The sequence below is a fragment of the Haliaeetus leucocephalus genome, unplaced genomic scaffold, assembly GCF_000737465.1.
Source record: "Haliaeetus leucocephalus isolate CR32 unplaced genomic scaffold, Haliaeetus_leucocephalus-4.0 Scaffold656, whole genome shotgun sequence".
Lineage (NCBI taxonomy): Eukaryota > Metazoa > Chordata > Aves > Accipitriformes > Accipitridae > Haliaeetus > Haliaeetus leucocephalus.
In genome coordinates, this window is record NW_010973092.1 from 14,223,846 (window position 1) to 14,295,934 (window position 72,089).

Genomic DNA, 72,089 nt, shown 5'->3' on the forward strand with positions numbered 1-72,089 from the left:
TAGTTTTGCCAGTTTCTTAGGAGTCTTCAGTGGCTCTTTTGGAAAGATACACACTAGCTAGGCATACCCTGGATGGCCCTTGGGAGAGTCTCGATGTCAGAGAATCACAGGTACAGACTATACAGGGATGAGAGAAGATAGTTTACTAAATGTTATAATGTTTGAATCAAAACAAAACATTTGTTCTTTAGCTCAAACACTTGGGATATAGAAGAAATATCAAGTCTAAAGAATAAAAACACTCAACAAAATGAAACTGCAAGAGCAGCTTAAGGAACTGTCATCTAGTTATAAAAGTGTTTTTCCTCCCTTTATTTCTACAGATTATTTTGCAAAAGCACCACAGAAAAAAAAAAAGATCTGTATTAAAACAAACTACAACAAATATCAAGTACACCTCTAATTTTGACTTGTCAGAATAATTTGTTTACTTTTAAATTTACTGTAGAAACATCCTAAGTTAGACTTGTTACAAAGGTAAGTAATAGGGAGTGTGACTGTCTATTTGTTCTGCTCCCCTCTAGGGCCCATGGAGCATTTGGACAGACAGGTCCAAACCACCAAAACAGGTGGTTGCCCTGAGAGAATGCTATGCGGGGAAACATATTAGCTCAAATTACAAATCTATCCAAAATCTGTACAGTAGAAAACAAAACTGTGTCAAAGAAACCACCTTGCAAACTCCTAATAAGCATAGAGAGATTTATTTCAAACTACTCTGTATGATCTGCCATAGTTGATCAGAACCTTCTCTATTTGAAGAGTCATCTTGTTCTAGTACATTAGTCTGTGTTTTAACAAAATAACATTTTTAGGCATTAGAGGCCTTTTCTGTCCTTTGGAGCATTTACTTCAAAGAAAAGGTAGGGCAGTTCCTCCTTCCGGCTGTCGTTGACCTCATACCCTATCACTCATGTGCAAAGAAACAAACCCAAGTCCCAAATATATCTGGGAGTAGGACTGAACAGAACTCTCAAAAAACTTGCGACATTCTTTTAATTAAAATCATAGCTTTCTTCCCAAATTCTCTAAAAAACCTTCTCACCTGCCCACAAATGAATTTAGATCATGGAAAAATGATTCTCATTAAGTATGCTGCAGCTTGTGTAAGCAGCTGTGTGTTCCACTATCATATCCTGTCCATTGCCTTATTGGATTATTACTCTAGTGCTGCTCGTGCCTTCTCGCTCATGTTTGCTGGTCCAGTGTTCCTAAACCAATGCAGTGACACAAGTTCTGGGCAGCATGTAAAAGCATAATGTGGAAAAAGTAATATGATTAGAATGGTACAGCATCAATGGTAAAGAGTATTCCGTGTTATTATCTAGTAATAGTTATTCGTAAACTGATGCTGGTTTCTACACATAATTTTAAGAATCATAAGGTTTTGTTAATTACTCTACACCACTCTTGTTTAGCTTCTGGCTGCTCCTTTTAGTAATGGTATCAGTTGGGACCAAAAATAGCCAAGGTGTAAATGGTAGCATACATCTTTCACTGTAATTGCATATTTTAGAGCTATTGTGAAGGGAACAAAAATACAGGATGCCTGCCCAGTAAAATTTAAGTGGTTCACTCTGCTCAAAATCTCGTAAATTTGAGAATCATTTGATCCATTTTTTCTGTGTGATTTTGTTCTTTACAGGGAATTTAAGTATAAACCACCGATCTTTCTGAGTAGTCTTAAAATCCATCCCAAACCTGAAATAAGATATGCTATGGTAAAATTTCCTAGGGGATGAGCTAGATACAAGCTCATTGTGTAAGCATATAATTTAGTCTCCAGAGTTTATTTTTCCTTCCTATACAAAGAGGAACAACCAATAATGCTGAGCAGTTAATGCAGACACATGGGCCTTGATTCTGTAAACAGGTTGAAGTTCACATCCCACGCACAGCTGAGATAATTATGCAAATTCTTCTGAAGATTTTGCCAAATAAGTGCTAAGTATTATGTCATTGCTCCTTGTACCTTTCCTCCCACTCTCCCTGGCACCTAGACACAGAAGGAGTTAGCCCTCGATACACTTGAATTCATACATGGTGCAAAGGAAGAGTACAATGTGAGAAGATACTCCTTTTCAAAGATGCCCTTATTTTACCTGGTCTTTCAGGAAAAAACCCAATGCATAGAACTGAAAAGTGGTATTTGGGGAACTTTTAAAATAGAAAAACTTTAAATTAACTCTGCAATCAACTTTTCTAGGTAAAGAAAGAAAAAAGTATCGGCAGCCCAGTTCCTGTTCTTTATTTGTCTTACTAAAAATCTTAGAAAATTGAGAAGTTAGTAATTTAGAAAACTAAACTTTGTAGACTAAGATCATCATGACCAATCCTATGAGAAGTACACTAGAACCCTACATACGTTTGAGTACTAGTGCAATTAAGTAATTCTAGCCTGATTAATTTGTTACAGTTCCAATAAATGGATTGACATTCTGATGCTGCCTAGAAAATGTGTTCAATGAACATTTTGAAACAGAAAGTACCAGTTTTTCAATTTTAGTAACAAAAGTCTTACTAACTTTTAAAGCTCTGTTTAATTCATAGGTAGCAAGCAAAAAACTAATCGAAATGCTAAACAAAATCATTCATGTTATATATATTGGGTTTGTGTAGCAAGGTTTTGGTAGCAGGGGTCTACAGGGGTGGCTTCTGTGAGAAGCTGCTAGAAGCTTCCCCCATGTCCGACAGAGCCAATACCAGCCAGCTCCAAGACGGACCCGCTGCTGGCGTAGGCCAAGCCCATCAGCAACGGTGGTAGTGCCTCTGGGATGACATATTTAAGAAGGGGGTGGGGGTCAGGGGGGGAATGCAGTGGACACCAGCAGCAGTCAGAAGAGAGGAGTGAGAACATGTAAGAGAAACAACCTTGCAGACCCCCAGGTCACTGAAGAAGGAGGGGGAGGAGATGCTCCAGGCACCAGAGCAGAGATTCCCCTGCAGCCCATGGAGGAAGACCATGGTGAGGCAGGCTGTCTCCCTGCAGCCCACGAAGGCCCACGGTGGAGCAGGTATCCACCTGCAGCCCAGGGAGGACCCCACGCCTGAGTAGGTGGGTGCCTGAAGGAGGCTGTGACCCTGTGGGAAGCCCACGCTGGAGCAGGCTCCTGGCAGGACTTGTGACCCCATGGGGGACCCACACTGGAGCAGTCTGTGCCTGAAGGACTGCAGCCCGTGGAAGGGACCCATGCTGGAGCAGTTCGTGAGGAACTGCAGCCCGTGGAAGGGACCTATGCCAGGGAAGTTTGTGAAGGACTGTCTCCCATGGGAGGGACCCCACGCTGGAGCAGGGGAAGAGTGTGAGGAGTCCTGCCCCTGAAGAGGAAGGAGCGGCAGAAACAACGTGTGATGAACTGATGATAACTCCCATTCTCTGTCCCCCTGTGCCACTGTGGGGGAAGAGGTAGAGAATTGGGGAGTGAAGCTGTGCCCAGGAAGAAGGGAGGGGTGTGGGAAGGTGTTTTAAAGATTTGGGTTTATTTCTCATTATCCTACTCTGATTTGATTGGTAATAAATTAAATTAATTTTTCCCAAGTCAAGTCTGTTTTGCCCATAATGGTAATTGGTGAGTGATCTCTCCCTGTCCTTATCTTGACCCACGAGCCTTTCATTATATCTTCTCTTCCCTGTCCAGCTGAGGAGCAGGAGTGATAGAGTGGCTTTGGTGAGCACCTGGCATGCAGCCAGGGTCAACCCACCACAATATAGTAGAACAGAATGCATTTTATTCTAAACAGCAACAGCCAGTTTCTAAAGATGCTCAGCAATTATTATCAGTTATTTGGAATAATATGCTTTTCAAAGAATTAAAATACAAAAGGAGTCCTTTTTCTTATTAAGAAAAAAATGAAAATAATTACATAGGAAATGAAAGTAAAAAGAAAGCAGGCAAAAGAACTATATCTCTGAAAATATGGTAAAATATTTTTAAACTATTAATAAATAAATTTAAAAACCCACTAGCTACATTTTTAAGAGTTAACACACTTGAAAAAGTTTACATTCCTGTTTTCCTATAATTTGAAATACATTACTGTTAAAAAATCAGAACCATTGGAGAGTTGTGTCACAGATATCAAGAAATACATCCCCACCTGAAGGTAAGTTAGCATCTTTACTTAGCTCTCTAGATCTATATTTTTATTTAGTTTTATCTTGTTCAGAAAGAGACACCAATCTTCTCTCTAAAGCTTTCCTTAAACATAATTTTTTTTTTTACATGAATCTCATTTTGCCTGTTCCTTAGTTTGCTTATACAACCAAAACTTAAGGAGAGAAGTCAGAACACTAAAAAAAAACCCATGGAACTTGGAGAGTTACCACTTAGTCATCTACGTGAACTTCAGAATTCATATTTTCACATTTTCTCCAGAGCTTTTATAGAGAAAACACGGACAGTTCTTGTCATGAGTTGGAAAACGGGGGAAAAAATGGCCTTTAAACTGATAAAGGACCCATCCACTTTCTGCTACATGCCCATTTCTGTCATTAGCCTACAATCCCACATGCCCATCTATATGACCTTAGAGATACCACAGAAATCCCTGCTGAAATTTACCACACAAGCACAGAACTGCAGAAGAATGTTGTAACCTGTGGTAGCAAAAATGGCCCCCAAAACTACAGAACGATCTGTTTGTTGTCACTTGTTGCATTTTGTTAGGGATTTTGCTGACTACACCCAAGCTCACAGAGATATATAGACAGCAAAAGAGATACATAGAATAGCACAAAAAAAGAAACACAGGGGACAGCTACAAGGTTCTTTAGAAGTTAATGAGTATTTTTTCCTCCTCTCAGATTATTGGACACGTACATACAGAATTAAAAAATTATCAGTTCAGTCATACGTTCTCTCTTTGCCACATTTCCTTATATAAAGCTAAATATTAAGGTGGATTAAAAGGCAACGATATTCACTAGTGTGTGTCTCGCTCATACCTTTAAAGTGTTTTCTCTGCCACTTTTCATTAAAAATACTATTTGCATATACCATCTGCTTAAGTAATCTTCAGTTTTATCGTACTACATAATTTGCAGTACAAGGAAGCGTTCAGTTTTAGGAGATTCATAAACATTACCCAAATATTCTGTGTGGAATATCATGCTACCTGGGTATGTTCTGAGAGTAGGTGAAGCATTCCTCTGCATTTTCAAACTGTCTAGCAAACTGCCTAACCCCATTAAGGAGGGAAGCACTATGAACATTACCTCAAGACAGCAGCAGCTCTACTTGTCTCAAGTGATTTTTGGTTTGGGGTTTTTTTGGCAGATTGGGGGATGACATATAAAGACACACTGCATTATTCCTTCTCTTTTGAAACTAAGAAGCCCCTTTACCTCACATTAACAAAGCCTATAGGAACCTATAGCCTACGTTCAGGCTCTTTCAGCTTATTTATTACTTTTATAAAATTAATGATCCTAAATTTTGGCTGCTAGCAGGCAAGTATGATTTCACATGTCAGAACAACACACCCATGGGCAGTGAAAATCCCAGGGTTTAGCCTCTATGACCCCATAATGGTTTCCTAATCATTGACTAATACTGTTACATAAAATTAAGATTATTCTGTTTCAAGAAACAATAGCTAAAACCAGAATCCTCCTCTAAGCAATAAACGTTCAGCTAATAACACAAATTGTACCTTGAATTAACTTGTACAGGCAATCTTCTAAGAAATTCCTTTTGCTACCATAGAAACCAAGGATGCGTACTTTACAGCTGATCTGGAAATTTTTATTCACATCCCCTGAGTTTGCTCATTTTAAGACCAAAATGCATATTTGGAAGCAATGATGAAAAGAAAATGTAGTTCTGAAAGCTTTTTTTGAAGGATAATAAAAAAAACATGAAATGAATGTAAACCCATTGGACAATAGGAGGATGACTCAGTTCCTATACCTTCTAAGACAATATGACAAAAGAATCAGGGAGATGGAGCAATTGCAGCAATTCTGGACACCTGCACAGAACTTTCCTCCTATATTCCTATATAGACTCCAAAAAGTGGATAAAAGGGTTCACATTGCCAAGCAATTCTTCCTACCAAGAACTTTTCTGATGGTACTCCTCCTGGGGGAAGTGGTAAATGCAATGGCCACTTGTTCAAGCCTCTGCTTGCTTCTCTTTTTCCATTCTTTTGTTTGATTCTTTTCCTCCTGGGCCTATTTTATAGACTCTGGATGAAGTGACAATTCACCTTGAGACACAGCTCTCCTTCCCTATAGATATTAAAATTGCAAGCAAGTGATATCAGATGGCTTTCAAGCAGCTATTTAAGGTTGCTTAATGTGTAATTAAAAACTAACTTGCTAGCTTCATAAATTGGAAAAAAAAAAAAGTTTGTGGTTTTTTTTGCCAAACCATCATAAATTCACTTTTTTACTGCTGCAGAAATCTTCACTTGACTGATACTGTAAGTCTAGAAGACTGAATACCATGTGAATGCTCACATAGTTTCCCAATGCACAAAAATTAGGCTAAAATAACACAAGGCATGTTACTCTTAGCTGAAAAGGAACTTGGTTTCTTGATGAGTTGAACAGCATAAAATTCAGATGAGATATAAAGCCACAACAACTAAACGCGAACAATATAAAAATAATTTGCCTTTATATCAGATTACATGAGTAAAAAATAATAGTTTCCAATAAGAGTGTTTTAAAATGTTGATATGAATTTTAAATTCTACTGAAATTGCCCTTAAAATATCCACTGCTGTCTATGTGGCATCAAAAAATGAATATTGATTTGTTCTTATAGGTCAGAGTTAGCAACACACTGAAATATAAACATATCCCCATACTTCTCACATCACTGAAGAGAAATTTGCTTAATATTTGTACTGTGCAGATTTCATATTGCTAATAGATGCATTGTTGGCTACACTTAATTTCTCTGAAAACTACAGTATGGTTTTCCTTCTTCAGCATCAGTTCAGGTGAGTGTATGGAGACATACACTGAGTATGCTCTTAGTCTGACTTTCCAAAGGGATTAAGCACATGCACAACTCCATCCCTGAACTGGAGTTATTGTATAACACTTATCAGGCCTGAATTTCAGATTATAGAAAAGTTAACAGTTCCAGTGCAAAAGACAGCATTTTTGAGATTACAACATCTAAATAGACAGAGGAATGCTATCATCACAGAGAAAAGGAAAAGAAAGGATACAGGCAATGTGAAGCCTAAACCAACACCTGTGCAAAGTTTATATCAAAAGATGTAAACTGAACCAGAATCCTTTGAGACCCAATCTATGCCTTAATCACAAATCTATCCTTTCTATGCCATAAAATGAAAAATCTCTCCACCTGCTTGTCAGTCAGTGACAGCATTATAAGAGGATTAAAGATGAAAGGTTTTACAGAGGTTTTTAAACTGCAGATCTTACAGATTCTTTGCTTTCTCTGTCATGAAGATTTTATATTTGTTCTCACTTTGTATTTCAGTTTTCCTAATCTAAAATGAAAGTCACTGAGACTGAAATGTATGTTTTGCTTTTTATGCACCAAAAACACAGCAAAGAAAGCTGTCAGTGAAGATCAAACTGTGAAAAACAACAAACTGCTTAGAGAGAGCAAAGAAAAGGTGTGAAGAGGATTCTTGCATAAGAAATAGAAATAATTAAAAAGAGCAAAAAGAGTATGCAACCAGGCAAACCAGCATATTATGCAAACATGGAAGTTTTCAGTTTAATTAAAAATATGTGAAAAATCTTGTTATACCTCACAGAGGAGCAGTTAATATTTTCTGCAAATGCTCCTGAATAAATGAGTGGTTTTTAACAGATTCTGCAGCCTTTGTAATTTTCCCTGGGACTACTCATGGGGTAAAGAATGACACAGTGCGAGTCCTAAAATTATTCACAATGATATCAATTAGGCAGTGTAAGTTCATTTCCCTTTTCTTGGTATCTTAAAGTCATATAGAGCTCTAATAAAGTTTGTGGGAGTGGGGAAGAGGGGTAAACAAAACTTAATTGTGGATAAAAGTGTATTAGGACACCCCACGTCTGAATGTGCAAATCTGGAGAGGAAGAATCTTAAAGGCAACGTGATACAGAGCCTCGTACCTCGACTAATGCACTTAAAAAATATGAGGTGCTCTCACATAAGTTAGACCATAACACTGGTCTGTCACAACGCATGGAAACCCAAGAGTTTCCACTTCCACCACAAGTTATACTCTTACCAGACCTGCTGATAGTGTAATTCAACCCCACATGTACCCTAGGCCAGAATGGAATCATATTAAGTCTCACTAATAGTAGAAAACAGATCAGGCTATATCATATGTTCACCAGCCAAAATCCTGATCTGTTTTCTACTCAAAACCACCTTGAAGCTTGGAAGATGCAGTGGAACATTAGCAGTTGTGTACTGTGGCCATGCAGTACAAAAGGTGAGCTCTCGAGCCAACATTTTCTGTTTGTCTACAGTGATTTTAATTGTTTGGTTTCCGAGTTGTAGGTCTTGTTGGTTGCTTTTCCTCTTTACAGTATGGCTGTTAAAAAACCCTAGGGGTCCTGAGAGATGGCAAGATGATCTGTTCTAATTCTTCTGGATCCCATGGTTCTATTTTCTTAACATACCATAGCTGTTGCCTGAGATTGGATAGAATGTTTCCTCCTATTTCTTCCACTGGGATTTGGAAAAGATGTTGCACTATGGTATTCACCTGTTTGGGGTGGCAACTTCCTACAACTGGGAGGAAACCTCACATTACCCACCACTGTCTCAAATACTGTTTCCTTCTGCAGAAATATGAAGCATCATTTTGACAGTGACGGTTCCAAAGACCCCAAGATAGTTCTGTGGTTTTGTTTTACATCTTTCTCTCTCTTTATACTTCCACAGTTCCCTGAAGCTTTGACATCAGTTTCTAACATTGCAGACGTATTTGTTTCCAGTTTTCTCTTGAACAAAATGTCAGCAGGTCATAACCATTGCTCCATTGTATTGTAATTTAACAGTGCTACATATAGAGTGGTCTGACTCTACATGTCTTTCTGCTCCAAGGTCTCTGGGTGAAGTAGTATCCTGAATCGTCATCCTGCACACAGACCACTCTCTAACAGTCTAAGATGCCTTAAGTTTATTATGGGCTAATTTGAATAAAACTAAAAGACCACATATATCTGAAAGTTCTTACCATAGACAGCAATCTCATCTATTATTAGGAAGAGAGAAATTTGCAAAACTTTTTCTAACTCCCCAGTTTGGAGGATTAGTGGATTGCTCTTTATCTGCTTCTCCTTTTTAAGCCTCCAACTCTGGTAGCCATTAGGAGTCTAAATTTTGAGTCATTTAAATACAGAAGTCCCCAAGGAAAAATATTGCTATAAATATAATTAACAGATTTTTCAGATTATAGTGGGTTATATTGGTATTACATAAGATTAATGATGCAACTAAATGGCATCAGTTGCCACTATAAATTTAAATTAATAAAATAATTTGATAAATTGTTGTTAATTATTGTGTTAATTTTCAACATCCAGTACTAACAAGAAATTGTTGAGTGTTCTAGCAGCAAACTCACACTAAAATATCCATATTGCTTATTCTGGCATCAGGAAACATTCTGCTATTTCACTTCTCTAACTTTCTTGATTAACCTAAAATTCTGTGTGTATTTCACATTAATTGCTTGCTTTGAACTGTTAAATAAGTTAATTTAGTAAATCCATGACAGCTTATTTTTTTCTAGCTTCTCCAATCTTGATGTAGGCAATCTTATCTAAAAATTGCAACAACAACAACAAAGAACATCTCTTTCCTTAAATACACATCATTAAATAAATTTTGTGGTGACGTTATGAATGGAACAGCCATACACAAACATTGTGATGACAATTCATTTAATTGATTTTTCCTTTTTTCTCTCTTAAAACTATTTGTGTGTTATCAATTTATTACAAGTTGTAAATTTCAACCTATAAAGAACTCTCAGAATGTATATTGGACTATTCAAGTATTCGGTTCTTGCACTATGATCATCAAACTCAGATTAGATTGATTCTGTTCCTGATTATGTGATCTGACCTTTGTAAACTATTTCTACTTGTTAAAATCATGTTTTGATTATACAGATCTTAGTACTATATCAAAATTTGCATTTAATCAGCATTTCCACAAAACAAATCACATTTGCAAAAGAGATTATGAAAAGGCAGTACATAAGAGGCAAATACGGTGGATACAGTATTCTAGTTAAAAGTCAAAATATTTAGAAATAATTTTTCCCCACTACATATTAACTGTACTCATGAAGCTCCAAGTTTCCCTTTTCTGAAGAGGGAAATGTACACCATATAGCCCTATTATTTCACTACTCTGAAGCTAGTGCCTCTTTCATTATGCCAGAGAAAGGAAGACAGTCAATTGATATTTTACATCCCTCTCTACCCTAAAAAGAAGTTGTTAATACTTTTCTTAGAAACTTCTGAAATACTAGAAGTTATCTAGACTGGAGAACAGAATATCTCAATACAGAAATACAATACCTTTTAAATTCAGGATTAGGACTTCATTATCCACCCCTAAACGGTAATTCAGCTATTGACTTTCCTAGTCCTTCTATTGTAACAGCTGTTTGGAAACTTAAGAACAAGAGGTATGGCTGTACGGACACTAAGTAGTCTTGAAACAACCCTCCCTCCCCCTCAATTTTAACTTTTATTTTTTAAAGAGTAACAAAAAAACATTTACTAAAAGCCATCAGGGAACCTTTTACAACTTTTGTAACAAAGCTGTTTGTCCAAATCCCAAAGATGAATCTTTTTCTTATGATTATTCAGGTTGAAAGTATGCAAATTGTATTCACAGCCAAATGCAATGGATAGACAAGTATTGTCTATGATCTGTAAATTATTTACAATAAATTCTTTTACATAATGTGTAATCTTAGACCTCGGTATTTGTGAGTATTAAATATTTTGCATGCATATTTTTATCTGTTTCAAAGCACTAATGAAAATAAATAAATCAAAAAGTGCATTTCAACTGTCTTCAGAACAAAAATTTGTAACATTTCATTTTGAAAATGTTGATGTTTTTCTGTTTCCTATATATCGTTAGTGTCCTTAAGCCAAGAACAATAGGATACCATTTTTTTTTCCCTCTTGAAGAAATTGTTATCCCGAATTTATTCATGAATTAATTTAGGAAAAGCATCAGATCTCATTCATAGGCTCACTGTAGTCCATTTTGCTCTTAAAATCTGCTAATCTTGAATGAATTGGAAAAAAAAAAACCCCACCCAACAAGTATCAGGGATTGATTTAGAGTGGAGAAGTGCAAGACATGGAATTACTGAGAATTCATAATTCACAGCCTCACAGTAGCAGCATTGACTTACACCAAGATCATAAGGTTACTCAAGGATTTCACTCATCAGTGAAGAAAAGCTTATCCTGGGAAATTCTCCTCTCTGGCTCTCTCTATCTCTACCTATCTCTGAAAATTTCATTTTGCCACTGCAGTGGGCTAAATAGGCACTGACTTAGGCTATGTTAATTTCCTGTGCTGCAAACAGTGGCAATTCTTACACAGTTTAGTGCCCTTAGTATAATGGAGATGAGAATCTCAGCAGGTAAGTGGAAATGCAGCGCAAGACAAAAATGTCTTACAGCCATCATAAGATGAGCCATCAACTCTCATAAGATTGAGTTCCCTCTAGAAACAACAGGCTATGATGGGTTATGACTTTTACCAAAACTTATGGTTTAGAAACTTGCTTTCATTTCTGTTGATGTCAGAGCACAATTTTCCAAAAATTTCCAGAAGCAAAATGGTCAGATTGCTCAGTCCCCATAGACCCAATCCCATGAAAGTGCATTGAGAGTCTACCATAGGTCTTTCAAAGGCTTACTGCTGAAAACTTAATCAACAATTATACTCCTGTCAGAAGCCTTAGCCTCAGTGAACCAGTATTATGTTTAAATAAAAAACAAATTGTAGGGAGTAGCTAGTTCAGTCTCCTCTCCAAAATATTATCATATCATGTAAGTAAATACAACTGAACACAAATCTACTATGCTTTTCTTCTCCATTTGCAAGCCAAAAATTATACTCAAAACAGTTTTAACCATATTCTCTCCTTAAATCCTACTACAGACGAAGCATTTTGCTGACACAAGACATGCCTCTATAGTATTTCTGCTGGCCCAAAGTTGCCTCACACAGTGTGAATATTTCAAATTTGAAGGCCACTTTTCACTAGAAAATAGAATAAAGTAGGTCTAGCTGAATTGCAGAGTCTGACTCTTAGACTTCTGAAAGATAATGGAGATACATGGTAAGTGCTGCTGCAGGCAAGTTGGCTTTGTTCGAATTTGCAGTGAGACTGAATCAGCACTATTGTTAGAAAAAGTAGGACTCAAAAACATAAGACATTTAATTAACTTTCATTCCAAAGGACTGATCCTCCATGTCAGGGTTCATGTAAGTTGGTCCTATAGAAATTGACACTGCCACCATCTGCTCTGTGGATGAACAGCAAACTTCACAGTCCCCACCTTTTGGGAGCAAAAAGTTCAGATACATATAGAAAAGTGGTTTTCAGAAAGCTTTACTCTCTGGCTGTAGTCCACGAAAATGGCCCTTTGTAATTAACTGTACAAATCCATTAGAGAGGGACTGAAAATCACAAGTTACTGGGTTGTCAGTGACCTAGAAAGGGCAGGTGAGTATTGACAGGTCTGCTGGTGCCTTGCCTGGAACTCACACTATAAAATGGACTGTAGTTAGAAGGACAGGTCACTGCAGTGTTTTTTGGAGACAAAATTAAAATTCTTTTTGCAGATGAAAGCCTAAGAAGACTATGTTCAAGCTAGCTAATTTTGTCTTCATTTTTCATAGCTTCTGAGCCCCACAGCTTCTACTGCCTTCAGGTTTGAAATTCAGGTCACTAAAAGTGACCAAAAGAAGTTTTGGGCCAAGTGCCCAGTAACAGTTAGGTATTAAAAATTACTACTGTTGCAGGATAGAAGAAAGGGACCTGCTGGAGAAATTATCACTAATAAGCACTGCCAAAAAAAATCTAAAAGATTTCTGAAAAGTTACCTAAAATACTTTTATAATTGAATGGATATGAATGAAAAACTATTGAATGAAAAGAATAGGGTTTGATTGGGGGTGGGGGGGGTGGCAAAAAGAAGCAAATGAGAATATTTAAAGAAAAAAGTTTTAAAATCCCAGAAGATTGGGTTTGAATCACGTTGCCTTAATTGATTAAGTACAATGCCCTTACACATAAGCACAAACACACTAAAGATTATACACTGTTGACAAGAAAGGGCTTGTAGACCTAAATGGAAGCTGAGCAAAATATACTGCATTAATAAAGACATAGTTTTCTTGTTTGCTTCTCCACAGTCAGAACTACTGCAAAAAACATAGCAAGTCAGTTTTCTAACTTGTTTTTCAAGTTCTTTTTTTATCCATTTTTCCAGAACTAGCACAAGCAAATGAAACAGAGATTTAAAACCAAGTCCTGTGGAGTATATATTTTCTAACATTTAATTTTGAGGAGGGAGGCATATTTAGATGTCTCCCTCATTGCACTGCTACTGTTTGAGTATTTTCAATTCAAGCATTACTTCTACTTTGACAGCCAAAAATATTGTGGTATCATTATTGGTTAATATGTATAATATGATTGAAATAACCAGGCAGCTGCTAAAGTCCTGTGTACAGCCCCCATCAGTTAATATTTAAAATAGGGAAACAATTACTAGACATGATTTAGGGTTTAGGAATAAACTATTACACAATGGGTCTTTGTAAATAGGTAGAATGCTTATGTCAGAAAAGGTAATGGATTGTGGTCTGATCAACAAACCTTGAAGAACTGCTTGGAATCACCAAGACAGAGTAAGAAGTAGGTAAAAGATAATTCCTACAGGGGGAGATCACAACCACCAACTCATTGACCACCTACTCAAATGATATCACCTACTCAAAAGAAGAAAATGGAGGAAGAGGACAGAGTCTGCGCGCTAATTTACATGAAGGGCGAAGGAGAAAGAACCAGTCATTAAGGGAAATAACAATGAATATATATTAGTTAAATACATAAATGTCGGAATTTTTGAGACAAAGGTGTGCTGTCTTGAGACAGGCACCCATTCATGCTCATCAATGAAATTAATTTCAAAATACCTTGAATCTGTGTGTTATTGGCTTGCACACTGGGTAAATGAACTCTGTTTGAGGGACAACAGTATGACCCCCAAATGATACTAAGTTCAACTCCTTGACCAAAACTGATAATTTTACTAGAGCTACCTTCTCAAAAAGTGTAGTTTGCTGCTACTGGACCTCTTCCTACCAGTTTCCTTGCCCAGTTACTTCTGCTCTGTTTTTGAAGTCTCCTAAGAAAACAAAAAATAAGAAAAAGATACCAGCTTCCTTACTCCAAGCCTTCATCTTTAATTACTTTTCCTGACACATGAAAAGATTTTATCCTCTTGAAGGTGACAAACTATACAAGCCAGTCTAATTCTCAAAAGGTATTTTCAAAGAGATTCATTAAAACCAGAAACAGAGAGAAAGTGGCAGCTGTGTTGGAGGGAACACAAATTCTGAAACCCCTCTAAGAGAAAGCATTCACTAAAGCAGTAACTGAATTCTAGAAAGAGGTATCCATTCTCAAACTTTTTTTTTTTTTTTTGGACATTATCCATTAGACTTTCATTCCCTTCCATGTTTGCCAGTTTCTTGTTTCTCTGTGTGCCCCAGACCTATTTTTCAACCCCTTTGTCAGGGATTTAGTTCCTTTGATGTGCCTGGTTTGTTTTCAGTCCAGACGACTCCACAGAAAGGCATTTTCCCAAGCTGTTACACTTCATTATCATAAAAGATAGCTTTTTGCTAGCCCACTCGTACATCTTCCCACATAGTGCCAAGATGACTGTACCTGGTAGAATATATGGATAGACGGATGTAGCTGCCAACTTCAGAGCAGTTATGTTTGCACTAAAATTCACTTACTGGCAAACAGACATATCAGGAAGAAAGCCTAAGCATCTTTACTCCCATTGCCTCATAAATATCATTATCCATCTGGGAGAAAAAGGGTCTTTGGGAATCCTAATTGTCTACATTGAACCATCTACACCTTCATACAATATATAACCTGTTCAGTAGCATGCATCTGAGAACTCTATGTGTTTGAATAAAGATGTATTTTCATAACTCTTTCTGTAAAGTTATCCTTTGATATTAGATTACTTCTGCTGACAGTTACCAAACCTCTGTTAAAGTTTATTGGAAACATGCCTTCTCTAAGACACAGAGAAAGCTTTTCATTGTTTTGATAAAGAATAAAGCAAAGCAGGAAAATTCCCCAGTGTCTTTCCACTCATTTGGGCTGATCAGAACAATGACAACAAAATCAACATTAGAGTCATAACATAATAAAAAAAGTAAGGGAAGAAGGGATTCCTTTAAGTTATATAGTCTATTCTCCTGCCCCAAAGCAAGCTCAGCTATGCCTAGCTATGTACTTCCAAGAAATTTTCATCTAATTTGTTCTTAAAGACTGGCAGCAATGGAGAATCCAGAGACACTGCATTTCCATGTTTTAGTTTTTTGGTCTTAAAAAAGAATTCTTTTATCAAATCTGAAACTCCACTACCATATTTTAAGCTCATAACTCCTTGTGACTTTGGAGAATTTGTCATCTTAATCTTTAGATTGAAAAAAATTCCCTACTCTTTCATTTAGTCACTCCCAATTGCAGCGGTGAGGTTTTTAGGTTTTGGTTTTCTTGAGGTCTAACATCTCTCCTGGATCTTTGCACCTGCTCTGTATCTTCCCTGATGGACAGTAGCTAAACGTGGATAGGGTCCTCCAACTGAGAGACTGAGAGCTAGCTATAATACAGGCTGCCTGGAGACCAACTCTTTCCCCATCCCTAATCACAGGTCAAATTCCAAATCAGTCCTCAGAGCTTCAAGAGAATAGAGAAAAAGAATAGTAGAAGTAGTAGAAAGGAAAGAAGAAGAAAAAAAGTTACTTTCCTAGCTACCAAGAGCAAATGAGTACTTCTGCTTGCCTCCTTTCTTATCAAGGAAAAAGGTTTGATCACTGGCAGCAGTTTGGCTGGATGTCTCTCTTTCCTCCTGGCAGAGCATTTTCTATAACTGTATCTAGTGCCTAACGATGGCAACAAAAATTTGCTAGCAGCCACCCCAGCCTAATGTGAGGTTTGAAGTCCTCTAGCAAATTTTAATTTGATGTTTTCTGTTTTCCTGCTGAACAAGCATAGTTAGCCAATATTTAACTCATAAATTCTTAATCATTTTCTTAAGAGCTGTTATGAAATATAGTCAGTTACTTTTTCCTCTTTTCATTCTCAAGCTACCTGTGATTTCCTTTATCAATTGAAACGTTCGATCCTATCCGTTAGCAAATAATTCTGAGTCCATTAATCTCATTTAGAGTAGTTATAATGGGTGTTTCATGTTCAAAATATGTGTGAGGTGTTAATAAAGTAATGCAATGTCATTTTTAAAATTTCTGATTAGGTGCTTCGTATAAATAACCAATACTTCTTAAGATTAGAGCATTCTCTTTGCTGCAAATTACATTTCAATTGCAAATGCATTTCTGTGGAGTTTTGGCTTAGCATTTAAATCTAATCAGTATACATTAAGTAAGTTTCTTATCCTGATCATTAGGAAAAAATGTAACAGAAAAAAGAAACAGTAGGCAAGCATTAAAAATATGAGAAAGTATTTCTGGTTTTGTTTCTCTTTCAAGGTACGTTCCCAGTTCTTATTCAGGAACACAAAATGGTTAAAATCCAACAGTTCGTTTCCAAATGTTTAGTTAGCTTACTGGGAGTGCTACAATGGCTCACTCCCAGGTAAGACAATGCCCTGAATCTCCTTGCAGGAACTGCATTTATGTTTTGGGGCAAAGTTGTGGGCATTCTCTGTTAACATAAAGTAACAGTGAAACAGGGAGTATTGTGGAAATTCCCAGTTGCTAATACCTGCTCAGTCACTGCCTTCAGTACTGACTCATCTCTGCCACTGATGACTTCTGTTCCTGAGGTAGATAAAAGTAATATATCATGGGCACTGGCATAAAGCCAAGTAGATCCTATCATTAGTAGCATGTTCAGCTAAGGAAAAATTATATAAAAATAAGGAAAAAAGAGGAGCTTCCTGTTCCTGGAAAGGTGATAACTATTGTACTAGTGTAGCTTTTCCAGTTAAGAATGTATTTCTTTAAATCGAGATAGTAACATCAGTGTAAACCCTAATCCCAGATAGAACTGTTTATTATAACATCATATGATTTATTCTCCTTCCTCCTCTTGTTATTCATAGCTGCTGGTTTTTATGTTTTTACTGTAGTGGTGCAACAGCCTCCCACTAAAATGATTGACTTTTATGTGTTTTCTTGCCTATAGATGCTCATGGATCTGATTTCTATCTTAGCTTGCAGAAACAGCATGGCATTACCTCTAAACCATTAAATTACTTATTTCCCCTACCTATGTAATGTATCTTACTAAGAGACTCCAATCCCTCTATCACAGTACTCTCTTTAGGTTGCGGTTTCAGGTTTTTTGTTATTTTCTCAGTCAGAAACTTCCACTTGAAACCCAGCTGTATCACAGCCCCATAGCATTTGAACTGCGCATCATTGTGTTCTATTTATCCTCTTCGCTTGCTCTGCTTTTTCCTTATACTCTGTAGTTTATGAATCAGCTCAAGTTTTGAAAATGAGGAAGAAATTAGTTTCTATGTACTTCAGAATAATCTTCAGTGCTGTGCTGTGAAAATACTAGACTTTTTCTGCCACTGTTACTGATACCCATTATGAAAAGAATATAGCAAACCTATTTGTTCACCACCAAATATTTACTCTGACAGAAAGTTGGTAAGTTTCTAAATCTCTTTGTACATAGGAGGGTCCCAGTGGAGCAGCATTAGCATAAACCTTACAAACCCATAAAATTAACAGTCAAGAAATATTTTATAACAACATTAAACTTTATTGGCATGTCTAGGTATTACTATCTTCTTTTATGAAGAAAACGCATGTTCTCTGGAACTGTTTTACAATTAAATAGATGCATGCTGGTATTAAAGAACTTTTAGGTAAGCTGCCCTAAATAATGTCTGCAGGATCCAAAACACAATAAACCTTTAGTTACAAGATCTGGAATGCAAAAACCTTAAATGTATTTTTCTGTGACTTATTCTGACATTTCTCTTGGATCACATCAAAGCATAATACTTAAGTGTTTTCATGTACTGTCCCCTATTTAATATAAATTAGGATAGAAAACGTATCATGGATTAGTGCTTCTTATATGTAAGGAGATTTTGTCCAAATCTACTTAAGATTCTACATTCAGTTCACATCAAGACTCCTTCGATATTCTTTGTGTGTGTGTTTACTTCTGAGCTGCCTTGAATGATCTAGCCCATGTGACCCAATAAGCCACTACCGCATTGCTCAGAATCCCATATTTTTCCTGTGTCATTTGGGAAAATAGTATTAGGAAAGTAGTTATTCCATTTTATTTTTGTTATTGTAGTCTATAAAACTTTATAATTCCTCAGTACCATCACTTCTAGCTCACCATTTCTACTTGTGTTTCTTTCTGTCTGCTTTGCTGAACATTGGGAAGAGTATTTGCTGAACATTGGGAAAAAGAACAGTTATTTCAAAGTACATATAAATACATAAATATTGCTGCTTTAACAGCTAGTAGAGGTTGAACTCTACTTGTAGAAATGTTCTTCTACTTTTCCTTTTTTTTCTCAACTTCATTACTGAGCTGCAACTTTGAGCTGCAGCTTTTACCCATATGACAAATGATGGTTTCCTTCATAGCTGTAGTTCAGTCTGCTCCATAACCACACCAGCAATTTGGGCTGTAATAGCAAGTAGAAGTAAATTCTTCATATTTCTAATTAGGAACAGACAAACAACTCTTCTGTCACACAAAGAAATACTGTGTTTGGAAAATAGATCAGTAAAATTCAAATGCCAGAATTCTCTTGCATTTTATGAATCACAACCCGTAAACATAGCATTTTGTTGAATCCGTGTGGTGCCATTCTTCCATAAAATAAGGAAGAAAATATGCAAGAAAAAGCTGTGCGAGCAAAGAGAGATCTACCCTATGTTGGGCAGGAGCCAATGTTTATTTTTAATGAAAACTGAAAGACACTTTTTACAAACAACTATCATTCTATTGCTAAGTCCTTGAAGGTGTCTTTGACCGTTTTAGGAGTAGGCTATATAAAAAGCAGAAAATGAGCCAGAAAGGCGATAAGTTTCACAAGGCAACAGCAACCCTACTGATTTCAGGTGATCACCTGATTCGCACCTCAGTAGACTATTTAGTAATGTAAGGGTGTTTCTGAACTGCTGTGAAATGGCATCCTCTCTGAGGCATTTATGCTGCTTATTCAACATGATTTATTTAATAAACCCTTTGATCTTAATAACTAGCCAAGTATTTGGAGTCTTGAACTTTTTTTCTAAATGAAAGGAATCTATTTCCAGTGTTTAAAAATGCAGTATCAAGTCCAACAACATTTCTTGCTTGTTTTTCTTTAGATGGTGCATAACAGAAAACAGGTCTGTTACCATCCCAGTGCCATACCTGAGGGACTGTTAAAGACTGTGTAATTGCTAGACCTACCAGAATAACATATGATGTGGTATTTTAGTATCTCCCTTATTTGTCCTGTTTGTAAAAAAAATATTTGAGAATTTACAGGAGGCCCATGACTTTTTCTGTATGACCTGATCTTACCCTTTATAACTCTTACCAATCATAAATCACTGTTTCTATCTTTAAACTCATCCTCTTATATGTTCCCAATGGAAAAAAAGGCCATAGAGATCTATGCTTACCAGTCTGCTAAGCTATACCTGAGAAGTCTGGATTCTGTTTTCAGGTGTCTGTCTTAAGTGCCGTGGGATTCCTTGGAAGTCTAAGCAGATGTCACTCCCAAAAGCTGCAGCATGGCTTGCGCGCTGTCAGGCTCTGAATGTCATCGTAACTCCCCTAATCACTGCTAGCAAAAGTCAATGTAATAGCACTTATTTCCATTCAGGATCCCCAGAAAGACCTGCACAATGTAGCTACCTGCATAACTGTTGTGGTTTAACCCTAGCTGGCAACCAAGCACCACGGAGCCCCTCGTTCACTCCCCCTCAGTGGGACTGGGGAGAGAATCAGAAGGGTAAAAGTGAGAAAACTCGTGGGCTGAGATAAAGACAGTTTAATAGGTAAAGCAAAAGCTGCTCATGCAAGCAAAGCAAAGCAAGGAATTCATTCACCACTTCCCATGGACAGGCAGGTGTTCGACCATCTCCAGGAAAGCAGGGCTCCATCACACATAACTTGGGAAGACAAATGCCATCACTCCAAACATCCCCCCCTTCTTTCTCCTTCCCCCAGCTTTATATGCTGAGCATGACGTCATATAGTCTGGAATATCCCTTGGGTCAGTTGTCGTCAGCTGTCCCAGCTGTGTCCCCCCAACTTCTTGTGCCCCACCAGCTTACTCGCTGGTGGGGTGGGGTGAGAAGCAGAAAAGGCCTTGACTCTGTGTAAGCACTGCTCAGCATGAAAACATCTCAGCATTATCAACACTGTTTTCAGCACAAATCCAAAACACAGCCCCATACCAGCTACAGTGAAGAAAATTAACTCTACCCCAGCCAAAGCCAATACAATAATCCACCCTGTTTCTGATCCATAACAGGCAGTGGTGCCAGAACACAATTTCAGCTGGTAAGAAAGCAATTCACTAAGAGAAGCAACACAGAGTTATCCTACACTTCCTTAGCTGTTTTCTGAGAGTCCGTAACAAAGCCATTGTGATTATGAAGAGATAATATCTGTTTTATGGGGTTACAAAATATCTCATGATGTAACAACATGAAAATTAGTTGCAGCTCTCAGATATCAGTGATACCCTGAGTTAGACTATCCGGGTGCTCATTGCAGAAACAGCCACTTGAAAGTCCTTTTAGAAAGGGTATGATATGCAAATTCACATTCAGATGCATCAGTCACAGATAATTAATTTGATGTTGTTTTTCTCTGACTAAACTGTTTGGGGCAACTGAACTAGAGGCTGTGGTTGCCTGGGAGAAATCTGGTTGGCAACAAGGCTACCAATTGCAAACACAATTATAAAACACATTAAAACATCAAGTCATTGCATCTTTATCCTCCTATACTTTGTGCTGTCTGTAAAAAGAGTACCTTCTTAATCTGTATTTGGACTGATGAGGAAGAAGATTCTGGAAACAACGGTCTTTGATACTGATCTTGTAATAGTTTTACACCTCTGTTAATTACATTAGAATAACCTAAGAGGTAATGTGCATTACAATCTATGAGAACATCTGTACACTACCATCTATAATCCATCTGGAAGTCAGAGCAACCTAGATAAGCACAATAAATTTCAAATTACAGAGAAACTATCACAAAGTTTGCTGACCTTCATAGTCATAAATCCTGCTTGGTCAGGACCATGCCTATTTTGTAATATATCTGTCACATGAAAACTCTACTGTGAAGTTTTAGGCCATTTATATCCCAGCCCATTACTTCAGTAAATAATTTTTACTCTAGACAAATATAAGATCATCTTATTTTTAAAATAAAATACAACTCAAAATGCAGTTCCTCTTTGCAAAAGAGTAAGGATCTGTCTGTATAAGTGTATATACCCCACTTATAATTATTATAACTCCCTAACAGAACTGCTATCACTACCAGATAACGTGTACCTTTTCTTCCTCAGCTACCTTATAGAGTGGTGTAGTTTTGTTTTATTTTTGACATTGCAAGCTTTAGGGCTTAAGGCTTTTTTTTTTTTTTTTCAAATCTTCTGTGAACAAATAAAAGCTTCATTCACTTTTCTAGCACCTTACAATAACACAACTTAAAAGATGATGTTTATGTTATATTTTCTGGTTTAGCTTATACATCCATTATTTTTAGTTCTGTGATAGTACAGATGGAATGGAGTTGGTCTAAATCTATGCCTTGTGTAGTGCCCATAGCCATCACAAATTGGAAAGTAACCTTCTGTAAGTCTTACTTGTAAGACTCATCTGTGTTATAAGTAGGTTAAATTTGAACGTTTCAAAATCAAATAAAAGAAATATTAAAACCCATTCCCATTTAAGAAAAGAAGTAAAACAGAATCATACTAGCACACAAGAAAACTACTTAAAAACTTATTTTAACTTTCTTTCTTTAAAAGTCTTTCACGAAATCTGAGGGCCTGTGCTACAGTCAGCACATTTTTATTTGATTGCAGAGCCAAGTTCTCATTTTCTCAGTAATGGGACTGAACTTTGTCACTATAAAAATCTTCCTTTGGTGCTTACAGTTGTTTGACTGCTTAAAGGAATATTTCTTGTAGTAAACTTGTGCCCAAGATAATTACTAAAGAGGAAATGTTTTATAAAAATGTTGAAGCCCTCCTGCCCACCATATTTCACATTGAATTAAAAAAAATCTATTTGTTTAAAACTGATAGATGCTTTAGAATATTTTGATGCATACATTTTTTTTCTCATCTACCCATATGTAGCCCAATTATTGATAAAGCATGTACAGACAACTGCATACTTCCAGCTGTGAGACTTCTTAAAATTAAAGTTATTTCATAATGTGCACAGGAGAATGCAGATAACTGTTGCTCACAGATTATGCTATTCATAACAGGACAGTACAGTTCTTGCTGGTGTGTTTTTCTCATCTATACATAGTTTATATTTTCAAATGTACTTGCTGCTATCAATGTTGTGTTTCAGTTTTTGACCATTTAGGTGAGTCATTAGTCATTCTACCCCGCACTCCTACTTACATGCAAGGCAGAGTTCACCTTATTCTCTGTCAAGAACTTCCAGATAAAAACATATATCTACCATCAAATGATAGAATGTATGTACATAAAAAAATACAGTCAATCTCTTATTTGGCAATCCAACTTCACACAGGCATGACATTGGCATCCACATACTATTTATTAACTTATAAAGTCAACTTCATTCAGTTTTGGGCTGCTCTTTATGTCGAGCAACTTTACCACACGTAACAAGCTACCATAAATGACACAGACCAGGAAATAAAAACAAAAAATTGAGAGGATTTCCTATAGTCTTCCTCAAATCTAACAACTATGAGATATTTGCAACAGTTCAAATGCAAACTGGCAAGTGAATCATAGTTCTCTCTAAAAAAAACCCCGAAAACCAAAAAAACCCACCCCAAACCAAACACCAAAACATTGTGAAGAAACCATTGCAAACTGTGGGCCTGGGAAAATAGTTAGTTTTATAAACCTAGCCTTTCACAGTGGTGAAATAAATATGCTAGTTCATCAGTTATGCTCTGCTATTCTCATCCTAAGTATACTCTTAGCATACTTCTGCGTTTGTATCAAAAGCAAGATTGGTTACTTAATCACTGCATCCAGTAATGCCAATACCACCTTGGTCAGTCCTCACACACACACGGACACTTTGATTCCAGCAGATAACTCCCCAAGCATTAAGAATGAACAGTGAGTTTTTCATGCCCACCCAGATTTCTGTGGGTTCTCTGACATTTTTACCAGGAAAAAGCAAAACCAAAAAAAACCCCATGGGCAACAATTGTTACCACTCAAGACAAGAAAAAAAGGCAATGAAACACAACCTAAGGGTTACCTGAAATGAAAACTAATTCTGTGGATATACTGGAAACTGTAAACAGTAGTCTGTCTTGTAAAAAGGAATTTTGGGCAGCTTTCTCAGCTTATTCAAATATTCAGTATTGGCAGGCAGATATGAATACACCTGGTACAGGTACACCTGAAGCAGTACACATTGGAAGCCAGCAAATGCCCATTTTGCAGTCATTGCATCACAAAACAGCTAGGAAATATTTGCAAACAGGCACTAAAAGCAAATCAAGATTGTAGCTTTTGGACATCTTCAAAAGAGAAAATCCAGCTGGTTTTCAGAAAACAAATAATAATAAAAAAAACTCTTACCCCAAACCCGCTCCCCTGCATAAGCTACTAAAGTTTTAAATGCATTGCTGGCTCTTCAGAGGGCCTCCAGTGATAATAAGCTACAGCTGTAGAGTTAAGCCACTAGCACTCCATCTGCATCTGAAAATTTGAATTTGTTTGGGAGCAAACACGGACAGAGTTGAAAGGTTTAGTTTTGAGTTTGCCCAGTTGAGGGGAATTGTCACAGACTATCAGAGTGCTTCCTTGAAAAACAAACTGTAGGCTCCTACAGAAAAGAGAAGGTATTCAGAAGGCCTTAAGTCAATTTTCTTGCAGTTGTGTGAGAAACTGTACAAAAAGGTCATAAACTGTGAACAAAGTGAGGCTGTTAATATCCTGAATTAAATAGCCAGTTGAAAAGGTCAAGGTTAGAGTGAAAGGAGAGCCACAAATATGTAATGAAGGTTTGCCTCATAGGAAGGAAGTTATGGCTTAGAAATAGTAGCTATCCTTCCTCTGTTGCCCATTCTTATGACTCTTCAGAATTACCCAAGACATCAAACTATGTATTTTTCAAAGACACTGTGGAGAAATGAAGTCAATACTGATTCATGGCTGCTTCAGTGCATCTCAGGAGTACAAACTGAGCTGCCTGTGATTTAACTTTGCAATCCAAGCTACAGTATTTCTAAAGTAAAAAATGCAGAGCATAGACATTTGCTAAAAGAATATGCTAGAATACTATAGCAAGGAAAGAATTCTGGACAATTATGAAAGGCTTTTATTCTTGATTTCAAAGACAAGAATATACCATTAATTACTTAGCAATATCTTATTGTGCATCGTGCACTGAGTAATAGATCAGCAAGTATTTAAATGTACCTATTTAAAAGAATTTTCATGGTGCTAAATTTTCTTTTTGTAAAAGATTAAGATGTTTTCAGACACATATTAATTGAAATACTATTACTTAAGACAGTGAATTTCAAAGTAGAATGAATCTCAGATTAGCAGGTGCTGATACGTGGTCTCAGATTGCTGCTTAAACACTCATTAGAATGTGACTGCTTTCAGGAGCTGAATTTTTGCGATGAATAACAGTTATTTATAGACACTGAGCTATATTTGCCAGTTTAGGAGGCAGGAACCAGCAGGGGGTAAACACAGCAACAGTAATAGCAGTGGTAACAGAATAAATACTGGAAGAAGTGCCAGTCATTCTGTTAGAGCAATCTAAGGACTGTGTTACAATCCTCCAAAAAAGATACCCTACTCAGTGTGAATGCCTGGCTCCCTTCTCAAAGGCAACACAGGTATCCAAACCTTAATCAAATACATCTCCTGACAGAGAAATTCCATTAAGTTAAAAATCTGGCCTTGTGCTTTTTAATTTGAATAGTTTAACAAAACTACCGGGATCTGTAGTCCTCACTTTAGGTATGACCTTGCCTTTGTGTACATTGTTTTAGTGCCTATGTCTGAAGCATTATGTTCAGCCTTCCGGATACAAAAAAATTTCTACCTGTAGTTGACTCTGCAAGGCAGTGTTTCAGCAAAGCATCGTTCACTCATAACCTTTTATTCATTTCTACACTATAACTCTTTTCCTCAACAGCTTGCTCTAAACTTAGGACATATTCAGTATATCAATTGCTGAGCTCAAAACCTATTGAAAAGCACACCAACATAGATCGCACTAGGGTTCTTTGTAACTATTAGATGAAAATAAGACAGTTTGGTTTTTTTTTCTGGTTGCCTAAAATTAAATCTGAATAACTGGCAATCATCTTTCCTGAAAAAGTTGATCAGTATGTAACATACTTCGCACATGCACAAAGGCATTTGAACCATTACTTTTTCTTGTAGATATTGTAACCTGGTTTTGAGCAGGCACAAGATGATAGGTAAAATTTCTGCCTTCTCATACTTGTAGAGCTTCAGAAAGGAGCCAGCTTTCCCTACCTTCCTAATGCTATATGCTGGATATTGAAGTAAGAATACTTGTGTGAACTTAGCTGGATATCTTTACATCTCCTTTATAAGCACATTCATTGTGTTGGGTTTTTTAAAAATAAAATAATAATTTTAAAAAATTACATTTTTGTTTGGAAAAGAATTTTAAGGTAAAATAGAGAAAAACCACTCTTATGACAAAACCCAGAAAGTTCATTTGGGGAATATATCAGTAAAACCAACAGCTGTAACAGGTAAGATCTGCTTGTGTAAGAAAGTTTAAATGAGCACGTACACTGAAGTAGCTCTGTATGACAGTTGCATTTTTGTGTACACCATTAACAGTTATTTTTCTTGCAGAGTTCAAAAGAATAATTATGTCACTTAAAGGTAGTGGTAAATCCTCAAATCTGACAGCTTCTTGTCAAACCAAATCATATACTGAGATTTTATATATTGAATTATTAAAGAATTCCTGCATTATTCTCTCCTATCTTGCCTCCTGCAAGCCTGAAATGTTCTTTCAGGTATACTTATGTTTCAAAAAGTCTACTTTCAGTTCTTCCCAGGGCTCCACACAGCTGAGGTTTTTGATCACAGCCTGCACAGATAGCTGAGGAAACAGGACCTAGATTCAAAATGGCTACAAGTAGATAGCAACATAACTATAGAAAACACATGTAAGTGATACAGTGGACTTTACTATTCAAATCCTGCTGGCAGAACTGGATCAATAGTTTTCAGCAGTGCCTTGCTCCTTGCTCCTCCTGCTGCTGCTAGGAGAATCAGGGAGCAGTGCCCATTGCTCCTGATACCACATGGCAGCTTCTGGGAGAAGCCACCTGCCAGCTCTGGGCAGTAGCTCTGGGTCTGGCTCTGTACTGCACCACCAGCAGCACTGGGACATGAGCAGGAGCTGGACACTGGCTGTTTGGGCAGGTTATACTGCTGGAAAAGTGAGGTTCGTTCCACATAGATTAAGTCAGGTGGAAAGCCATCATCCCCTCTGGCAGACTGCCACTCTCAATAGCCACTGCCTTTGTCTAACCCTTTCTTTTTTAAAATCTTATGCTAGAAGCTGAGCTAAAGGTGTACGTTTTGAGAGGTCAGAGAATTCAGTTTGCAAAGGACTGTGCATTCCACCTGCATTATTAAAGCTGAAAGGGCCATATATTTTGTGTGTTCATTGAAATCTTTAGAAGCCATCATTCCTGGTAAACGACACAAAACAAAGTGACTCTCTAGCCTCATGATAGTATGATTTAATTTAACATTATCTTGTTTTGTATTTTTTGTTAGAATTAGGCCACCATTCCTCTCCTTTTCGTTGGATGACTATGAAGCCTACGTTCTTCTTAAATTCATAACTGCTTTTGAAAGAAAGATTTTCTGTGAAAGGAGTTAAATGGTCTTTTTTTTTTTTTCCTCAATTATTTTCAGTAAATTCCTGCTGCTCCAACATTAAATAAAATTTGGTATTAATGAATTCTGTCTGGAGGTGGCCGATTACATTTGGTATCACATTTAAAAAGTCACAAGCAAACATGTCTCTCCTTTAAACTCTCATCTTTTACTCCTCTAATCAACATATAAGTGATTATTTCATTATAAAGCAACTATCTAGAGCACTAATTGTTTCTTAGGCTGCTGAAGTTACTATAGCTTTTTCATTATTCTGAGTATTCAAGAACATAGATTTCTTTTTTTCCCTTTCACCCCCCCCAGAGGATTAGAAATCTGATATTCCAATAACTCTTCTGGAAGACTGAATGCAAGATTTTTGAAGGCTCTTCCAACTATATGCAGTAACACTGAAACAGAACAGCTGAAGAGCTTGCAGTATAGCTGTCTCTTGGCAGTAATCATTTATTCCAGCTGAATGCTAACAGCAATCATTTACTCTAACTGAATGCTAACAATCCTTTCTTGAGATACAGTGCCATTATCCTTCTACCTACTGCCTGCAGCAAAGTCAATACAGTGCTTCTAAAAATAATAACAATAATAATAAACCTTTCTTTTTTAAAAATTATATGCTGCAAGCTAGTTTAAAGTTGTACATTTTGAGAGGTCAGGAAATTTAGTATGTGAAGGGCTATGTACTCACATTCACATGCTTCTGCTCTGCAAGACACTAAGCCTGAGTCAATAACCCTGAAGTCAGCTCAGTGGCCTGTGTCACTGACAAAACCCATAGCTTTACTACATTAGTACTTTCTGTAAGTCTGCACCTGCACTGAGACCTGACCACGCCATTGCCTTTTGCCACGTACACTGGTTACTGTAGGAAGATCTACTCTCAGGGACAAGACTGCTATAAGTTGCACTGATCTCTACTGTCTGGTTGGTTAGGAACCAAGATCTCAAAGCTTAAATATATGCCAACTATACCAATGCACCAGAGTTTGTTTTGGTTTCTTTTACCTTTTTTTTTTTTTAAATACATCTTCAGAGATAAATTTTCCTAGGTGAATTTCCAGCTTTTAAGCAGTAAGTTCACCAGAATAAACACGTGAACTTCTCATGACTGTATCCATCTCAGAGAGCATATTCTCAGTTTAAATAATGTACTTCATTAATAATTTTTAATCTCAGATATTTCTGTCAATTCAGGAAATAAAGATATTATTGAAATATCTATTAGTCACCATCATTACCCAGGAAGATTCAAATTAGAGCTGTACTGTAGAAAGACTCAAACAGACCAACGAAGAAGCAAGGAAATCCTTTTACACAAGTAAAGTAGGATTTTATATAACTGGTGAAGAAGCAGTTTACCCAACTTCCAGTCCGAGTCACAGGTGCTGTAGTGGAGGTATAATACATACAACAAGACCACTCGTACATCCTGGTGCATTACGAGTGACCCTTAACTGACCAACTCATTTACCAGGTGGAACAGCAGTTTTCTGTTGGAAAACAAGCCATTGTGCTATGTTCTGCCCCTGCCCAAAGCATAAGCAAAGTTTAGCTTGTATTGAGTATGCCAATTAATCTATTTCTGCTATTGCCAGCTATAAATCTAATTTACATTCTGTATTACATGAGAAAGAAATACATTAGTTCTTGTGCCTTTCAAAAATACAGTATGTTCCACACTGGGGTGGTGAATAGCTCATTGCCTAGTTAACCATCCATGAACACTGATATTTGTCAGAATTCCAGGCAGTCAGGCATGCCCGGCTCAGGGCTGTTTAGAAAAGATTTGGAATAACGTTAAGGAAATAAATGCAGCACTTCATAAAACATTAATGATTGTCATAAGCAATAGAAAACATTATCACACAGAACAAAACAATAGGTTTAAAATGCCCACAGAGAGAGGTGCAATACCAGTTTCATTTGCAAACTAAATATGCTTTGGAGATTTATCTCACAATGGTCAATAAAGTAAGAGGTTTGACAGGTGGCCAAGTTGAGGCAGCCTTTCTTCAAGTTCTGTCTGACTGTGAGCCAGGTAGGGAATAGCCTGCTTCATGGATGAGCGCTTACTTGCAGGGGTTTTCCCTATAAATGTGAGTTACTGGTCAATAACAGGAATAAGATGTTCATAGTCCTGGATTAAGGTAAATAGACTTGATGCTGTATTCTGATCTGAGAAGAAATAATGGCATTTTCCCTTCCTTTTTGCTAGTTAAAGTTAGTGAAAGAAGTAACTTTTGTTAAACTATAGCTTGATTAGCAGTATCAGTTTAAATTCAGTTTCCTGGGAAGGGAAAAAAAGAGGATCAGTCAGAAAAAAATAGCTGTATCAAGTTACTGCAAACAACAGCAATATACCATTATTAGTAGTAAGCATACTTTTAGTTTTATTTGTTGATGAACAATCTTACAGATAATGACATGGAATATGCAGAAGATGTGTAATTTCTTCTCAATGGACTTTATAATCTAAATTAAACAGGCAATGGAGCTAAGATTTCTAACAGAGTAACTGAAAATCCCCAAATGACTACTACTGATACAATCAACTAAACATTAATGCCGCTCAGCATCCAATATGAATTGGTAGAGCATGCAGAAGATTCTCTCAGATGGAAGAAGCAATACAGAAGAAAAAATTCCTAGTGACTTATTTTACAAACACCCAATTCTGCCAAAACCCAGACAAGATACAGACAACATGTGACGCAAGAGATCTGCCAAGTCTAAAAAAAAATATTAGGGGGAAATAATATAAGAAATGTAGTTGGTAATATATTTTAATGTGCTCTTCCATGTAAGCAATGAAATGGTGATGGGTAAGGCTGTGGCAACAGATTAATAGAAGAAAGTGGAATGACAATGGATTTAGGCATGTGCTGAAAGTGCTAACCTGGATTTGTGTTCTAGCTCTACTGCAGAATACCTCATAACTTTAAGCCACTCCCATCTCCCTGCGCCCTAGCCTAGAAATAAAGGCAGTTCTTCCCTACCCACAAATTCCCATTGAAAAGTAGTGCTTTATTTTGTTTTCCTTCTTTTAGATTCTTGAACTCTCTGGTTACATACATCTAATAAGCCAGGAAATCTAGGGAACTATTTCAGAAGTGCAGCCAGTCTCCATTTCCCTCAGAATATTATCCTTTAGGAAAAAAAAAAAAAAGGGGGGGGGGAACCCCAAACCCCAAAACCTACAGAGCTGCCACTTTTATTTCATAACAAGTTTCTCACTGTTCCTCATTCCCTGATGGTTAATAGACATACTCTGTGATAAATAACTACAAGAAAATTAACTGCCTTTCACTGGTTACAGCATTTGCATCTGAAAGGGAGTTAGGTGTTTCTCTGTAAAGAGGGTAAGGTTTTGACAAGGACAGCTTGTTCTCCACTCAATATTTTTGGGTTGGAGAAAGGAGTCCTACACAACTTACATTTGAATCCATGAGGAGAAAAGAATCTTTGTTTCTACATTCAGGTATCATCTTGAATTGTTCTATTTCCTAGCAGAAGTTGTGCAAAGGTGCAAAACAGTCAACGGGAAAACAAGTAAATTTCAGAGAGTTTAGACTGTAGTCAAAATACAGTAAGAGAGCCACTAGAAGCAGGGCACTTTTCTCAAGAGCAGGTGGTGGTGTTCCTCTATGTCTAAGAGCATTACCATCAGGAAGTACTCCATGCCATAGAGTTGCATAATACCTTTATGAATTCAGGCACCCTCCTCTATGCTCCTTATTATAAATTGTTAAAAACCATGAGTCCTTTCCTCATCAATATTCATTTGTCAAGCACAGTGTCCTATTTACTTCATTATATCTGGTAACTAAGGATCTAAACGAATAGGTGAGAAACAGGTATGGTGAGTTGATAAACTAGGTCCTGTCTTGTTCATATGCGTATGACCAGGCCATCAGGCTACCTTTCTTTGATACATGCTTCTTTTTTTAGGTCCTTATGTTTCTTTACCATGAGGTTAATTCTGCATGCATTCAAATTAATAAGAGTGATTTCATCAAGGCCAATAGGTTTCAGACTGTGGCCTAAACACTCAACTTCTTGTCATTGTTTTCCCTATTAAAATGCGAGTTTAAATAGAAGCTCAGCATTTCAGACCTGAGTCATGACCAATTTCACTCCCCTCAAGGGTGGACCATCCATTTTTCCTGTTGGCTAGCACCGACTCATTCTGTACTTCTGTCATTCCTATTTATTTGCCCTCCTTAAAAACATTAACTGAATGTGAATATTGTTTAGGTGGAGGTTTTTAACTCCAAGAACATCCTCGTGAAGCTACACATCCCAGAATTTGCTCCTGTGTTTCTTAGCTATCTTAGATTTGTTGCAATCACTTGCAGTACCCTGTCCTCTGCTGTGTAAACACAACTACGCAGGGTCTAAATAATTTACATCAGTGTTGGTAATTTTTTTTTTTATTAATTGTAGTCAATTCCCCCTTATTGAAATATCTGTGTTTCACATTTTAAAGTGCTTTGCAGCACAAGTATCGGTTTCTCAGTATGAGTACTAAGAGTTCAGTACAAGTAGTAAGTTCAGTACAAAGCATTTCTAGTTTGGGTTTATTGGATTTGTTACCCAGTTGATATCTAGGTGATATAAATCCTTTCAAATCAGGTATAGTATCTTGCAGTATGAATTACTTTTACAGGTAGTGCAACAGTATTCATTCTCATTTTGTTTAGCCTCTGGGATCTCAGGCAAGCATACTGTTAGCATCATTTTATTTCTGATTCTGTGAACACTGATATTAATACTAAAACATATTTCAGTGGTATAGTGTATTGTGAATCTTTTTTTTAAACAGATAACTGATTAGAATTTATCTGAGCAGGTTGGAAATAAATTTTGTGAGAAATAAAGGGATTAGGCTTTTTTTGTTTGGGGTTTGGTTTTGTTTCATTTTTTAACAGTTTGATGAAGGAAAACCAAAGGAAAACCAAACAAAAAGGGTGACAAAACATTATCCAGTGCAGTACACAATATATATGAGCAATTGGGGGGTGAGATTTTAACCACAAAAATTAAAAGAGATGGAGAACAGTGTATTCAACACTGCAGAAGAGACAAAACTCAGCAATAATCATGTCAACTTTAATGCAGAACTCCTCACGCAGTAGCTATTGTACCACAAAGAACTCTTCAGTGAAGGGCTTCTGAAGGTGTTTTTTTTAATTGGAAGCAGAATTTAAAAATCATTATGTATCTCATATTACGTACAAAGTAGAATCCTGTGATTTTTTTTTTTCACATAGAAATAACGGACATATGGAAAGAAATTAAGAAACTGTCCACTGAAGAGCATAAATCTATAAAATTAGTATATGCATACTACATGCCAGACACTCAGCTAAGACAAAGCAGCATAGATCTGTGGAAGACCACTCAACTACATTTACACTAGTGGAAAATCAGCACTAAAATATTAATTTTAAAATATTGCACCGGAAATAGAGGGAAAATTCCCAGCTAAATATTCTTTCTGCAAAATAAATCTATTTTCCCTCATTTCCCCACCTTAATACAAAAAGTGGGCTGAATACAACTCATAAGATAATGAGTAGTATCCTTCCTGAATGTGGAGTGGTATGCAGGCAAGAGGGCCCACATTCTTTGTGCAAAGCAGTACTAACTGATAAGGAATTTTCTAACCCCCCCCCCCCCCAAAATCCCAGTCAAACCATGAAAAAATATCCTTTCAACTGGTTGGAAGCCAAAAAAAAAAAAAAAAAAAAATTACTCTAGCTTTCATGATAAACATTGCTCTCAAACTCTTTAGAGAAAATTAAAATCTACACTTTGTAAAATTTGGTCTCTATTTCATACGGAAGCAACTTCTCCCCACCATGCCATTTTCTTTCTGCTTCTACTCACAGATCCCCCTTGAATTAATAAGTGTTACCTACTAAAAGGTGCATCTTAATTTGACTCCAGCTATTCTGTATGAGAGACATGGCATTCCAAATTTTAATAAATGGTTTGTCAGATCAAATTTACATCCACAAAATTTTACAAAAGGTGATGCAAATGTCCTATCTTTGGAAAGTCTCAGTAGGTTCTGCAGCATGCCTCTAGCAATAATTTTTTCTTTTTTTCACCCACATATCTTAGTTCATGAAATGCATTTTGGATCAAAACTTTTTAAAGATATTTGTTGAATAGAATCTTTAGTTCTAGGCATCTCCCCAAACCTCTACCTCCCAGCTTATTTCAGATAAATTAGCTTAGTATTTGGCTGTGACCTCTCTGAGGTTTCCTGCAAGTTTCCTACCTGAGAGGTAGAGAGGTGTCAAAAAACAGCGCCATCTCACTGGTGATGTTTAGCCTCCCACTTTATGACTGACTGCCTCCACGTTATTTCCCATGTTCAAAACTGAAAACTTTCCTTCTTGCTCATATATTGCTTGTTGGGGCACACACATTATTCCAGTGAAGACATGCAGGGATCAGAGGGGCAATTGCCTAAATATTATTCAGGTAGTAGAAATCGAAAATGTGGAAGCCATAGCAGTGTAATGAGTTACTTCTGGAGCACAGTGAGAGGGCAGATATCTTGATGACAGGAACGCAAAGTGGAAGAGAATGTACAGTTACTTGTAAATGCAATGAAATACGCAATCCAGAAAAATAAATAAATGTCAAAGACAAAGTTACAGTGGCCTGAACTTATTATTACATGTTCTTGAAATAGGTAAAGCTAAAAGGCATATGCTAATAGTGCTGTGAGAATCACATGCTAAGGTGAGAATGTGTCACTGCTATCAAACAGTATTAACTGCTTAGGCACTGGCATAAAAATTTCTGGTTTTCAGTGATCTGTATCTTGTGACTAACTGCTTTTTCAAAACTGAATTGTTCAAATGCTGTAGTGGGAGTGCACTCTTGATTACACATCAGAGTCTACACACTGTGAAAATCCCAGTTGTGGCAGGTTTGATCACTGTTCATGTCAAGGTTTATCAGTCAGTATTTCTCATGCTTCTTTGTTTTATCTAGCAAAGGTATTTAAAAAAAAAACAACAAACAACACATTCTTTAAGACCTCTTCTCTCATACTCAGTGGAATTAGCTGGTTGCTTCACTATGTTTCTGATATGGATAATATGGATATATATGGTATAAAGTATATAGTCATTACTTGCTTCAGAAGCAAAAGCAAAAAGAATCCTAGATCATGAGCAACTGAGAAAGCTGCTAAAGACTCTCAGTGCTGCCCTCACTGTAAGTGATTTACTCCTATGAACCACTGCTAAATTTATCACTCTTTTAATGGACAACTTCCTTGCCTGTAAAATAGCTGACAAGCTTCACTTTCGATTAGGATAATACCTAAAGTTTATTTTGGATCTTATCAGTGCACATCTTATAGGTTATTTTTCTAGTTGTATAGTTGATTTTTCCCAGAATTATTTTTTATGCTAATTGTGATACATACCACCTTGAAACTCTTATTATAAATGTACTGAATAATTTTTTTCAAAAAAGCAATAATTACAAATTTATAGATCTATAAGGAATTAATTGCAATTACAATTTAGCATCAAAGACTCCCCAAGCAGAAGTCATAAAAAGTCACTGAACATACTCATTTTCATCAGATCATATTCCCACTTACAGTATGTAAGCTTAGTGACAGCTGCTATCACTTCAATCTTGCCTACACTGATGTGAAAAGGAAGTACCAGAAATTAAGTTTTCTAACTTAAAGTTACCCCATCCTCCAAATATTCATATTTATCTCTGAAATCTGTCATTTTTCTGAAAGGTGTTATAATTGATTCTGTTCCTGCCATGTTTATCATGACACCACAGATTCCAGAGGAAGAATTTTTAATAGCTATCAAGAGATCATATTTTCATTGCTCATTTTACAGTCCAAGTATACTTTCATTTATGGCTGACCAGTTGAACTGAAAAAAGACTAAGGTAAAGAACTGCTAGCTCCTCTTTTCCTGTCCAGTGTCAGAGCAATTAAGCAAGTCTAATTTACCACAGTATAATCAATTAAAGACCTTCTAATGACTCAGATCTCCTATTTACAACCTCAATGCCATCAATTAAAATAATTTTTTTTTTACTTTTAAAAAGATTAAAATTAAACTTTCTTAAAAAAAAAAAGTAGATTATTTTTCTCAGCAACTTAAAATAAACACTGGCTAAACTATGCCAAAGCCTCAAACTTTTAATTTTTGGAGGATACATTAATCTACAATAATAAAAGTTGCACATTTGTAAAGATGACAAAAAATGGTGGTACCCAAACTAGAAGCATACAAAAATGTGGACCTGCAAACAGAGATAATTGTTTAAATGTTTGGCTCAATCCTTTCAGGTTGATCAATAGCAGATTCATTAAAAACTAAAGATTTGTCTCTAATGGAGCTAGACTTCATTCTAAAGAAATCATTGTAGTACCATTTAAAACATAAAAGGCATTTAGGAGAATTGCTTTGTATTGCCTTTGGTATTTAAAATTATTCCACTTCTACATTCAAGTGACTTATAGCTTTTGTTAATGTAGGGGAATAGAGGCCACAAATCTAAGTACTAGTAAGCTTTTCCTTCTTCCTCTTTGATTGTCATTTCCTGGTTAGAGCTTCATTACTTCAGCAAACAAAAACAATTTTTGCAAAAACATTGTCAAATTATTTACATTAACAAATAGACTTTAAATTTTTTCTTGTTAATATGTCTTTATTTGCCCTATAAAAATAATGGCACTGTGCATGCAGTCTGATATATTTTACATAAATCGGACTACTGAAAGTTTCTCCTGTTAATTAAATGGAATGTAATAGCTTCCTAATTAAGCTTAACCTTCCCAGTCTCCAACAGAAATAATTTTCATGATTTAATAACCAAAAAAAACCAATTTTAGTGTAGACTATCATGAAAATTTTACATACCTAAATGTTGAAATTTTACAAAGAGAAGCTTGAATAAGCAAATATAATTTACCTGCACCATATTTTTTTTCTTTTTTCCTTGAATACAAATTTGGTCTTTATTAAAAATCTGTCATTTCTTGTTGGGACGAATGGCACTTTGCTTTTGATTTTAATTTTTGTAATATCTTCCTGAATTTTCTTTAATCCAGTATATGATTTAGTTACATCTTATTAGCAGTTAATTTTGTACTGCAGTTTGATGCACCATAAAACTCTAACTTGTATTTATTGGTTTGATTGTTTCTGAAATGGTGACACTTTCATTAAGTTCGCAAATAGTGCAATATATTATACAGGCTTGTGAACCACTGAATTTTATTTGGTACTCTGCACTTTCTTTGACTGTTCGATTTGCTTTTCAGCCCTTATTTTTCACCCCTCACAGATAACTTTTCTGTAAGTCTCCGTGTTTTTCATGCTTTTATTCCTGCTTCCATGACCTCTACTGGTATTTGCCTTGTATTGCACCACATATTTAGTTTACTGAATCAACAGACATCGTACAGGACATGGCAAACACTCACTTATTAGCCTTCTGTTATTGAGATTCTTTGTGTTAAAGGCTCCCCACACCACACATCCCCTTTACTCGAATTTTTATTCATGAAGTGGCAAAACTGATGGCACCTCTCTATTCTTTGTGATGATCCTGTATTACATGTCCCCCACCTAATTCTTAAGGCACTTTAACCATATAAGGACTACATATTAATAAAAATTAATCCTTCCATACATATCATCCTCACTCTTTTTACACTGGTGTATTGCAAAATTCCAGTTCTGGCTTTCTAGCAGGTTTCTGAGGAACTACCAACCATATTCCGATCTCTCACTTTGTACTGCTCAGACTTGCTAAGCAAACACTAACGCTTCATATCCAGTGAAAGCCCACAGCATTGCTATAGTAGGGAGTAGGTAATCCTTGACAGCATTTCATCAGTGGTGAAGCAAACCACTGATAAATCAGACAAAAAAAGGCTCCTTTATAAACCAGAGAAAGGATAGAATAGACAGAGACACTGCATGACCTTGAAGAAAAGCAAAAAAAAAAATTAGAGAGGTAGGTTCTAAGACCTTGCCAGAAAGTAACTTGAAATATGAAAAAGAAACTGTTGTTGGCTGTATGAGTCTTGTTTTTAAGAAGGCAATAACTGAATAATGTTCCTTTAAATTGTCTATATGCCAGATCAATCATCTGTTTATCAGTCTTAAATATTGCTACTTATGCAAGAAGTTTTTTCAACCTAACAAGAAAAGAAACTGAGGGTGTACAGGTAGATAGCTGGCAGATACAGAAGAAAAAGGAATGGCTAGGTTAGGGACAAGGGAGAAGTGTAAGACAGAAAAGTAAGGTAATGGGATAGCACCAGGGATGTGTGTACAGGCACAATATTCCCCAAATCAATTTTTGAAACTGCAGTACTAATTACATAATTCCAAGATATTGCTCTGTTTGCTTATTTAAATTCATAAAAATCTACTGGTATAAAGACACCTAGGCTATCAAAAGTCTATTGAATAAGATTTCAGGAACACTAGGTTCTGTTTTATTACTCATGTGCTTTAGATGAGCCATCTCCTTTCTTTGGTGGTGTTCTTCACCCTGTTTCAAACCTGCCCTTATGATTTCCAGTTGCCTGCTTTTCACCTAAATTGCAAGATTTGGGGGAATTCCATCTTCCATGTGGCTGCACCTCACCCTGAAACACACTAAAATTTTCCGTGAGCAAAATTTGGGGGAGCTAAAATACTGACTTTTTAAAAAAATAAAATGAAGGTTTGTTGGAAGGCTACCAATTAGCTCCATGCACAAGTTGTAATTATCCATCCACATGTAATTCTCTTTTTGCCCACAGATTTTCTATAGGATCTCTTAAAACTCACTTCATGCAGACTGTTTCTAAAATGGATGATAGCGATATTGCCTCTTATTATTTAAACTTGATCTTGGTGTCAGATCTGCCTTGCCATGAGGTGACTCCTCAGTATCTTGTGCAGTAGGATTTGGCAGTATTTGAGGTGATATGAAATAGTAATAATAATCAGTAGTTTGCGGTAGAATCAAGTACATCAAGTTTAAAGGAAGATACTAACAAACATTTACTATAGCAAGAAAAACACAATCTCATTTGAAGGAATGGTTTAGTAACACTCTAAGAGTAGTATGTAAAGAATAAGCACTATTTTGGTTCTTTAGTGCTTCGGTTACAAAGCCAATTTTGCTTTCTTAAGTGATAGACACACCACGAAAAATTGCTGTATGGCACAACTGGCTTTGGCATGTGAGCTTTCAGTGAAAATTAAGAAAGAGATCTCAGTTATTGTGTAAGAAAATAACAGTAGAAGACACACAAATAGAATTAACCCAACAATAACCACAGGAAAAATAGAAACATTTTTAAGCATTCAGAAAGCTACTTCAAAACAAATCAAAGTTGCTATTTTGGGATCCTGGCTTAGATTAGCCTTTTTTCTTGCTTGAATTGCAACTGTAGAATTTTCTACTCTGTTCTGCCATGTACACACGCACACACACACACACACATCTGCTGTGTTTCTGCTAACATATGGTGTTTCACTAATTAATTGCTAGCTATCAGCCAGGCTCCTACTGCTCACATCAAATGTGAGTACCCTCCAGAACGTTTCACAAGAATGATCATTTCACAGATTCACTGCAGTAGCCACTGTATGGTCAGAAAGCAGTCTTCCATGAGAGAAATGCAATAAGTATGTCATCATTTAAAATCTGGGTCTGTTGGTTTAATATTGCAGGTTCACTGTTACATAACTGGAAAACACCAGAATAAGTGCACGCTAATAAATGCCTGCAAATGGAAAGGCTGTAGTAGTTCAGCAACCTGGTTCCTCTGATGAAAGCAAAAGTATGGACAACACTGGGACAAATCAAGTCCAATAAACTTTCAAGACAGCTTTTTAAAAGGAATATGGCTTAGTGCTTGGGTTCTTTTTTTTTCCCTAGTAAATAAGCTACTGAAATGCCCATCATTTATTTATCATTACACATAACAGTTATTTCTGCATAAGCTTTTAGGTATTGTAGAATGTCAAGTGGCTCTTCCAGTTCTCAATGTGAAGCAGATTTGGTGATGACAGAGGAACTCCTCCCCTCAGCTGTTGATCACCTTCTACTAGCAGGTCCATCTTACTGAGCAGCAGTTCCAGAGTTACTCGTGGTGAGTGACATGGCTGGGAACTCATGCAGCAGAGCCCAAATATCATATCCCAGTCAAATGTGACATTAGTGTACTGGAGGAAGCATGGCCCTCTTTATACCTTCTCAACCATGCATTTTTGAAATCAGGGCACACGTACAACAGTAACAGCCTGAAACACTAGTGAGAGAAAGAAGCAGTTGTGGACTCCATTTACTGGAATCAAAAGTGAAAGTTCTGTTTCCTAATGTATTTTTTGGAGAACATCACATAAGTGAGTCTTGCTTATGTGTTTAGTTGTTCATGGCACCTGAGGGCAATTTAACTTCTTCTGAATTGACCTTATAGGTGATACTCTGTCTGTACTAGTAGCCTAAGAAAGGGTCCATGCACATGTCCAGGTATCTGCATGCCCATGTACATGCCTAGGGATCTGCATGAAGTCAGCTATCTCATTATATTCAGGTTTGTTTCAACATAAGACATCAAGTAAACCTACAGCTTCATCAAGATTTAATTTAAGCTGGTATATAAGATTTTGCAGCTCCGTCTAATGTATAGAAGGATCTGTTTGAGCAGGCAGTACAGGATTAGTCTTCCTATACACAAACATTTCGGACAATTGACAAAGTAGCCACTGACAAATAGGAAAAGAAAAGCAACTTATTGCCTTGATATGGGTTATCAGAAGTAAGTCAAGAAATATATGGCACTAAAGTCTGTCAAGCCATTATTCTATCTAATACCATAGATTGGTATGAAATAAAAGAAACAATTCAGAAGTACTTCAAAGGAAAACACATACAGAGTTTTAATGAGCAAAGAAAAAAAATAACTTGATGAGAAAGAATCTTCCTGCCCACATACTGTATCATGACTTTGTATAGCTCAGTCATAGGAATTGTGGTATCCCAGTCTTGGAGGGTCATGAATAATAGGAAGTCATGACCACAGTACTGACACATTACAGAACTGTAAAACTGTGTGTTGGTATAATTCAACACAAAAAGAATGTCTGCAGATGCTGACACTGGCATTTTATGAAGTAATTATCCATGGACTTTGGAGCCCAGAAGTGCATGAAACTTGCCAGTCACAGGGTCAAAATAGAAAGACTTTCCAAAAGTGAAAATGAACTCCAAGATTAAGCCTCCAAAATTGAAGGGTTTTTGTCCCGAGGGAAATACCATACTTTTTCATAGGAAAAACTATTCAATTCTACTGTTTGCTCCTCAACATCTCACTGTCATGGTTATAGAATAAAGTTAAAACATGAAAAAGGCTTGGCACTATTTTTTAATATAAAATATTTTTAATTGTGCAAAACAGTCTTTGTGTTTATATCTCATTATGACAAATTCTAGCTAAATATAAACTTTACCTACTTGCAATTGAAGGTTTTATTAATAAAAGCATTAACATGACTTTAATTGTAGCATCAAGGTTATAATTATGAATATTTTATGACTAAACAGTTTTCAGGGGGATAATAAGATAACCAAAACTATTATTTAATGAAAAGTGGCGAATCACTGACAAGTAGGAGAACTGCCTTTAGAATTGGAATACAGTTACCGAATATAATTAATAAGTCACAATAGTCTCAAAGAAGCTTTGAGATTTGTATTGTTTCCCTTTAAATGATGTAAATCCTTTGGCAGCTAAGTAACAGAATATGCAGATAAGAAATGTGACACAAAGAACTGTCACCTTAAGAAAGGACTTAAGAATTGAATGGAGGTGCTGCTTAGACTGTAGAAAAGTAAGCATGCTCTTTTCCAAAGATCACATTTACTTTGAGTCCAACTGCATCAAAGAGTTGGACAGTACATTAGGGAGGTTGAAGAAAAAGAAGAAAAAAGAGAAACAAACATCAGTTAATGAACTAAGGCCAGTTCACTGTGGTAAAACAACAAGTAATTACACAAGGAATGAACAATAATGCCCACAAACAGAAGAGCAAGTTCAGGCAAAATAGCAAGTACCAATGAATTGCAGTTCTTTCCATACCTGCTGATTAAGGCTGGGGTTTTCAAAGAAGCCTTGAGGTCCTACAGTTCAATGCTAACTCCCATTGTAAAAACCTTTTAGCTTGATCCATGAACATCATTGGTCTTCAAATTTTGACATTGGTAACCTGAATAGTCTGGCTGTTTGATCTTAGTCTGAGTTTGAGGATTAACACACCCATCTGCCCAGAATCTGCAAAATATACTAGGATGCATTAAAACTACAGGACTAAATGTGAATTCAGCCACACCAGTTTTAGAAAGAAACTTCTTGAAGACTGTGTATGTATCCTGTTTCCTAGGATTCCAAGGCCACCATCTCTAAAAAAAAACCATTTGATTTTGCAAACTTAACGTTTGTTCCTGTTTTCTAGCTCCACCTATCAACATCCCATGAAAAAGTTCCACCTAAAATCCTTTCTAGCCTTTGACAAAGAAGAGTGTTACCTTTCATGGTATAGTATGGGTAGCTGATCTGAAACAGATGAGAGACCATACAAGATGAAAATAGATTGGTACTCTGTTTCTAAAACTGTCTTGTTAGCCCTTGATAATACAACCATGATAATATAGGAAAACATACATACACCATTGATAAAAAGCACTGGCTGCTATACACACAAATAGTAACAAACATTCAAGTACACTACTTTGTTCTCAAAGAGGGAATTACAACAGAAAAATGGGTGTGTGTGTTAATTATTCATGTACTTAGTCTGACAGAAAACCAGGTCCATTGTTAATGGGGGAAAATTTTCTAACATTTTTAAAATTCCACTGAAAGATGGTTGGCATATTAAAGGTAAACTGTTATAAATGTGCTTGCTTTACTTTTTATTTATTTATTTATTTTTGAGTGGTATTTTAAAAAATATAGACTAACCTGTTCTGATTAGGAGACAGTCAATTTCAAGGAAAACAATGTCATCAACATCTCCTTTGCTAAATGGGCTGATTTTGGAGAAATGTGATACAAGTTGATTTTGTAGCAGCAGAAGCACATTTTCTGACTTTGTCTTTATAGAATAATAACAATCTTGCCTAAAAAGAAATATACCAAGAAAAAAAAGCTGTTTTTTTCCTCTATTTCAAGTAACTAGTTTCATTGGAGACAGTGAACAGTAAGTGAAGCCATATTACTTCCCTTGCTGAATATCAGAGGTTAAACTAAGGCAATAAATTGCAGCTGAAGTTGCCTTGGGTTAAGGGGTTATTGAACAGAGAAGTAAGTGCACAGTCAGTTCCCTATTCCCATACCAACAACATGAAGAAGTGCTAGTGAACCAAGCTCGCCCAACAACATCCCGAAGGAGGTAGTCCTGCTAACAGCACAGCAACACGCTGAACTGTGAGGTGCAAACACAGACCAGGAAATACCCTCTAATAGGTACCGCAGCCATCTGCCTATTTATGGTTCTTTTTAGCTTGACTGAGGTTTTGGCTTGGTAGTTTGGTTTATCTGAAGTCTATTTAGTTTCCAGCAGGACAGTATTAGCATCATTTTTATTCATTCTCCCTTGTCAAATGGACACCGACACATGAGAAAAACCACTTGAGTTAATAACCAAGAGAAAAAGAAAACAAAACCAAACGCACAGGGTACAGTACGACACTGCTGTACTCTCAGTAGAGTTTTACTCCATTTGTCCATTTACTTAGATTTAAATGGTGAAAAAAAAGCCTACAAATTTTCTGGGCAAGCTGCCATTTGCATTTATACTATAGTAATGCCTCCACAGGGAATGCAAAGTAACCATTCATGGAGGAACAATAATTCAGCCAGAAAGCTCCTCTTCACTCACCACTGTTGTGGAGATGTGTCTTTAATTCTCTCCAAAAAGCTTATCAAACTGATGGCTTTGACATGCTGGCAGTTACCAAATACAGTCTGTTTCAGACAAGGTAAGAAAAAGAGTTTCAGAGCCCCATTGACTTTGTAAGAACAACTATGTTCAAATCCATCTAGTCTCTAGCAAAGTGATTCAATTATAATATCTCATCTAACTGAAACGTGGCAAAAAACACAGGGTAAGAAGAAAGGCTGTCTGAAATAAACTCAACAGAACTCGTGCTGAATTCCTCAAAACCCTTAAATTTGATGAGAAATACATGTCCTCATGCTCCTTCTGAAAAACCTAACTCATATAGCTGTGCTTCCCTGTAAGAGTGCCAAATGAACAGGAGTCTAAAGCCTAACTTTATAACCTAACTCTATATATTCACACTAACAAAATTACAGGACCTGTACTGTAGTCCCACAAATTGCCCTGCTAAAATATAAACAGCATATTTTTCCAGTTCTGACTTTGAGAACCTTCTAGAGGAAGACTACATCAGATTTATTTGTCCAAGATCAGCAGTATGACAGTGCCCCAAGTACGGAGGCAGACAGATCAAGCCTAATATATGTGTCCCATATTTAATGCAAAAAGGTGGTATGAATGATCTCTCCCTAAGGGCTATTGTGCTCCCAGTTTGAGCAGATGCTCACAAACTGTGGTCCAAACATGTGTCCATGCTCAAAATACAGTGCAGATGAGCCTTCCTCAAAATGGAAGGATAATCTTATTCCCTACACAAACAACATGAAGAATATTACCTTAAAGCAGAAATGGATGAAGATTTATTTCACAGGAAATGAGACAAAGCTCAGTCTTGGAAGTCAGAAGACTGTCTTTGCAAGCAGTCCTTGTCTGCCCTTGGAAAAAAAACCAAAAAATGTCCTCACTGTATTTGAGTTTCCTAGTATATAAACTAGGAAAACCACAATTCCATCACACCTATGGATTATCAACTCTACAATACTAACATATGCAGACTGCTGTGAAATCCCAAAATGGAAATTTCTCCATACGTGTAGGGTATTGAATATAATATTTTTTTCCAGTTACATATGAATTCCATATGTATTAAAGCAAGTATTTTATCATCTTTTTCTAATACTTATTTATCTAGATGGGTCTGTAGCAAAAGACTATGTTCATTACTTCCTGGAAAGGAATTATCCCTGCAAAACATTCACTCATATGCCCTCTTTGAACAATGTATATATGCTTTTTGGTACTAATTTGCCAAATAGACCTTCAAAACTGAGTGCCTTTGTTTTGACTGAAAATTAACAAGAAGATTTACATGCAGATTACTGAAAAAATATTTTAGCAACTTACAGATAGAGGGAAGTGAAAGACTAGGATAGGTCAGATTATTTTGTTATATTCTCCATTACTTTCAAACTGCATTATGTTAATTTAGAAATAATGACCACATTTAACAAGGCCTCTTTTCACTTGTTTAGACTGCTTCAACTCCCCACCAGATAACACTATTAATCTGTTACTATGTCTAAGGGTTTGTGTTTTTTATAGCAGGTCACTTCCTCCAAGGTATCAGTCATTATTTATCAGTATTCCAGAAAATAAGCTCTTACCAAATAGATACCTGTGCACAATTAGTTGTGTTCAAGATGTTACAAATCCCTATAGCAATCCTTTTGCAGTCTACTAAGAGAACAATATGGAGCGCATTAAAATAGCAATCTGTACTGTCAGTGCAACCAACTATTTAGATGAGCCAACTCGCCCACTAAGAACAAAAGCAGATAATTAGTAATGATTAAGAAGCAGCAAAAAGATCTGGTAATAGCTGTAATATTTATATGTGTATGCCACTCCTAACCCCTCGTACAACCTATTCACCCAAATGAACAAAATTAGAATTCAGACAAGTATACACACAAAATAAAAATGCTCACTAAAACAGAAGAATATCGATGTCCCTACAACACCATGGCTCATAACACCATCGAAAGGCACAAAAGCATGTATAGGTATAGCACAGCTCTGATGAGATATCACAGTTTTCCTTCAACAAAGCAAGGTTTTTGTGTCAACAATGACTAAGTCTTTATAAAAATTAAAATAACATTATCAAGCATTCCATCTTAGTCAATAAAACATTGAAATAGCAAGGATTTTGCTCAGACTGCAGGAATATCTGGCAGTCATTATTCTCAGCATTGCCATTTTGCGCACATCAGCTCCATTCTGAGTTTTCTTCTACTAGATTTTAGCTTAAAGCTCAGAAGCAGATGTACTTCAGCAGATCTAACACAGACCCTCATGAGGATTTCTGCAGGTCTTCAGGATCAAACACGAAGGACTTCTATCCTTCTACCCATACAAGGTGCTACCTTCCTTAGTATCACAGATTTCAGTAACTCAGCATACTTACATATGCAAATCACCAAGCATAAGGGCAGCATTTGGATATAGCTCAATCAGAATGTACTTTGGTGTTTTCCTCAGTTAGGAAACCTGATAATATCTGGCCCCTAAGACACCTGATTTTGTTCGGAAACTTACTCTTTCTTATCCTAGCAATAAACTATCTCAGTCTTCTATTTTCAGAGGTTTTCAGCTTGGGAAGGACTTCTTTCCCTGTATGATTTGGTACGTAAGTCTCTGTTGTTTCTGAAAGCCCAACTTCTACCAGTTTCTCAGGCAGCACTGAGACTGTAATGGTAGTTATGCTGGATAATTTTATGTAAAGTACACAGTTCTGAAGTTTAAGAAATAAATGTCTTACTGTCCCTTGTGACCAAATGTCTAAGACAATTCATAAATAGCAAAGAGCCACTCTTTAGTTATCTTCTAACTATAGCATTTTTCTCCATATAGGCTACCTCCCATTCATTCTCTATCAACACACTTACTTTCAGAGTACTGGCATAACATAAGCAAAAAATGGCAAGTGCAAATGTTTTAATTGCAGGTCAGCCAAGTGCTGCAATGCATTTCCCGTGGCAGAGTTTTTGTTGCAATACACTTCCAGAGCTCCACTGAAAGTCATCAAGGAGAGAGGTTCCAGATTTGAAAGCTCCGTGCCCAAAAGTTCATCAATATCTTCTGCAAGCAGCGAAGGAAGCCTCCGCTGGATTTGCTTGCAGTTGAACAGAACTTGCAGAAAACAAAAGCTGGAGTGAAATGTGATTATTAACTTCTTTGTAGGTCATTCTTTCCTGGCAGTTACCTCAACTTACTCTTACACCTTCAATTTCACCAGGAATGCACATCATCATGTCAATGATAGATAACTTCCTTTAGTTTTTATCTGACATTTTACAGCTGCTGAAGGGACACTGAATATTAGAAATTACACAGCGATAAGAAGAGAGCTCAGAACACTGAAGTTGCATGGGAGTAAGGATAAAGTGTGAACACAGCATATGACAATTCAGAAGACATGGAAGGCAGAAAGAAAAAAATTGAAAGGAATATGAAAGATGGAAAGAAAAAAATGTAAGTCTCGGTTCATAGGAAGTTTCCTGATGCACATGTTGCTGAACACAGAAAATCCTGGGAAGTAAACAGTGCTAAAGCCGTAGTGCCTGGTTACACTACTAGGCAACTCAATTCATACTTTGACATAAGCAAAAGGAAGTTATTGTGGATATGTTTCAAACAATCTCTCAATTTTATTGTTTTTCAGGTTCCTGGCTTTCTATTGATCTCAGGGATTGGGGTCATAATCAGTTGCAGTTAAAAACAATTCCACATTAGAGAACAATAAAATTTGTTTCCAATCATAATTGCCAAGTAAGGTTCAGTAAGTGGATTTTCTCCACTTTTAAACAGAGTTGCGGCTTCTGGATTTAAGTGCATTGGGATATAGGTTCCATGTTCACATCAAAAAAATACCATTTATTTTACTAGTCTAATGTGAAGGCTGCATTTTGTACAGTTTCAGTGAGCCTGCTGGGGAAGTGCAATAGCATAGCTCACAAATAGTGCATATTTGTGAACATTGCAGAACAGAGCAGAGGCTGGAAATACCCAAAACCGGCTGAGACTGTTGGCACAAGAGAAGCTGATAAAACATACATATGGGGAGAGCTAAAAGCAAAAAGGCATTGCCAAAAGCACAAGGTGCTCTTGAAAGGTTTGTCATCTGAAAGGAACTCTGCTTCGAAATTACATTAGGCAAATCCAGACAAGTCATTAGAAGAGGGAGGGAAGAATAGAGCTCATCAGAAACATTGTCCATGATACTACTATTTTACATAGATCAAATGGTTAAAAATAGATCAATTTTCAACTTGAAGGTTAAAATGAAACATATTAATGAGGCTAAAATATTGTACTTTGACTTTTTTTTTTGCAAGAAGGTTCCATTTTCTTACTTTCAAAAGGACTCTTGTAATAACATTTGCCCAAAATTTCACTACATTTTTTCAGCCTTTCTTCATGTGTTTGAATTTTACTTCCATATCTAGAGAAATAAGGAAGGATGCACTGTATTTGTTTGAAAAATAAACAACTAACAAACATGTGATGCATTTGTCATATCAAATGGTGCAGGAATAACTCGACTTCTACTCACAGCTTGATCTGGGGTATTAAAATTTCATTAGTCCTCTCTAAGGACAGGAATTAATATCTCTTTGTAAGACAGTATTAATTTCAATCAAAATCGTAGGCCGTTACTGTGCATAGAAAAGAGCCCAATGCTTATCTCATTTTTTAATGTTACCTCAGCTCCATCACAGAATATGATTGTTGTCTCCATAGGTGGATTAAAATATCTAATGACTTGATGAAAATTGACAAATGTGGCTAGATAAGACAACAGTTCAAGATGTGAGGGACTTGGTATCATTAGTCACTTTATCAAACAGCAGCAAGATACTTTTTCCACAGTTTACTAGTACCTAACAACATTCAGTTTTAGCTAAAAGGTTATTCTTGATACTTGGATATTGGACTCTAGCTCCTACTTTTACCAGTCATTTGGGAACAATGAATGAAAGATTTAAGGCTGAATCTTGAAAAGTACTGATGCCTTCTGCAAGTCACCAAGCGGCAGAACTACATCAAAAGTTTTTATTTCTGTTTTTCTCAAGGAATGAAAAACCATTCTGAACTGGAAAACAGCACAGCAGAAGTTCAAAGTAATCATATATTGAAAAATTGTGGTGGGTTGACCCTGGCTGGGTGCCAGGTGCCCACCAAAGACGCTCTATCACTCCCCCTCCTCAGCTGGACAGCAGGGGAGAAAATATAAAAAAAGGCTTGTGGGTCAAGATAAGGACAGTTTAATAAAGTGAAAGCAAAGAAAAACAAATGATGCTCAGTTGGTAGAGCATAGGACTCTTAATCCCAGGGTCATGGGTTCGAGCCCCATGTTAGGGGTGGAATGTATTGGCTTTGTGTGGCAAGGTTTTGGTAGCGGGGGGGGTTACAGGGGTGGCTTCTGTAAGAAGCTGCTGGAAGCTTCCCCTGTGTTCGAGAGAGAGCCCATACCAGCCGGCTCTAAGACGGACCCGCCGCCGGCCAAGGCTGAGCCAATCAGCGATAGTGGTAACGCCCCTGTGATAACATTTTTAAGAAGGAAAAAAAGTTGGGACAGAGAGAGAAACAGCTGCCGGAGAGACGAGTGAGAACATGTAAGAGAAACAACCCTGCAGACCCCCAGGTCAGTGCAGAAGGAGGGGGAGGAGATGCTCCAGGCGCTGGAGCAGAGATTTCCCTGCAGCCCATGGGGAAGACCATGGTGAGGCAGGCTGTCCCCCTGCAGCCCATGGAGGTCCACGGTGGAGCAGATATCCACCTGCAGCCCGGGGAGGACCCCATGCTGGAGCAGGTGGGTGCCCGAAGGAGGCTGTGACCCCGTGTGAAGCCCACGCTGGAGCAGGTTCCTGGCAGGACCTGTGGATCTGTGGAGAGAGAAGCCCATGCTGGAGCAGGTTTTCTGGCAGGACCTGTGACCCTGTGGGGGACCCACGCTGGAGCAGTGTGCTCCTGAAGGACTGCACAGCATGGAGGGGACCCACACTGGAGCAGTTCATGAAGAACTGCAGCCTGTGAGAAGGACCCACGTTGGAGAAGTTTGTGGAGGACTGTCTCCCATGGGAGTGACTCCATGCTGGAGCAGGGGAAAAGTGTGATGAGTCCTCCCCCTGAGGAGGATGAAGCAGCAGAAGCAATGTGTGATGAACTGACCTTAAACTCCCATTCCCCGTCCCCCTGCGCCGCTGAGGGGGTTAGGTAGAGAATTTGGGAGTGAAGCTGTGCCCGGGAAGAAGGGAGGGGTGGAGGGAAGGTGTTCTGAGATCTGGTTTTATTTCTCATTACCCTACTCTGGTTGACTGGTAATAAATTGAGTTAATTTTCCCCAAGTTGAGTCTGTTTTGCTCGTGACGGTAATTGGTGAGTGATCTCTCCTGTCCTTATCTCGACCCACAAGCTCTTTGTTATATTTTCTCTCCCCTGTCCAGCTGAGGAAGGGGGAGTGATAGAAAGGCTTTGGTGGGCACCTCCGCAAAAATTAAATAGGAGAAAGGAAGACTTGAGTTAGCAAGTGTTCTTACATTTGTCTTCTGAAACAAATTCATGTGGGAGAAAAGTGACAGAGCAATTTCATGACAAGAGCAATTTTTAAGCAGGCTACTACCTCCAGCTGTGATGACAGACTTCTACAAATTGCAGGATTGTTTTGCAGTTGTAACTAGTCTCCAATTAGATTTCAGTTGTTCCGTAAAGGAAACCCAATCAATAGATTCCTCAATAAAAACACTATACAGCTCTGTACCCACAGGTCCATATGCTTTATCTTCTAGGTTTCATATCCATCTTTCACCAGTTGCATTGAGAATTATCTTCATGATGAATGCAAGTATGTGCATACTCTTCATCTGATTGCCATAAATTCTTTCTATTACAATTTTATTAAGCATTTTGACCTAATTTGCTAGGATTTCTAATTGAAGTTTAGGTTAGAAACAGGAATTATTAGTAAGTAGTGTCTATAGCCTATGATTCTGCCTTAAAAATAAAACAAACAATATCCTATGAAAGGCCTTTTCCCTACCTAGGCTTATGTGGTGAAATCCTTGATTTCTCATCCTTCTGGAGAATCTGAGCCAAGTCTGTACCTTCACTGCAGACTTGAATTACTGTTTTTTCTACATAAAGTCCCTTCATCTCTCTAGTTCCTCTTCTCTTCAAAAGACCAAGGGTCATACTTTCCAGCAGCCAACTCCCACTTAATAATTAGGGATTCCTCTCCCTCCCTGCCCTCACTCTCTCTGAGAAAAGACAATGAAGCCTGCAAAGTAACAGGAAACACTATATCAAGTAAATTCAAGAAGAAATATGTTCGTTCTTCATTCCCACTCTGACCAGCTTTTCCATCCATCTCACCTTCACATTCTTAACTTTTTTGATACACTAGTACAGAAAACACCTGTTTTTAAAAGAACTTATTGCTATTTGTTCACTGACAGTATATAAGCAACATCTGCTGTGTGACACAAGGCTACCCTGCAGAAATCAGTGTATTTCTATTTGTATATGTGGGTTCTATTGATTAGAGCTGAATTTTACTACTTGTATTTGCTCTCCTTAGTCTCACTGTCTTGTCTTAATAAATGGAAGAAGAGTTACAAATAATCACCTGTTGTAAAAAGAATTGGACCAAGTGTCTTGGAAGTGGGGCCTGCAATATGTTTGCTATATCAAAAAACTATGTCAAAAAACTATATCAAAAAAGAGTTTCCCATCAAGAAAAAAGATGCAATATTTGTTTGTAACAAAAAATGTAGTGAACACCACCACAAGGTTGTTTTACACTAGCCTAAACTGAATTTATTCAATTCATCACCTAACCATAACACCAGAGCAGTGTAAAATGGACTTAGCATACCTGAATATGTCTGGGTTTGGGTTTTGTCATTGTTTGTTTGTTGGGTTTTTTTTTAAATGAGGAATTCTACATTTTTAGTGGCAGAGTGCTATGAATCTAGATCATAATATACATGTAGTTGTAACTTCTCTCTACAAAAACAATCTCTGCAAAACAGTTTGGGACAGAAGAGAGAATATTAGCATTGCATGCAAAATTATTACAGTCTTTCAGAACTAGGTCACTTCTAAGTGAACCATGTGTAATATTCCAAGCCAGCACATTTTTTGGAATTTAAACTGCTGTCATCTTATCTCAATAAGTATAAATTAAGGAAGACAAGCTGGCAGAGGGTGAGAACTTAATCATATTTTTTAGCTACTGTCAATTGCCAATAAAAACTCATAGCTGAAGTCAAACTTTTAAAAATTAAGCTTACAGCTGCTATGTCACTGGAGTGACCTGAATATGCCATCATGATCTTTCCACATCCCAGGAGGCCAATAAATGTTATGCCAAAACAAGGAAGGAGACTTTTTTCGCCCAGTAGTTCCCCATAATTAACTTCAGTGGACCCAATGACACCAAAGGCTTGAATTAAGCTTTCAAAAGTGCCATCACAGCAGCAGCAGGGGTCAAGAGTTCTTGGCTAGAAGCTCTGCCTGAAGACTAGAGCAGGACCAAAGGAAAACGTGGCTGTGAATGAGCTTCCTAAGGTTGTTTTAAGAGATTTTTACCAATCTACAGAAAGACCTTCAATGCACAGAAAGTGCTGCTTGAATTATGAGTTTATCCACAGCCACCATCATGCTTCTGGTTCCAGTAGTTTGGTCATTCTATGTAATTCATACTGTTCTATTAATGGGGTCAAGTTTGAAGAGACCTAAACATAGCATGTCTAATGCTCGATTAGCATTTTATATGAAGTAACTCTGAAGGGGTAAAAATCAGGCAAGTTTGCAGAAAAGAGAGCAAACAGATTGGAGAAGCTGGCTCTCATAACTGTTTCTAATATGATTCTTCAACTGAAAGTAAAGACTAAACATGAAGCTCCTGTGTTTGTTTAGGAATAATGCTTTAGAAAGATTTGCCGGAGGCATGTACCACTGCTTAAGTAGCTCTTTTTCCCCAGAAGAAGAGGGTTTAATTACTATGTGTTCCTCAGTTGCATGAGAGAGAACATTACCTGGTTATCTACTCCCTTCTTTCTCACATTCACAATCTAGGGAAAGTATCCCACCAGCGTCCTAATACTTCATGTCAGAAGCTGTGATTCTACTTTCCCTGTAACTGCAGATGGTTCTTTTTCCCTCTGCCCCTTACCTGTGTCATCATTTTAACCAGTGTGAAACCTAGCTATGTTATTGCCAGACCCAGTTAGGTCAATAATTTACTCTTCACTGGATATGAGATCCTTTAATACAGTATTTTCTCTTCAGATATCATTTTCCCTCAACAACTATAAAAACTTGGACTCAAAGTTTGTATTTAAACACAGATTCATTGTCTGGCAAAAAGAGGCAAGTTCTCCATGTTTTCCCTTCTCCACCATGTCACATATTCTGTGCAACAAAAACTGGAATAAAACCCTTTTAAAACAGTGTTATTTTGGCATGGACCAGAATGCTAGGAATTTCAAGTATTTGGGAAACCTGTTACGTAAACTAATAACAAATTTGGTTTGAATTCACCTTAAGCTCCGTATTGTCTGTTTTAAGTCACATACACTCAGTAAATAGCATCCCAAACCACCTGCAAACTCAAGGTCAAGCTCTGGCAGAACCAGAGCAAAGCAATAAAAATAATCATGTCTCTTCCAGGTGACAGCCTGCCAAATCTTATTTATTCATATGGTCTTGGCATCTACTAGATTTATGAGCATCAAGGTTGTCTGGGCACAAAGAGATCAGAGTAGAACCAGAAAGAAGAGTACCAGAACTGCTTTTCCAAGGTTATTACAACCAGTACTCAACTAACAGCCTTCACAAAATGAATGCTTCTGTCTGACCAGCTGATATGTAAACACCCAAACAGCCCATTGTTAAACAATAGATAACAATATTTAAACAAAAAAAATATCAGTTTAAGAAAGCTGAAAATATTTGTTTGCACAGAATAGCTAACCTGGTCATTCTCTCAAAATTTTTTTTCCCAGTAAAATAGCTAGAGATTAGTGTTCAACTAGAAGGGAGGAACTGTAAATGAATGAAGGAATAAATTCCATAATGGTGTTTACTGTGAAGTTATACCTAGAAAAGTTATTTAAATACAAAATCATTTCTTCATTGACAAAAAACTTTAGTGACCACAGAGCTCAACAATGATAGATAGAAATCATAATTCAGATTCAAGATTTACCTGGATTAAATTCTGTCCTTGCAGAATATAAAAGACCACAAGGACTGTGAATGAAAGTGAAAAGTCTTAATAATTATACATCAGTAAGACAGCAAACGTTAATTCTTTTTAAAAAAGAAAATATTTGCTTCATTTGCTTTTAAGAAACTATTGCTAATGACTGATATACAGCATCTTGGACTCAGTGTCATGTGAGTGCCATGCCTAACAGTGGACTGAGTCCAAACTTAAGTCTCAGAAAAAGCAAAAGGCTGCATTATGGAAGTACATATTTATTTTTAAGGCAGTTTAATTACTTCCCGTACCTGTTTTGGGCATATATGGCAAATTATGTGCTATTTCACAACAAGAGCTTTAAGCCTTTTTGGGACATCACAGAGAAAGTTTTGAGCAAATTTAAATCTCAAGAGCAGGGTGCAGGCTTCTCAGCAGTACAGTGTAAAGTGAAGCCTACCTGGGAGAGCCTGCTTCTCTGGAGAGCAGGATTTGATCTTTCTGCTAATATCACACAGACAGCTGATTGCTGTTTCAGGAATGGTTGCTTTCCTCTCTAGCAATTACCCTCCTGGTAACAGGTTAACTATCTTATTGTGATGAGAAACATTGATATTGTTTCTTTTCCAACTACACTCCATTATGGTGTATAGTACTTGAAGATGTCTGAAATGTTTGCTTGTTTTCCTTAAAACAGCAAATAAATTCCCTCCCTCGCTGTTCCATAGTGGCATGGGCCATTATGAGGTTTGGAAAAAGTACAGTCTCTTGTGGCATAACAGGTCCAAAGAGATCACTTGAGTCAAGTTTAAAGTAGCATTTAATATGCAGATTAGATTTACTTAGCATTATTAAAATATCTAGAGTACACAGTTTGTGCCGCAATTAACTCAGGAGGGACATTTCCCAATTACTTTGGCAGGGAACTGCTGATAAGTGTGGGACTTTTTTTTCTCAGGGGGGGAGAGGGGAGTTATTTTCTATAATCTGTGGCTAGCCTACTTTCTAAGACTGCAAATCTTACTAAGCCTATCCTTCACTGTTACCAGAACACAGGGTTATCGATCAATAGATCCACCAAGAAATGGTCATTGCCATTTAACTGTAGGCTTTCAGGTTTTCTGGCATGTGCTGAAGGATATGAAATATATCTACAGAACCTTTTAAACTAGGCCTTTGTTGAATGCTTGTCTGCATTAGCAGGATACAGTGACACAGACAGGGTCATCTACTGTTATGTCCTTAACTGTATTTCTGCAAAAATGATTCTAAAGATGAAGTTAGTCTAGTAATTTTAAAGGATCCGCCTTATCAATAATAAGTCTAGAAGTGGTGAAAGAGCTTGTTGACTATTTCATGTGGTTCAAAGATTACTTTGAATAAATTTGCCAGAATATCTGGTAATCTTTCATCCACTTCTGAATCTCTAGATATGCTGTGAAAACACAAACACTATTTACTTATAGAGGTGAGTGAATAATAATTAATAGTGATAGATAATAAGCATTAGATTATCTGTCTAAAGGATAACCAAAATAAACAAGATTCAGCAGGAAGCAGACCAATAGTGGTGTAGTGATACATGAACATAACCAAGTAGCCTAACCAGCAAAGACAGAAAACACTGAAACAGCTTGTCCTACACCATCAGAGAAAAATTATACTATCCTTGGGGCAGACACCCACCAAGATGACTGTTAAAGGCGTTGTCTCTTGGAAAGCCATGCAACCCAAGAGGGTTACCAGCTAAAGGGCTACAGGAGGTAAAAGGGAGAGATAAAGGTGTATGAGTGAGGAATAAGCATGGGAAAATACAGGGAAAGGGGAACAAAAGCAGCTGAATGTATTTTAAGCAAGCTGCTGGTTAGTACAGTAGTCTGAGCAAGCCATATTTGATCACTGCAGTCTATCCCATATTTTTATTAAATCCTCTAACGAGCTTCTGTGTGAACATGCTCTCTATTCTGAGACTGTGTGTGCAAACACTATTAACTACAAGGTTGACAAGCCAGCAAGTAGCACAAGAGGTCTGAATGCTGGTCAGTGATGAGGAACCGTGGGTCTGAAGGGCAAGTGACTAGGGACCAGCAACTAGATAGAGACCAGCTACTGCAGAGACCACACTGTATGCAGGTATGTGAACTCAAGTGAACTTCAAGTTGAAGTGGCCAGTGAGTAGGATCAGGGATACCCAGGAAAAGGGTGTTCCCCTGATTATCAACCTGTAGACCCAGGATTAAGCCACTCACGCAGTGTGTGTTTATGTAGATACCGCTTCTGTGTGGCCAGCTGTGTTTTGATGGTGTGCCTATGTGTGTGTACCTATTGCGAATACATGCTGAGCCTGGCATCTGGCTGGACACCAAAATCATAGCAGCCTCCCATTTACTGACCTGGGACCAGTCGCAGAATCTGACAAACTCAGCTCTAGCAGAGTAGGAAGGAAGAATCCCTGGATGTTAAGGGCACTGGATTTGCTTGCCTCCGGCAGCAAGGATGAATGTTAACTAGTTTAGTCAGAGAAACTGAATAGTTACATGAGGTTTTACTGATGTTAATCATCCATAACAATAGCCCTGTAATTTAAGAAACATATTACTCTGCTAATGCATCTATATTTAGTAAGATTGTTTTGCAGTTATCATTAATTGTATAGTTTTATACCAATGCATTTCTGCAAAACACCATTATCATCACAATCCATAGAAAGCTTTTCATAATCAAAACCAAGCCATTACATTTAAAAAGCAGCAACAAAAGCTGTTTCTACTTCATGCAAAAATAATTCTTGATTTTTCACTCCATGCAATCTAAATATCTAGATCCATTGTGTTTAATTCTTTTAGTAACATGGTAAGTAATTACTTCGTTTAGTGTGTTCAACACTGCAGTCTACTGTTTACATCTTTACATAACAGACTAAAGGACGGCATATTATTATACTCACAAAAACCCATGCGAAACCTGGTGGCAGTTACTACAGTCTTAGATTGTGAAGCAAAATATTTTTTTTTAATCAGAGAACATTTCATCAGCAGATGTTATACTATGTAAATTTTTGCAGAGCTTGTCAACATAGAGGACCAAGTATACTAAAATTCCACTCAGTTTGTGGACTGAATGTTAATTAATACTTTCAGGTACATTGGGTCATTTTAAATCACCAGACTCCACACAAATTCTGTAAGTGACAGAAATGTGTTGGATTCCAGACAGGGGAAAAAAACCCCACCATTTTTAGGGATGGGGAAAAAGAAGACCAATGATGGTAAGAAGTCCTCCTCAAACCTGTTCTTTTCCTTTTTAGTACTGTAAAATAGGAAAGTTTTATCCTACAGTGAGTGCTTGTGCTTTTTACTGGACAAAAACTACAGGCACATCAACCTCATGTCATCAGAGCACAGAGTAAAATCTTTCTCAGCTCATGATACTGACAGGACTTCAGTTGTAAAACTGCTCCATCTGCTAATTTCCACTGTCTTTACTGATGGCAGTTGTTGGAGCTACTGGGTCTGTCTCACACTCAACTGCATCCTCTTCAGTCCCTCTATTCTACATCCTCCACTGATCTCACTCATATTATTTCTTCTTCACACACTCAAAGGAATCATGCATACATTCTCACCCCACTTATTTTAGTGAAATATTTAGCTTGGGAAAACCCTTGAAAATTATTAAAGTGTCTATATTTAGAGGAATGTTTCTGATATTACGTGATGAATACAGTAGGAGATCATATTAGCCTGTTCATCAAAAGAATGCAAGACATTGAAACTTCTTCCAGACAGGCAATACAAAAAAATCCTTAAAGAAGTAAGACATAGTTTTCTCCCTTATTTCCCCTGCAGTCCCACAACTGGTCATAAATACCAAGAATTAAGCTCATTAAAGACTTTCAAGGTTAGACTTTTTTTTTTTTAGAAGCAGCATAGCTATTGCCATTCCAGCACAATTGTCTTGAGGGCTAAACCAAAATATATTGGGGAATGGTAAGCTTGTTTTAAATGAAACCTTAACATTTATAAGAAAAAGAAAAACCAGTAAAAGTTAAAATGGAAGAGGAAAAAGGAAGGCTATGTCATGAAACGAATCGGAATTAATTTCCTTCATACCCTAGAAACATTTAAAAAACTCATGTTACATTACAGGTTAAAATTTAACAGATTCAGGTTACCCAATAATTGGATTGGATTACTGATATTAACTAACCCTAAATTGGGCTCTTCAGAAAAGCCACGATACATATTAATACAGAGAGCAGTAAAACCACTGGGATGACCTCATAAGGTATGCATCATACAGAAATAACACCTTGCGTAAGCAGGCTAAAAGCACTGTCTACTTTCAAAGCCAAGGCATAAATAGATTTCATTTCAGAAATGCAAGAATAAATATGTCTATATATTTTGGTATGAACACTCAAATGTGAGCAAGTGTAGTACATACATTAGCAAACATTAGTTCCTACACATTATGCAGGCTCCTCAGTATATACTGACTGCTATTTGCTTTTTCAGCAAGCACCTGTGTACTTAAGAGCCCTTACAAAGGGTCTTCCATTTCATTAAATTAGTTTTAATTACCAAATCATATTGCCTTAAAGCCTTCACCTACCCAAAACATTATCCATATAATTCCCTCTTCAGTATCCTCTCCTAACTAAGCTATCTCCAGTAATTTGGTCATACTGGACTAGCCCCCACACTCTTATATTTATAATTTATGACAAATGGAATAAGCCACTGAGCCCAGGCTGTAGCCAACATCATTTCATGCTTGGTGTCTAGTGAGTATGAAAGATAATCAAACTTCTCTATAGCAATCTGACATTATTACTATTGGTTTCAGAGTTTAGTTTTTTGATGAGCTATTGCCTTTCTCAGAATTGATGTTCTGTACTGGTACCTCTGACAGCATGTTATATTGCTCAACAATGTGTACATTTTTGAATGTTTATCTTCACTTGATTAAATATCTAATTTTTGAGCTTCAGCAGTGGGATAGTTTTTTCAGTGGCTATATTCTGTTGAATAAAGTTTTTAATCTCAAAAAAATATTCCAGAACCATGACTGACATTTATTCAAATAAGCTACAGTAATTTCATCTTGAACTAATCACTTTTATCCCAGTCTTGAAAAGGAAATAACTTTTTGCAAGGGCCCCAATTCTTTAACGTGAGAGCTTTGTTTGGCTCGGCAGATTCCTGAATATCCTAGGTAGGTCTCTGTCTTATTGATTCACCTAAACCAAATTTAAGTTTACGCAGACAAGGAGCTTCAGAAATTACAGTTGAAAATTCTCTGAAAACAGTAAAACACTTAAGGTGTCAGATCCTGATTCTATCAGCTTGCACAAGAAACAACTCAACCCACAATAATGTACTCCTGCCATGTTTAAATTGGTTTAACAAGCAGAATTTTACCCAAGAATAGCAGTAGATTTGCTTTTCTTAATTATCTCTCATGAACATCAGAGATTATAAATCAAAGACCCCTCATTTAGGTAATGGAAATATTAAATGACTTGAAAATATATGAAGTGTAACACTGCAATGAACAAGCACTCACTTGTAAAGGTCAATAGATGTATACATCAAAACACCCTGGTATTAGCCTAGTAACTTCTAGAGATCTTTGCATCTGAATGCTAAATGGGCTATAGTCATCTACAGCCATACCGTAACAAGGGTTACCTTTCCAGACAAAATCTGAAGGAACATTAGTCTAGATACAGCATTAGCTCTCCTTTGACCACATGGCTGAGCAAATGCCAGAAATTTTCTCAGTTACTGCTTGGGTGAATGCCACTGTGAAACAGCAGGCATAAGGAAGACCAAGTCAGCTTAACTGTCCTCACTAAATGAAGAGAAACTGAATAAGCGTCTCTGCTGTCCAAACCATTATATTTGTTCATCAATCCTTTAAGATTTTAAGTTAGCTATGTAAGGTACAGTAAAACAGGAAGTTATATAGTACATGCAATTAACCTTCACTAAAGATCTTTACACGGCCTGCTTTACAATTCTATCTTCATTCTGCCAAAGGTTAAATATGTAATTAGATATTAATCCAGCTCTTTGTTAGTACAGATCTAGGAAGAAAAGTCAGATTGACACAACTGAACAGAATATTCTGTGTTCAGTCTATGCTGAATAGACTGTGCTTTGCTGGTAAAATTGGCTGATCATTGCTATAGGACAAGAACACAAGGAAAAATAATTCCTTTTAGCACTGATGCTGGTTGAATCCCTCAGAAGTCACCAAATCCAAAATATTACTTGCTCAGTATTCCTGTGAAACCATTTGGACATCCTGTCACAACTGTACATTTTAGTTCAAAATACTTTGGATTCCCTTCCTCTCACAAAACAAAACACTCCAGACTGCCATCCCCATGCTTTGATGCACAAATGAAATTTAGTACATGATTGCCTAGAGCCACAGAAATAATATCCACATGGACTTTTCCTGTATACACAAGCATGGAGCTAGAGGTTGAAGGAGAAGAATCTTTTCTATTACATTGTAGTTATTTGTTTCCCTATTCTGAATTTTAACCACCCTGAAGACCTTTCCTTCCTCCTTCTTCACATCAAATATAACACTTTAAATAAAAGTCTAGCAAACAAAAACTAAATGAAATGTCAGAGGTCTGATAACACTGAAATATTGCATTAGTGTTTTGTATTACAGCTATCGCACAATGAAGCTTCTCTGAATAGAAAAGGCACCTGGAGTCTGCAAGCAAACTTAGCCTTAGACAGTTTACAGAAAGATCACTTCTAACTTAGGAGAAGGTGCCTTACATATATTTAAATGAGATATTTCTGCTGAAAAATTAACAAAAGCTAAGACCTATCAGTACAGGTCCTTTCTAAGAAAAACCTATTTGTGATTATTGCAATAGCTCTGCCAATTTGACTTCAGCATTTGGCAAAAGGTTTTGGACAACACAGTGGGGTTGTAGAGTGGAGGAAGAGGGAGACAGAAAATGTCACATCCTTTTTCAAAAGGAGCATTGTGATTTTCCATTCAGAAGACAGATGTGTCTGTCCTTTCATAAGACATATGTCTTACATCAGATGTGTCTTAATTTAATATACTAGGAAAAAAAATTTAAAAAAGAAAATTCAATCCTTCCTGAAACAAAGATACATCAATTCAGGGTAGGCCTGGCCACAGTAGAAAGATAAGATCATTTTAGAAAAAGAAAAAGCAAGCACAGGAAATCTTTTTAATTGGCTTTCAAGTGGTTGCTTTGCTTCAGAAGTCTTTATCCTTTGGTAACCAAAAGCCAGCACATTGTCTTGGCCAACTTGCTGGAGAACTGACATCGCATCCTTAGTTCAGTAAGGCCAACAGTGGGGAAACATAGGCCACCTGTGCTACTTCCCATAATGTAATAGAGTACAGCCCAAAGTCTTCAAATTCATTCAATTTATCAATATTAAACCAATTTTCATTTAAAGGCAGGGAAGAGATTATGGTTATGCAATTTTAATAGCTGAAGTTTCACCCTACTTAGTGAGGACTCAATTTCAGTTTTAGTGGAGATCCAGCTAGCCACTAGCTGAAATATAATTAAAATCCCACCATAATCAATTCTGTACCCTATATGGGGAGTCATGTCATCTTCCCACACACCATGGGCTATTCAACTGCTTTTTGGGAGTACTTTTAAAACAAAAAATATAAGCATAACACTTCCAAGGTAAAGTATAAGAATATAAACAGTATTTGAAACAGTTTAGAAAGCACATTAAGTATTAACTGATGATGTTTATCACGGGTAGGATATTTTAGAGGGGGCTTGGCCTGCAGGAAAGGAGTAGGGGGTGAAAAGTTTGGCTAGAGAAAAGGAAAAGGAAGGTGAACATTTTGGATTTTGCTAAAGAAGTTCAGAAGTCAATCAAGATTTTTTAGTTGCAAGCTAAAGCCAGTGCAGGTAGGCAGAGCTTTGTTGATTCACAGTCCCAGAGCTACACAAGAAAAAGTTTCAGCTAGTGCTGTTCAAGGGCTGCCCAAAGGCTATTACCTATGTCAGTAGGGTGGCCTCTATCTTGCCTTGTCAAGTATAAAACGTCTCCTCCTGAAACTAGTTGCACTCCTATCTGATGTCTTCAATTTGTTTATATTTAACTTGGTGTACACTACAACTGTGATCTAACATGACACGGTTATAAAATTATATATAACATTATATTACCCATTTTTAAGACATGATTTTCCTCTAAATTTTTTCTTGAGTCATAAAACAAAACCAGAGTTGTTCTTATTTATTTGTTAGAGTACGTAGGAAGTGTTTCCCTTAAAAAAAGTACTTTTTTTCTCTTTAAAGAAGTTAAAGCCAAAAACTGGAGAAGAGAGAAGTGCAAAGATGTTGATTAACTTTTCTGAAAAGGTGATTTGATGTTACCAGGTAGACTGGAGAAACACATAAATGAAAAAAATAACTCAGTAGGAGTGTTTGCTTTTTGATTTTGTTTAAATTTTCAATGACTATCTTTTCTCAGCATATGCCAGTTTTTGCCTTTATGTTATTTACATGAAAGAGTTAGTTCTGATGAATTTCACAATTAAAACACATGGAAAAAGTCTCACAAGTGTCAGAATATTCTTTTTGGCATTTAAATAAAGCAGTTGATTTGATCTACGTGTTTTCTATTAAGGTCCTGAAGACAAACCTTTCGAAGGCAAGAGATATCTATGTGAAAGATTTAAATAAAGCTTTTAAATGCCTGTAATAATAATCATGCTTTTAATAAATAGTGCACCATGCCATAAAGAGTACTCCAAGAAAATGTACAAAAATTTAGCCTATGTTTCAGCAACACTTGAACACAGGCTAAAATTTGAGGGAAGCAACTAACTTGAGAAAGTTTGTATGAAAATTCAGCATGTTTTAGAATTAAGCAGTCACTTCAGTGTTCTGCTAAACAAAAGTCTTGATCTACACATATACATAAAAACACACACACTATATATCTATTAACTATCTTGTTTCTTGTCCTTAAGGTATTATGAACTTGAATTTTATACTTCTTTCAAGCACTAAAATTAAGCAGTTTCTAGTTTGTTAACTGTGATGTTATTCTAATGAAAGGAATGCCTATGGTCCTGTCATCTGTGACCTTTAGCAGCTATCAGATGATAATGACTTCTGCCTGCTTGCCTTGGCTAAATTCACTTTCAGCCCTGTAATAGGAAGTCAGAACTACAATGATGCTTCATTATGCCACATAGCATGTGCAATTTTTTTTGTGCTGTGCAAAACAGAAACTGAATTTGAAATGGAATTTGCCAAGAGAAATAACAAGAACTTAAAAGTGAACAGACAGCAGAAAAGGGCACTTGGTTTTTGGCAGTGGGACAGAATATGACCTTTGAATTTATTCACGTTTGAAAGCTCTCTTCCCTTTTTTATTTTAATGGCATAAATGTAAGAATATTCTAAGAAAAACAACAGTGGTACTTTCTCAAAGTTTCATTGCAGTTAGCATAATTCCAGAGTCTAGTAGGTTTTATGTTCCCATTCTCTAATAAGGCTGTATGTGAGTCTGAGGTTGCCAAATCCCTCTAAGAAATAGAGGGGCAAACCCCACAGTTCCAATGACAGCAACCATCTCATTTTGATTACTTATTGCATATTACAAGATTTACCAGATGAATTCATGTTTCTACATATCAAAGATAAATCTAGACCTTACAAGGGATAGAGATCTTTCCTGAAAACTTCCAGAATTAGTATGAGTATTTTGAAAACCATCTGAGAAATTTTTTGTTAGATCCTTTCTAGTATTCTAGAAAGTTTAGAAACTTTCTCAAACAGGTGCATAAAGAGTTCAGTTCTTCCCTGTTTTAGTGATAAAAGTATAACCATAAGAGTACACATGATAAGTAATTCCCTACCTATTATAGTGTTACTTTGTTCCCTACTTTTTTGTAGTGTCAAGTGCTGTATAAGGCAAAAAGGAAAGCAAGAAGCAGGACACCCTCGGAGAGTATCCAACTGAGCTGCAATTTTACCTTGTAAACAGCTTTAAGAAACAGTACTAATAAGATGTAGGTTCCTTTTTCCTGCCCCTCCTCCTTTCAGTAAAAAAGATGGAATTTAAAGTAATTGAAAAATCTCCACATAGTCATTGTAGACCTCAGATCCTTGCTCCAGAGGAAATAACTGTTAATCAATTCTAATAAATTATTTCATTTATGTTTTGCTTAAAATATATCCCCCAATGACTAGATTAACAATATCTAAGAATGACATGATATTTTCTCCTAGTTTGTTTGAGTCAAATTACTTGGCGGGGCGGGGGGAGATTTTTTAAAGTTTTGCTCATGATTTTGGTCTAATTTATAGATTTCTACAGTTATCTACTTGAGTAGCAAATATCATTTGATATATAGCAGAACAAACAAAACCTCTGTGCAGTACATGATCCTAGGAAAACTCAGATATAATTGGATCTATCATATGTGTCCAAAAATCTCCACTATGTTAATTAAAATTAGCCTTGTCTGAATTTTTTCTATCTGCTGGGCACCTGTTTTGAAAAGGACTTGGGGGTATTGGTGGATGAAAAGCTGGACATGAGCCAGCAATGTGCACTCACGGGCCAGAAAGTCAACCGTATCCTGGGCTGCATCACAAGAAGCATGGCCAACAGGTCAAGGGAGGTGATTCTGCCCCTCTATTCTGCTCTTGTGAGACTCCACCTGCAGTACTGCATTCAGCTCTGGAGCCCTCAGCACAGAGAAGATGGGGACCTGTTGGACCAGGTGCAGAGGAGGGCCACAAAAATGATCAGAGGAATGGAAAACCTCTCCTATGAAGAAAGGCTGAGAGAGTTGGGGTTGTTCAGCCTGGAGAAGAGAAAGCTCCAGGGAGACCTTATTGTGGCCCTTCAGTACTTAAAGGGGACTTATAAGAAAGACGGGGACAAACATTTTAGCAGGACCTGTTGCGATAGGACAAGGGGTAATGGTTTTAAACTAAGAGAAGGTAGATTTAGACTAGCTATAAGGAAGAAATTCTTCACTGTGAGGGTGGTGAGGCACTGGAACAGGTTGCCCAGAGAGGTGGTGGATGCCCCATCCCTGGAATTGTTCAAGGTCAGGCTGGGCGGGGCTCTGAGCAACCTGATCTAGTTGAAGGTATCCCTGCTCATTGCAGGGGGGTTGGACTAGATGACCTTTAAAGGTCCCTTCCAACCCAAACTATTCTATGATTCTATGATCTGAAGTTTGCTATACTGGAATGTTCAGTTTCTTCTATCAGAGCAATTTTATTCTTTATAGCTAGTAGTATTAGAGTTGCCAGAAAGCTAACAATGACAGATGACATCCTTTAAAGATAAATTACTTTATGTTACAACAATAGATGTTATACCTTCTAAATGGAAATTGACTTTCAGATGAATAAAAGAATTTAACCTTAATAACCTCCTAGCTAGCACCACGATTTGTAGAAAAGAAATGGGACTGGTTAGAGGTAATGGGCACTTATAAGCAGGGTATGAGTAAGACCATATTAGAGGTAATGAAAGAGGTTAATATTTAGCAATGGGTTTATAACCTAGGTAATGACTCCTGGTGTAATAAATGCAGGAAAATAAAGCGGTATATCAGCACAGTCTTTTTTGAGACCATACAGCTGGATTCTCTTCTGCTTTCAAAATATCTATTTATATAATATGCACAAAGAAAGGGGAAATTTACATCAATTGGCTGATGTTGTATTCTTTCTAACTCTGAAATACTTGGAGTTTAAATAATAAATCTGCAATAGTGATTCTTACCAAAATAATAGATCTTTAACTATCTTGGGAACTCTCTGGATGAAAGCACAAAGAAAGAGTAATATTGTCCTGTTATCAAAACTGGAACAAAAGTAATACAATGATAGTAATTTTTGTAATTGTTTGTGTTCAAACTGTGATCAGTTTGTTCCATTTAGCCACACTGGATCATCCATCTTTTTTTCACCAAATCTTACTATGCCTCATTTGCCAGTCAAACATACAGTTTTCCAAGCTCCAAAAACAGTAGTGCAAAGCAGAAGACAGAATCTATTAGTATTCAGTGTGGACAACTTTCTGGTCCAAAAGATATGCAAGCTTAGTCCTTTAACATTTTAGCTGTTAATAAAATGTTCTATCATATGACACTGAATTTCTTAAAAATAACAGGCTTCCCAATGAAAGGAAGGTATTGAAGATATGTCTCAGATTTAACATATTTTCCTTCCTTAGTCAATGCAGCCAAATTGGCCAGTTGTTTCAAAACCATTACCATCTTCTGTGTTATTTTAATTGTCGTTAATATTGGAATGCAGCATATGTTCATTTTGCTCTTTTTGCAACTTCCAATCACACATATCCCCATGTTTACAAACATTAATTATTCTTTACAACAACGATGTGAAAAAGAGCCATTTTTTCATTACTCATTTCACATATAATGAAAGAGCACCAACTCTTTCTCTTTAGTGAGAAAACTACCAAAATGATGCAACAGTAACTCCTTACCACTGCCATAGCCCTAGTACCATCAAGCAATATAACTAATACTCTAGCATCCTCAAATTAGCTAGTCTGTTAATATGACTAGAACCTGTGAATATCTTAAAATGATCTGCATGCATCATGCCCAATCATATCTTGTTATAATAAAACAGTTTTAAAGTCAAAGTTTTCTAAATTGCATATGTATGTAAACCGCCATACAACCTGATGCGATACAAATGGTATCCAAGTCAACATTTCCAAGTAAAGACATATTCTCATTGTGTAAGTAGTTTTGTTTATACATTAATCAGATATTAAACCAAGTCCTCTTGCCTTGGAGAGGAATTCCAATGGGATCTATATGTGACAGGAAGGAAGCTGTACCAGGCAGAACTCAAACTTAACAAGCAGGAGATAAATTCAGGGTGCTATTGAATTAGTTGCAATCAGCAGGGACATAAGAGTGAGTTTGTACTAAACAGAAACATAGCTAAGAAAAAGGAATGTAAAAAGGACTATTTCATCTCAAGTTTATATTTATTTTGGAGATAACAAGCCTAAGAATGGGGCTTTAGAAATAAATGGATCCCAGCCCAGAAGAGCTGTGTGAAATACCTTTATAGTTAGCTTAATTTGACAATCAGGTAATGGAAGGGAACTGAGGAAACATCTTAAAGTAAAAGCTACAAGCTGCCATAAAGCTGTAAGTATTTGTTTATTCCTCTGTATCACAGTCTCTAAACATAACTGCTTTAGGAAGTTTTTCACTGGAGTAAAATAAATTCATTTTTGCTTTTACTTTAAAGGCTGCCTTGACTTAAATGTTATTCACAGCAGTTAACTGTAGTCATTCTGTCCTCTAGAGAACAATCCTAAACAGAGGTATCAGCTCATCTTCATGGGCTACCAAACATCAGCTACAAAACTGAGGATCTTGTGAGACTGGAGAGTCCCACATGAAATTACTTTGACTCTTTTAGGAATTGCTAACATGGAAGATGGGTTTGGAATACACATCACTCCATGGGCAGATTATTTTTGGTCTGTAGCAAGACATTAGCAAGTTGTTCCTGAATCTCTGGAGATCCCTCAAAGTTTTCCCAATTTCTCAGAATTATTCCATTGTGAGATCATTCCTCTGTCTCATTCTACACTATTACTGGCATTACACTAAAATACCAACTGTGCTTGATGTGGCACAAATGCACAGCTTTCTAGACTGTTTTACCAGCAGCCTGTAACAGAGGAAAGACAGGAGAAAGGCCTCATTCACACTGCAGATAGAGGCAAAACTAAGAATGCATTCCCACATCCATCCCATTGGCCAGATGAGTTCTGTATCTGTTAGATTATGCTTCCTCTCCAACATCTGGATTATAATTTTCCTCCATGAATCTTTCTGGGGCTTGTTAATACATCATTAATATCTTAGTCTGAATGATGTTTTTAGTTTAGTTTGCTCCCAAGGATTTCAGTTCATTTCATAATTCTATCCCGTTAGGCTATTTTCCAAGCAAGGAGTATTCTCTATTGCATATTAAAATCCCCAGTGAATCTGAAGGGTGGCTTTTCATGCAGATGCTCTAAATCCTTTAACTTAACTGGTTGGTTTGAAACACTCTTTGCCTAACTTTCACACCCCACTAGTCACATTTTCATTTCTCATTGTAGTAAATTTCAATACAGAAGAGCAAAACACAAATGAGAATTATTTGTATTCAATTGGCTTCAGTAAAAATTCTGTGCATTTTCCGTGTGAGTTGTTCCCTAATCTCTATCAAACTGTACACAGAATAAATAGCAGATAGTAATGTGCCTTTTGCATATAATAAAATACATAGAGACTGAAATGTCTTTGGGAAATCAAGAATCAAAGTTATAAAAAGCCACTCTAGAAGAAAAGTATTCAGTGGGAATAACAGACATTCATAGAGTTACAAAGGATATTACAATCATTTAGTCTAACCTCATTATAAAATAGGCCGTAAGAGTTTCCTGAAGTAATCTTTATGTAAACCTAGATGAAAACTAAGTCCTCATTTGAAAATATCCAACAATGAAGAATCCACTACAACAACTCACAAATTCTTCCTTTGGCAAGCTTCATTTACTGTTAAAAATATACCTCTGAGTTTCATAGGATCAGGTTGAAGACACCTCAGGAGGTCTCTAGTCCAACTGCCTGCTCAAAGCAGAGGCAGCTCTGAGGTCAGACCAGGTTGCTCAGGGCTTTATCCAGTCTGGTCTTACAAGGATGGAGAGTGCAAAACCTTGCATCATGCAAGGATGGAGAGTGCAAAACCTCTCCACACAACCTGCTCTGTAACTTGACTGCCCTCATGAGGAAGAAGTTTCTCCTCATATCCAGTCAGAACTTAATGTCACACACATCACTAGATGGGGAAATTCCATTACTGAAATTCAGATTCATTGAAAGACACCACCTCCACCCCACCTGCCCCCAAATTATCATTGCTTTAAAACTGTTTTTTGAACTTCCATCAGACTAAATATCCTGCTCTGTGGATAAGACACTCTGAGTGTTTTGGCTTCAGAAAAGCTTTGGTGGACAGAAAATCAAACTACTAGTGTGGAAGAACTACTAGTCTAGAACCTAGATATCTTGAAATCTTAGCACCTTCCTATAAAGAAGTACAAGTGGATGCTATGATCTATACAATACTTACACTGTATTTTATGCCCTTTCAGTCTGCATATTAATTTCACAAGTCTTCAATGTCTCTTCTACAGTTGACCCAGCCTCTCAGATCAAAACAGGCATTTTTTTCACTCTGCATTCTCTATGCACCCCAGATAAACAAAAACCTTGTTTCGATCTTCTCCTTTTCTCATGTTAATTTTCCTTATCTATGAGTAAGCTAATTTCTGTTTGGGAACCAGACTGTCAACCCTCCCCTACCTGTTTCTCAGGAGTATCACAAGTTCCTTCTTTGATGATCATTTACCACCCAATAAGAAGCTACTTCTGGTTCTTTCCTAGATGTGGGTTACAAAATCATAAGTCAAGAAGCTCTGATCACTGTCAAGGGCCTATATAACAACTTGTAAAAACCTGTAGTTTCCCCTGTACAACAGCAATGCAGTCAACACCAACCCATTTTGCCTGTAGCCAGGAACTGACCCAGTTGAGGAAAAAGAATTTCTGTTTACTGTAGAATATCTCTCACTTTTCTCACATGAAAGCTCACTAGCCAGACAGGCCTAACAGTGAATTATGTGGAGCGAATCATTTAATTCACATGGGTTCTGACCATGATTTCCACCAGTTTATTCATTATATGAATTTTCTAGCAGATATTACATGCATTTTTTTAAGATACTTTCTAAAGTTTTTCAGGCACCAAATAATTACACTTATTCTATTACTTATTCTATCCTTATCTTACATTACCATTAAGTACAGAATCATTTTTCAGACTAATTTCAGACTACTATCAAGCAGTCTTGATATAAAAATTGCTGAAAGCACTTAAGTTATATAAGGACAAGCCTTCCTCAGGAGGACCTAAAGACTTTAAAGCCTAGTTCCTTTTTATATGATTTTCTTAAAACATATTTTCTTCTTTACTTGTTATTTTCTTAGATATTTAGCACATGAATCAGTGGATCACATTGTTTTGCTTTCCATCAAGATTGGTATGTACTTACAAACAAGAAACTTACCTTCTGTGTTCTGTTCCTTTAACTACCACCCAGTCAACAGGATCTAAAATAAAAACTGGCTCTTCTCGGATCTTTTTCTACTTTAACTGAAGAAAGGTTTTCTTTGGTACGTAAGACACAGTTCCCTGTTTGCTATCTCAGCAAGTTTCTTACACAATTACCTGGATGTACCAGTTTATGTTCCCAGACTAAATACTGAAGTTAATATCAAACATAAATCCCAAAACTGTGAGAGTATTTCCTTGACAAAAATATCAATTTTGCTTCACTTCCCAAAATGGCTAAGACTTCCCAATTATCCAGTCTGGTTTAGTGCCATAATTTTCCCTTTCATAGTATGAATATATAGGGTCTTAAACAGTCCACTGATCAGTAAACATATTGTCAGAAATGTTATTCAAATCTTCCTAATGCCTTCCAGATTCTCACACAAATAATCATGATGGCACTTGCTGCTGTAACATTATCTTCAATGCTACATTTACATATAGAATAAAAGAATAAAAGCATTCTTTTTTATTTATTTGTATCGCTTAGGCGCTTCAGCTATGGATCAGGATCTGAGTGTTCTAGGGACTAAATGAATACATACAAGCAGCAATTTGCAAATACACAGTAGTAAATTTTTAGTCAGCAGATTTTTTCATGTGAAACAAACTGTTAATGAAAAGTTTCATAACCAATAGGGAGTTACCATGGGAAAAGCCTAGGAGAGATCTTTCCATAGAAGATCTGTGTACATATATTGAAACCACCGTTGGGAATTGGTGAGGTACAAAAGCTATCCACAAATGCATAAACATGTTTACATGAGATAAGTCAGACTCCAGAACTGTTTATCTGCACCCTTTACATTTCAAAGTCCAGAAATAATATTCAAATACCAGAACCTAATCCTGCCAATCCATCTATGTTCCAAAGCGCTTGCTTTTTTTGTAAACCTAAAATCCATTTAGGTTTTGATGTTGCCTTCTTGAAGACCACATACTGTTCTGAGATTTTTGTTTGTTGCCTAACCAACGATTTAAATTTTCCTAGAATTCCAGAAGCACTCTAATTGCTTACAAGTGCACACTAAGCAACATAAAGAAGTGTTTGCATTTAGCCAAGGGTACTTACTAATGACTTTCCTTTGATAGGCTGAATTGTTGAAGGAAGGAGGTGGTTGCAGAGGAATAAACTAAACTTTCTGGCTACTAATTGTAAGTCATCAAGGACGAAATTAACAGATGTTTCAGGTACAAAGCCCACATATTCTGAATTTAAGCACTTATGTTTCTAAGTCTTTGTGTTCCTTTATCATTCAGAACCAATAGTTTTATTCACACCATAACCTCGCAACTTACCCATTAATTTTTCTATGAAATATCCGAGGTGAACAACATTCTTTTACCTTTTGTAAAATTCTTCATTTTTTAGAACTACAGAAAAAATCTTGAAAGACAATACTGTCTAAACTGCAATTTTCTATTATTAAAACTGTACCTAATATACTTTTCAGATAATATTTTACATAACTCCCAGGAGTCTATCCCTGTATTCACTATAAGTTGTTTTGGGTTTTTTTTGTTGTTGGTTGGTTGGTTTGTTTTCAAATCAAGGTAAATATGAATCTAAGAGGGATTTAAGATTTCTGGAGTAGACATATTAAAAATTATTTCCAAAAGTATCTGAAACACAGGGCGGGGGGGGAGGGTGCACATTCTTAAAGTTGTATCAGCTATATTTTTCTACCTTGTCAAAGTCATTTCCATAATTTATGAATGATTTTCCATTCCTTTTCCCGGACTAGTTAGCTTCACACATCAGGATCAACTATATATCATTTTTCAGTTTATTTTAGGGCAGAGCAAAACAGAATTTCACACCTTACAGAATACAGCTATGGAACTTATTGGAATGCTAATTAGCTATATTTTTTTCCATAGCTTTAAAGTTCCATATTAGAACTTTTTTTAAACTCACACAGTAAAATTTACCAGTTGCTTCTTTCATCAAAAAGTCTTGTGAATATTTTAAGAGGCAATCTAAACTAAAAATATTCAAAGCTTCAAAACTGTGTTTCCAAACATTTTTAAATGGCTCTGATCACTACTGTGCAAGATTTGACATTTCAAATTAATGGTGGTTTATTTGCAAACTTAAAAAAAAAAAAAAATTAAGTTGCAGATGTTCATGTACCCTGATTTCCAGCTGAAATTTTGGATTAAATTATAATCAGGTATTCAAATTGAAGTGTGGAGAAAAGAGCTAATTTTTTCTAAAGCTTCATCACAAACATAACTTTTCCACAAAAAGATCAATTCCATAAACCATGCAGTTATTCAACC